The sequence below is a fragment of the Bos javanicus genome, chromosome 19 (genome assembly GCF_032452875.1).
Source record: "Bos javanicus breed banteng chromosome 19, ARS-OSU_banteng_1.0, whole genome shotgun sequence".
Classification (NCBI taxonomy): Eukaryota; Metazoa; Chordata; class Mammalia; order Artiodactyla; family Bovidae; genus Bos; species Bos javanicus.
This window is the reverse complement of record NC_083886.1, coordinates 58281144-58352254: the sequence shown is the minus strand read 5'-3', so window position 1 is coordinate 58352254 and position 71111 is coordinate 58281144. Positions and strand designations below refer to the sequence as shown.

Sequence of the window (71111 nt, the reverse complement as noted above, 5' to 3'; positions counted from 1 at the left end):
ACTGGACCATCGTTAGCCATTTGCTATGAGGTCAAGCCAATCCATCCTGCGGGACTCTCTCTTGGCCTGTGTAAAATGAAGCCTCAAACCTCTACTCTTGACCGATCTTAAGGTTCATAAGCTTGAGTCACTTTGCACTCAAATTTGGCCTCAATACAAATTGGATAACCAAAACCACTGGCCTGAGTTCAGGACTTCTGATTTCAATATTTTATCAGATCTCACTAACTTCCTCAAACGGAAGAGCAAACGGTCGGAGGCCCCCTATATTCAAGCCTTCTGGAACCTTCGAAGCCGTCCTTCTCTCTGCAAGGACTGTTCTATCAAATCCTCCTCTGCTCTCTCTCCCCCTCCACTACAAAAGAATCTGACTCTAAAGCCCCTAAAAGGCCCCCTAAACCCTCAGCCCCCAATTTGGACCCGGCAGATGGACCTCCTCCCTACCGCTCCAGAGGTGAGGCTTCCAGAGACGAGACCCCACCCTCTAGCCCTTCCTCCTCCAAATCAGGAAGCAATGACTCCAAAACCCCAAAAGAGATTTCCACTTCCACCCTCCATCGACCAGGACCCGAAGCAAACACAGATTTCCTCCCAGAGAGGAAGGGACTGGAGGGGCCTGCACAGGTCCGTGTGCCTTTCAATTTCTGATATGAACCAAACTGAAGAAAAAGTGGGATCTTTTTCAGAAAACCCTACTAGATACAGGAAGAAATTCCTCCGTCTTACACAAGCATATCATTTAACCTGGAATGATCTCTATTACATCCTAAACGCCTCTTTAACCCCTGATGAAAAGGAAGGGATATAGCGGGCAGCCCAAGCTCATGCTGATCAGCTCCATAACCAAGACAGGGCTAATCTGGTGGCTGATGATACAGTCCCTTTAACTGAGCCATGGTGGACATATCAAGCCGGCAATGCCGGCATCGGGTACCTGCATCGTATGATCACCTGTTTACTAGAAGGAATGCTAAAAAGCTCTCACATTCATGTGAACTACAATAAGATTAGGGAAGTGACTCAAGAAAAGGATGAAAACTCTGTCTTTTTTCTTCCACGGCTTACTGAGACAGTCCAGAAATACACTAACCTAGATATTTCCACCCTCACCAGACTCTTGTACCTACACGTCCAGTTCATAAGCCAGTCAGTCCCCGATATTCGCTGAAGACTACATCAGTTACAAAAGGGCCCCGAAACCCCTCAGCGAGAGCTCCTAGAAATAGCCTTTAAAGTTTTCAGTAATAGGGAGGAAGAAGTGAAAAAGGAAAAAGAAAAGGAAAGAAAGGCCAAATATGCTTTATTCGCTGTAGCTATCCAAGACAAAACTTCAACCCGTTTGGCCCGCCAACCTTGGCCCAGCCGTATGGGACCTAACCCTCCAGGCCCCTGCTTCAGATGTAACCAAACGGGACACTGGGCGAAGGCCTGCCCCAACCCCCGGCCACCCACCAAACCCTGCCCCACCTGCAAACAAGGGGGCCACTGGAAAATGGATTGTCCTCAGACACTACCCACCAAATCTCAGGGTCCACCTCAGGCCCACAGCAATGGGCCAGAACCAGACTCTGGGGGGCCCTGGCACCCCAGACCATGGCTCTTCAAATGATAAGGGAATTGACCCAATTGTGCCTGAATTATTCCAGTGACGGACCCCAAGCTTCAGACACCAAGTGCAATCCATACAGATGGACTCGGAGCTTCGGGTAATTGGCACAGTGGCTGGACACAAAGTCTTATTCCTAATAGACACTGGGGCAGCCTTTTCACTTTTAACCTCCTTTCAGGGCCCTCTCCAACCTTCAGAAGTGGCCATCAAAAGGGTCTCAGGCGTCCCTTTTTATCCCCAAATTACCCCTCCTCTCCTTTGTCCCTTTGGCAAAACAACACTAACACATTCTTTCATGTAGCTCCCCAACGCCCGATGGCATTGGCGGGACGCGATCTTCTGGCTAAGCTACAAACTTCAATAAACCTCCTATTCTTAGATCCCGTATCAATTCTTTGCCTCCAAATGGCACCCGAACCCTTGGCCAGCCCTCACTCCCAAAACTTGCCCCCTGATCTTCCCCCGATAGAGCCTCGAGTTTGGGACACCGAAGCCCCATCAGTAGCTTGACACCATTCCCTGGACAGGTTTTTCTTACAAATCCCTCTCAGGTCATAACCCAAACTCAGTATACCCTGACCACAGAATCCCGACAAGGACTTAAACCAATAATCTCTCCCGACTGCTCAAAGCCGGCCTTTTGCAGCCTATCTGTTCTCCTCATAATAATAATAATACTCCTATACTGGCAGTCGAAAAGGGACCCCACTCCTGGCATCTAGTCCAGGATCTTCACAAGATCAATGAGGCCATAATACCTGTACACCCCGTGGTCACTAATCCCTACCCCCTTCTCTCACGTAGTCCCCCGACACACTCTACTTCAAGGTACTGGACCTCAAAGATGCCTTCTTTACTATTCCTCTACACCACTCTTCACAGCCCCTATTTCCTTCACCTGGACGGACCCAGATACATAGCAATCTCAACAATTAACTCGGACCGTTTTACCACAAGGGTTTAAAGATAGCCCTCATTTTTTCGGGCAAGCCCTCCAAAGAGAGCTACAAACTTCAGACCTAGGCTGTACTACCTCACTCCAATACATAGATGATTTACTGTTAGGTAGTTTCTCTCACCTCGTCCTAGTCCACACTGCAACAGATTAAATCCCCTAGGCAACGGGGGCTGCAGCGTCTCGCTCTCCAAAGCGCCGATTGCTTCCACGACTGTCAGTGACATGGGATTGCTTCTCACTCCCACATCCAAAATAATCCCAGCTCAGAGACTTCAAGCCTTGACACAGAACCCCAGGCCCCGAACAAGGAGGGGACTTCTTTCTCTATTAGGTCTATTAAACTTCTTCCGAATGTGGGTCCCAAATTTTCCCCTCCACGCAAAACCTCTCTACCAAGCTACTCGAGGAAACTTAGATGAACCCTTATAGGCCCCCACCTCTCTCCACACCCCAATACAGACTCTTATCACACATTTCCCACAGGCCCCTTCTCTGTACTTGCCTGATTACACCAGGCCTTTTTTCCTTTTTGTACATTCTCGACAAGGACATGCCTTAGGGATTCTGTGCCAGAAACTGGGGGACGTATGGGGCCCTCTAGCTTACTTATCCAAACAACTTGATCTCATCATGTCGGATGGCCACCTTGTCTCCAGGCTTTAGCTGAAACTACCCTCTTAATACATGAAGCCCAAAAACTAACCCGAAAGATTCCTCTAAATGTATGCTCACCTCCTTCCTTCAAAGATTTACTCTCATCAGGCTTTCCTTTCTCTGCCCACTGCTCGACTACAGATCCTCCACACACACCTCCTCGACCCATCCCTTTCTTTTATGCCTTGTAAACCTCTTAATCCTGCTAGCTTACTCCCTACACCAGATCCAGAAGCAGAACGCCTATCTCATGACTGTGTTCAGACCTCAGATATGACACTTAATCCCTTTGAATATATAACTGGTCATCCCCTTACTGGCCCCAAAGTCCCAGAATACTGGTTCATAGATGGCAGTGCCCAGACATAAGCCCCATTTGGGGCTGGATACACTATAGTGCAGGGACAGCCTGACAAAGTTATCCCCCTAGCCTCATCAAATCAGCCACACTCCCAACTCACACATCCTCACAGCAGGCTGAACTGATAGCTCCTACACAAGCTTTGACCCCAGCCAACGACCAGAAGGTAAACATTTACACTGACTCCAAGTATGTCTATAACATATTACATTCTAACATTATAATCTGGAGGGAGAAGGGATTCCTGACTCAGAAGGGTACGCCTATTCTCAGTGCTTCTTTGATTTCTGAACTCCTCCACATGGCTCAGCTCCCAAAACAAGCTGCGGCAATACGTTTCCGGGGACATCAGTGACATGGTCCTATCTCCTTTTATAACAACATAGCAGATCACGAAGCAAAGCGGCAGGCTGTTAGTCCTGTCTTTACTATAGTCCAGATTGACAAGCCTAACATCCGCACATTGCTTTCATATTTACACTCCCTTTTCCACCCTCTGCAAGAGTACTTAAGACTTTCCTTCAGAACTTTACTGGGCTGACTAAGGATGATGTGACTTATTTAAATAATCTGACCCAAACTTGTACCACTTGTCAGCAGACAAACCATAATTCTAACATTCACCCCCCTCCTTTCCCCACCCACCAAATTCACGGACATCTTCCTGCACAAGTAGATTTCACCCACAAGCCACCCGTAAAAAGGGGTAAATTTCTCCTAGTCTTCGTAGATACATTTTCTGGGTGGATTGAAGCTTTCCCGACTACTAACAAATGAGTCCCTCCTGTGGCTCGCCTTATTCTTACTGAAATCCTCCCCAGGTTTGGAACGCTTTCCTCCCTCCAGTCTGACATCAGGCCGAGTTCACATCCCAGATCACCCAAAATACTGCGCGAACCCTTCAAATTCCTCGGAGGTTTCATATTCCTTATCGCCCCTGGTCCTCCGGTAAGGTTAAGAGAGCCCACCGAGTCCTAAAAGAAACTCTGACCAAATCAACAATCGAACTTCATCAAGATTGGACTAAACTCCTCCCTTTAGCCCTCTTAAAGGTCTGGGCCTTACCAAAAAAACCTCTAAACGTCAGTCCGTTCGAGGCCACGTATGGGAGGCCCATAATAGCTTTAGGACTCCCCCACTCCCATGACGGTCCCAAACTGCCATCCCACCTTCCTTTTCCCTTACTTGCCCAGATGCGAGATGCCCTTTGAAGACATATGGATAACCTACTCCCTCGACCGCATCCCTATCTCCCGTACCCATCCCTCCAAATAGGAGACAAAGTCTGTATGACAGTTCAGCCCCACTCAGATCTAACCCCCAAATGGCAAGGACCCTACACAGTAATACTGCTGACCCCTACTGCTGCAAAATTAAAAGAAATCACCCCTTGGGTGCACGTTACTCAACTGAAAAAGGTGATGCAGCCCAATGATGAGAATGCTTACCAGACTAATACTTATCAAGTTTCTCACCCAGGCCCTACAACTCTAGAGTTCTCATGGCTTAAACAGGCCCCAACTGACGATGAATGAGCCTATCGGTTTCATGGCTACAATTATTTCCAGAACAACTCCTAGCAGATATCTGGGTCTCGAGTCCTCAAGGATCCACGTTCGAACACGTTGAAGATTACATCTCCACCCTGTGGCTGCAGGGAACCTTTTATAACTTTTACCCTTTTGAAATCCAATTCTTCTCCATAGTAGTTTATCTTATATTCACTTCCCCAAATGTTGGTTAACATCTTCTTCTTATCTTCTTTCTTTCCTCTGACCCAAGAACTCTTTCAAAACCCTAAACTCAACTATCTACTCCAGACCCTTAATTTAACCCATACTCTCCCCAATGCTTCTAACCCACAGTTGGCTAAAGACTGCTGGATATGTCTATCCATAACTCCTCCGGGAGATTGAGCCCTCCCCACATCCATCCTAGACTGGACCACTGGTAACATATCCCTACACCACGCATGCCATGGAGAGCCTTTATTCGTCTCATATCTTAAATCTTCACACTAGTGATCAAATCTGGAATTCGGACAAACTCTTAGAATCTTTACTCACTGACCTTCCCTCCGACAATGGAAAACCTCCAATAGGAGGCCCTGTCACCCAGAGAGTAACACTATTACAGAATGAAGTGAAGTGAAGTGAAGTGAAGTGAAATCGCTCAGTCATGTCCCACTCCTTGCGACCCCCTGGACTGTAGCCCACCAGGCTCCTCCGTCCATGGGATTCTCCAGGCAAGAGCACTGGAGTGGGTTGCCATTTCCTTCTCCAGGGGATCTTCCCAATCCAGAGATCAAACCCAGGTCTCCTGCATCACAGGCAGAAGTTTTCCTTCTTTTGAGCCACCAGGGAAGCCCCATTATTACACTGTTACAACCAGCTCCTTTTTGCATATCCAAAAACAGTTCATATGACCAAGCCATGGGCATAATCCCTAAACCCACGTGTAGTCATCCCTCCACTTTGCTCTTTGCCACTGGAGAGGCTATATATAATGTTCCTGGTCCTGCAGGACACTTTGCCTTCACAGCACAGCTTCCCTCAGCACACTCACCCGCTTCTCCCCTCACTGGGGCCACCTTAGTGGAGTCCCTGACCGTTCTTGAATGAGTGATCAATCCTGCCCCTCTCCCAAGACTCCTCTTCGCCATAAACTTTAGCTGTTGTATGGTGACACCTGGCCTGTTTTTCTTGTGTGGGACGTCTACATACCTCTGTTTACCTACTAATTGGACCAGAACCTGCACCCTGGTATACTTCAGTCCAAACATTTTTAGAGTCCCCAGTGATCAACCCCTACCTATTCCTCTCATTCACAAACAAATGAAACGAGCCATTCATCTATACTCCTCTTAGTGGGACTAGGAATAGCGGCTGGAATTGGAACAGGAACCACAGGCCTAACCACCTCCATCCAAAACTACCCATCAGACAGCCTCCAGGAAATAGCCCAAGGTCTAGTAACTATCCCAAATTGACTCGATTCCTTGGCGGCAGAGGTGTTACAAAATGGAAGAGGATTAGATCTACTAGCTGCAGAAAAGGCAGGTTTGTGTCTTTTTCTGGACGAATCCTGCTGCTTCTATGCCAATTAGTCGGGTGTTGTTCAGGAAGCTGAAACATACCTTCCAGATCGAGCCTCTCGAATCTGCCAGAGATTAAGCAACTCCTGGCAGTCACGGTTGACGGATTGGAACTGGATGCCTTGGGTTTTGCCCCCAAATCCTTCATATTCATTATCATCCTATTCACATTTGGACATTGTTGGTTTAATCTTTTCCAGCGATTCCTCCAGGACCGAATCCGAGCCATTTCTCAACATCAAGTCAAGACTGTTCTGCTCAAGACCCTGGCAGCTAGAATAGAAAATCAACACTACGGGCCTTAGACTTCCTTCCTCCCAGACCACAAATCCCCGACCCTCATTTACCAGCACGAAGAAGCCCTGAACATTGGCAACGCCCACCTCTCTTTCTCTTTGTATATATTCCTTAGGGTCTGGAATGAAGGGAAGCTGCACAGCGCAAAGTAACCTAGAGTTAAAACTCCCCCCAGGTTCTTCCCACCACACCTTACAGAATAAAGAACCTTCTCCCCCAAAGAAAGGAACGGACGCTAAGATTACATTCAGCTCCCAGTCAATCCCAGTCTCCAGCCGGTCTCAGGAATTCCTTGCCCCAGTTGTTGAAAGCTAACTAATCAAAAGTAATCTTGAGGGAAAACAGACCCCCTCAAAACAATGTATCTCCGCATACACATGTTTTCTGTATATACCTACTCTCTTCTTGACTTAGCACTGCTGCTGCTGCTGCTAAGTCACAGCAGTTGTGTCCAACTTTGTGCGACCCCATAGATGGCAGCCCACCAGGCTCCTCCATCCCTGGGATTCTCCAGGCAAGAACACTGGAGTGGGTTGCCATTTCCTTCTCCGGTGCGTGAAAGTGAAGTCACTCAGTCATGTCCAACTCTTGGAGACCCCATGGACTGTAGCCCACCAGGCTCCTCCATCCATGGGTGCAGCAGCCCACTAATCTGACTGCTGCGCCTTCTCGCCTAATTAAAGATGATCTGTTCCTGTACAGTGCCAGTCTCGTTCTTTTTTCAAACCTCACCTTCTCTAGTTCCTTTACCTTACAGGGCCTATTCATTCATCCATGCACTTAAAAGAAAGGTTAATAAGTTTATGTTCTCTGACATGTTCGAAGTTAGGTGTTGGGGGAAAAAATGAAAATGAATAAAATAAAGATCTGTTTTCTAGGGTACCGTTTCTCAAGGCTGCCAGATAGATGAGAAGACAGAAATATGGGTAGAGAAATAGAGGGAGGCATGCGTGTATGGATGTGTGCATGAATGTGTGAATCTGAGGAGCTTTCTTTTTTAATATGTATTTATTCATCTGGCTGCATCAGGTCTTAGCTGTAGCACAAAGGATCTTCACTGAGTCATGCGAGATCTTTCACTACAGCCCATGGACTTTCTAGTTACGGCTTTCCAGATGGCCATGATCTCCCTCCCTCCTAGGCTCTGACACTGATGCCACTTTTCTTTATGCATGGAGTGCTTTTCTTAAAATAAAGAAGCATTTCACTGTACCCTGAACCTTCCAAAAGTGAGAAAGTGAAAGAAAGAACAAGAAGAATATATAAGAAAATGCTGTTTAATTCTATAATACCTGCCTTACTGCAAAGCTATAGTATTCAAGATAGTATGGACTGGCATAAGCACAGACAAATTGATCAATGGAAAAGAATGGAGCATCCATAAAGAACTCACGTGTTTGCTTTTTGACAAATCATCTAAAGAAATTCAATGGGAAAAAAAAAAAAAAGAAATTCAATGGGAAGAAATGGGATCTGGGTAATAAGCATTCCAGAACATGGGGAGACTGATTGGCATCACTGCTTTGGTCAATTTCAAAGGTTCTTCTACCAGGCTGGTTTACTGTAGATCCAGTAGAAACAGAATCATGAGGAACAGTTTCTCCAGAGCTGGGTGATGGGGTGGTTTCCCCTGGGCCTTCTGAGGTCGTCAGTACAAAGTCATCTTCTGTGCAAATAGGTCCTCTGCTCATTCCTCCCCATCAGACCAGTATAACACAGTCAGTTCAGTCGCTCAGTCATGTCCGACTCTTTGCAACCCCATGAATCGCAGCACGCCAGGCCTCCCTGTCCATCACCAACTCCCAGAGTTCACTCAAACTCACGTCCATTGAGTCAGTGATGCCATCCAGCCATCTCATCCTCTGTCGTCCCCTTCTCCTCCTGCCCCCAATCCCTCCCAGCATCAGAGTCTTTTCCAATGAGTCAACTCTTCGCATGAGGTGACCAAAATACTGGAGTTTCAGCTTCAGCATCATTCCTTCCAAAGAACACCCAGGACTGATCTCCTTTAGAATGGACTGGTTGGATCTCCTTGCAGTCTAAGGGACTCTCAAGACTCTTCTCCAACACCACAGTTCAAAAGCATCCATTCTGCTCTCAGCTTTCTTCACAGTCCAACTCTCACATCCAACATTCCATGACTACTGGAAAAACCATAGCCTTGACTAGGCGAACCTTTGTTGGCAAAGTAATGTCTCTGCTTTTCAATATGCTATCTCGGTTGGTCATAACTTTCCTTCCAAGGAGTAAGCGTCTTTTAATTTCATGGCTGCAATCACCATCTGCAGTGATTTTGGAGCCCACAAAAATAAAGTCTGACACTGTTTCCACTGTTTCCCCATCTATTTCCCATGAAGTGATGGGACCAGATGCCATGATCTTCGTTTTCTGAAGGTTGAGCTTTAAGCCAACTTTTTCACTCCCCTCTTTCACTTTCATCAAGAGGCTCTTTAGTTCTTTTTTGCTTTCTGGCAAAAGGGTGGTGTCATCTGCATATCTGAGGTTATTGATATTGATATTTCTCCTGGAAATCTTGATTCCAGCTTGTGTTTCTTCCAGCCCAGCGTTTCTCATGATGTACACTGCATATAAGTTAAATAAGCAGGGTGACAATATACAACCTTGACATACTCCTTTTCCTATTTGGAACCAGTCTGTTGTTCCATGTCCAGGTCTGTTGCTTCCTGACCTGCATACAGGTTTCTCAAGAGGCAGATCAGGTGGTCTGGTATTCCCATCTCTTTCAGAATTTTCCGCAGTTTATTGTGATCCACACAGTCAAAAGCTTTGGCATAGTCAATAAAGCAGAAATAGGTGTTTTTCTGGAACTCTCTTGCTTTTTAGATAATCCAGTGGATGTTGGCAATTTGATCTCTGGTTCCTCTGCCTTTTCTAAAACCAGCTTGAACATCTGGAAGGTCACGGTTCACGTATTGCCTGGCTTGGAGATGACTGCAAATAGACATGACTGGAAATGGAAAGACTTAACTGACTACAGACAGGGGAAGATGGGGTGAACGACAGGAAAGCTACTATTGCTCTGGGTCAATGTTTTTACTTCTTTGATCTGTAGTTGTGCTTTTATGGAATTTTCCTTTTCTATTGGCTTTGACCCAGTAGAATTTTGAAGGACAAAAGGTCTGTCTTATGGAAGGTGTATTCCTTCCTTGACTGTTATTCAAGGAGGCCCTTGGGTCTGGTCGAACTCTTCACAGTGCAGGAGGCTGTGGCCCTGCCCTCAGGGCGGGAGGTGATAGGTACACGGATTTGGGTTTTCCAGGCTCATCTGCCATCTCCAGGCCCAAAGAAATGAGCAGCCTGGAGCAGGGCTCACCGACTGTGCGGTGTCGATACAGCCCTGGGTGGGAGACCTACGTGAAGTGGTGGTCCCAAGGGGCTGACTGGGACAGCTGCCAGTTCGTTGTTAAAACCCTGATCAAAGAAGGAAGTACAAAAGGACCTCGTGTCCATCAAGGACAACTGGGAAGACCACTCAATCACCACGACCATGGAGAAAAGTGAAATGAAGGTGAAAATTGCTCATTCGTGTCTGACTCTTTGCAACCCCATGTACTATATAATCCATGGAATTCTCCAGGCTACAATACTGGAGTGGGTAGTCTTCCCCTTCTCCAGGGGATCTTCCCAACCCAGGGTTCAAACCCAGGTCTCCTGCATTGCAGGTGGATTATTTACCAGCTGAGCCACAAGGGAGGCCAAGAATACTGGAGAGGGTAGCCTTACCATTCTCCAGGGGATCCTCCCAACCTAGGAATCGAACAGGGGTCTCCTGCATTGAAGGCAAATTCTTTACCAACTGAGCTATCAGGGAAGAACCACCCATGGAGAAGCCCAGGCTGGACGATTCAGACACTTACTGGTGTGGGATTGAGAGACCCGGACCTGACCTGGGGAACCCAGTAGAAGTGACCATTGACCCAGGTAAGAGTATATGTGTGTGTGGACATGTCTCTTCAGGGCCTCTTCTGTCCAGGGACCCAACTGTCCCTCAGAGGGAATGTCCCAGGGGTGGGGGAGTCCTGAGGGCTCATGGAGCCCCTGCTGACCACCTGGGCTGGGAGGGGCCGGACTTCCCTCGATGCTCTCCTGGCTCCAGGGCCACCTCCAGCTGGGATCATGCTTTCCCAGCACCCTGTTTCCCTGCGCACAGTCAGTGCCCGAGTCTGCTCCCAAGGAGATGAAGGTGGTGGTCCCCGTATCAGCCCGTGGGCCAAGGGACCCTTCTCTGTGGGACCTGGAGACCCCGATTCCTGCCAGTGCTTTCCTGGGACCCCTCCTGCCCTGGAGGTGTTCCTACTCTTTCTAGAGTTTAAGTCTGAGACTTCAGAGCTGCCATGCCCACCCCCTGATCCATATCCCATCTCGGGGGAAAGACCCAGATAGTAAGAGTGCTGTGGTTTATTACTTGGTCTGGAAAGCCCTCCACACTCAAAGGGCATTGAAATCTACCAAATTCATTTGTCTGACAATCATATGATATTCTCTTTACCTCATGAATATGGTATATCACACTTACTGATTTTCTAATATTCAAACAGTTTTGCTTGCTTGGCATAAACCCAAATTGGTCATGAGGCATGTTTTTTCTATTTCTGGATTCAGTTTGCCAATGTTTTGTTTCAGACTCTTGCATTTACACTAATGAGTGATAACTGCCTATCATATTTCTTCCTTTCGCTGCCTTGTCAGGTTGGCATCAAACCTATGCCAGTCTTATGGAATGGATTAGGAATTACATCTTTCCTCTGTTCCAGAATTTTTTTCAATATATAAGATAGGCATTATTTCTTCCTTAAATGCTTAGTAAATATTGACATTGAACTTCAATAAATAATCTAGCACTTTCCTTGGGGGATATTTTTAATAATGGAGTTGATTCATTTAAATAGTTGTAAGATTATTTCAGCTTTTCTAATTCTTTTTGTGCTAACTTTTGTATATTATTTTTCAAAGAATTTGTTATTTCATCAAAAGTTTCCAATTTACTGGCATAACTTTGTTTAGTGTCATTTTATTATTGTAGCCGCATATCATCTTATCCTTGTATTCAGTCCAGTCGCTCAGTCGTGTCCGACTCTTTGCAGCCACGTGGGCTGCTGCACTCCAGGTCTCCGTGTCCATCACCAACTCCAGGAGTTTACTCAAACTTGTGTCCATCGAGTTGGTGATGCCATCCAACCATCTCATCCTCTGTCGTCCCCTTCTCCTCCTGCCTTCAATCTTTCCCAGCATCAGGGTCTTTTCCAGTGAGTCAGTTCTTCACATCAGGTGACCAGAGTACTGGGGCTTCGGCTTCAGCATCAGTCCTTCCAGTAAACATTTAGGACTGGTTTCCTTTAGGGTGGACTGGTTGGAGCATGACCACTTATGCCAGTTCAAAAACATCAATTCTTTGGCTTCAGCGCTCAGCTTTCTTTATGGTCCAACTCTCGCATCCATACATGACTACTGGGAGAACCATTGCTTTGACTAGACAGACTTTTGTTGGCAAAGTAATGTCTCTGTTTTTAATATGCTGTCTAGGTTAACTTTTTAATATGTGCAGGATATATAGTGATGTCTCCCATCTCACAATTGATTATTCAGACCCCCAATCTTTCTATTGTAAATATCTTTCACGAGCTTTTTAAAAAGCAATCATTGACTTTGAGGATCTTCTCTATTTTTATCTTATTTTCTACTTCATTAACTTTTGCTCTTTTTTTTTTCCAGTATTTTCTTCCTCCTACTTTTTCCTGAGCAAGTGACCACTGACTGTCATTACAGCCCAGGGTGGGAAGAAACATGTGAAGAGGTGGTGTTGAGACATTGATCAGCAGAACTGTATCATCCTGATTCAAACCATGTCATGCAAGCAGAAGGAGACGGCCAGCCATGTGTGCTGCAATCAGAACAAACGCGTGATCACCATGACCACGTCTTTTGAGACAAACACTTGTTTTTCTGACTTGCTACCTAGGCATTTATAGATTATCTTCCTATAACCTACAGAGCTTGGATATTCAGATAAAGATCTGAGTTTAAGATTCCCACCAGAAGTTCCTGCTTTACTGCTCCCAGGGCACCTTTAAAAATAACCACTTAGGGACTTCCCTGGTGGTCCAGGGAAGACTCTGCACTCCCAAGGCAGGGGGCCCAGGTTTGATCCCTGGTCAGGGAACTAGATCCCACACGGTGCAACTAAATATCCCGCATGCTGCAACTAAGACCCAGAGCACCAAACACATTTTGAAAAATAACCACTTCGAGTTAAGCCTGCTAAAAATTAGCGACCTCTGCTCTAACCACCTACTAAGTAACAGGTGCTTGCTACCGTGCTCTCTGTCTTCTCCTCTCTCATGACCTGGGACTGAGAAGCACCCCTTCCTTGGCTCATTGCCACCCCACCTCACCTCCCCAACCCTTCTTCTGAGATCTGTCAGTAATAAATCTTTTGACTCTATTTCCCTCGTGCAGGTGCAGTGACACTTTGCCTTCAATCAAAGGCTTCCCTGGTGGCTCAGCGGTTAAGAATCCACCTGCAATGCAGGAGATGCAGGTTCAATCCATGGATTGGGAAGATCGGCTGGAGAAGGAAATGGCAACCTACTCCAGTGTTCTTGCCTGGGAAAGCCCAAGGACAGAGGAGCCTGGTGGGCCACAGTTCATGGTGTCGCAAAGAGTTGGACACTATTTAGGGACTAAACACTTCAACCAAAAGGACCTCCTGGGTTTCACTTCCAAAGTGGGATATTTGGGTGCTGACAGTCAGCTACCTGCCGACCCTGGGTGAGTTGCTTGTACCTCTGCATTCAATGGGTTATCATCTGCATATTCTTTTTTTTTATTTTATTTTTGGGATTTCAAACTCTTTTTTAAATGAATTTTTTATTGAAGTGTAGTTGATTTACAATGACGTGTTAATTTCAGGTGTATAGCAAAGTGATTCAGTTGTACATAATACGTATCTTTTCTCAGAATCTTTTCCCTTATAGATTATTAGTAATACAAAACGTGAGTTGAGTTCCCTGTGTTATAAGTAGGTCCTTGCTGGTTATCTATTTTATATATAGTAGTGCGTATGTTCATCACAAACTCTTAATTTATCCCTCCCCTTTCTTTCCCCTCTAGTAGCTATAAGTTTGTTTTTTTAGTCTCTTGGTCGGTTTCTGTTTTTTATATGTTCATTTGTATCATCTTTAGATTCCACATATGAGTGATGTCATATGATATTTGTCTTTCTCTGACTTACTTCACTTAGTATCATCATCTCTAGAGGTCCAGCCACGTTGCTGCAAAGGGCACCATTTCCTTCTATGATCTGCATGGTTTTCTTTCGACACCCTAGCTCCAGCTTCTCAACACAGCTGCAGGAGCTCAGGGCAAACAATGCAGACACTTACTGATGTGGGGCTGAGAGAATCAAAGCGGACCCTGGGGTCTAAGCTAAAGTGACCACTGACCCAGATAAGGAGTCTTCCTCCCTGTATCATGTTTCTGGGATTGAGGTTTCAGGATCCCCTTCATTCTTATTCAAGGCTATAAAAATGAATTCCCGAACGCTTCCCTGAGACCGCGTGTGCGAGTGTGAGTGAGGGAAGGAGTGAGTGTGTGACATCAGAAGATGACTGTCTTAGCCTCTCAGAGCAGGACATGCTCAGCTCAGGTAGGAGAATTTGAAAAAGAACTGTCCCCATTTTGATCATTGATGGCACCCACTCTGCCTTCCTTGGAGCTGGGCAAGCCTGACAGTCCTACCGCAATGGAACCTCCAATTTTTATCGTAAGGATTTTCCCAATATTTCATGGGATGTACTTATATTTTCAAAGTATTTGCTGTTTAGTCAAACTTCAATTATAATTGAGTGTCCTGTGGAGCTTTTTCCAAGACTTTTTTTTTAAATGTATACCACTTTAAAGTTTTATCAGTTTAAATTATTGCGTCTGTTTTTTATATTTCTTGCTTTGTGGGCCACAAGGCATGTGTGATCTTAGCTCCCCAATCAGGGATCCAACCCACACCCCCTACACTGAAAAGTGCAGTCTTAACCACGAGGGAAGCCAGGGGAGCCCCACGTATGCTACAATTTTGTTAAACCTGATAACTCTATCCTCTGGGGTACTCAGGCTGGGGCCCCCACACATGGTCCCTCTGACGTTTCCTTGTGTCAGCAGAGTCTTTGGGAAGTCTGAGGTGGGCCTCCCCAACCTCATTTTGCCTTTGAATACAGTCAATTTCCCACCTGAGCTTTAGGTACATGGAGGCAAAAATCATCAGCTGGATGGCAGGACAGGAGGCTGAAACATTGATCTCTCTCCTACATGCCCCTCACCTCTCAGAGGGTAAGAGAGTGTCTCAAGGTTTGGCCTCTAGCTTTAGAAGAAAACAGTTGACCTTTTCTAAACTAGCTCCCTGAGGCCCTGCCCACTTCCTCCACAATGAACCAACAGGAAGAGCTTAATTCATATCCCAGGACTCTTAGTCTAGGGAATCTTCCTGAGAATGAAGAGTCTTCTCCAAGCCCCACCCTCCACAGCCCACCCTAGCTCATAGCTGCAGATCTGTGCTAACTCCAGGGTCTGACTGATGGATTACTCCACAGTCCCCAAAATGCATGGAGGATCTCCTTGCAGACCCCAAGTGAGAGTCACAGCCAGACTGAATACATTCAAGACAGGGAAGAAAATGGAGATATTAACGGGGCGGGAACTTATGGTGACAAGGAGAGGCTGTGAGGTCGTTCTCATCTTCAGGTGTGCCTAGGAGGTGAGGGATGGTGCTGGTACTAGAATCTCATTTCAAACACACAAAATACATCAGGGCAGGGATGCCAGAGTCTTCTGACCACTTTTTAAGAAAATATTTTCTTTATTTATTTGGCTGCATCACCTCCCCCGCCTCCCCCGCCCCCGGGATCTTCATGAGTCATGCAGAATCTTTCGTTGCACTGCACAGTCGTGGTTCCCCAACCAGGGATTGAACCCACAGCCTCTGCTTTGCAAGCCAGATTCTTACCCACTGGACCACCAGCAAAGTCCCTCTGTCCACTTATACTTTCATATCTTCACATGCAGTTGGCATATTATCATCGTTTTGCACATTTTTCTACTTTCATGGGGTCTAGAATTTCCCAGGTGGCTCAGTGGTCCACCTGCAAATGCGGGAGATGCAGGAGACACGGGATCAACACCTGGGTCGGGAAGATTCCCTGGAGGAGGAAATGGCAACCCACTCCAGTATTCGTGTCTGGGAAATCCCATGGAGAAAGGAGCCTCTCGGGCTACAGTCCATGGGGTCACAAAGAGTCGGACACGATCGAGCACACACACAGAGAATCTCAAGCCCACGATTGGCTGACCCCTGCCCCGCACACAATGCAAAAATAAGTGCATTACGTTGTGTGTGACACAGACTTGAGATCATATATGTCCTCCAAGGAACTGGGCCCAGAAGAAGGCATCCGCTCTTCCATTCCTTCCTGTAGTTTCTCCTGTGTTGGAGGCCTCAGGACGAAGAAGGCCAGAGGCTGTGCAGGGAAGGGCGAAACTAGAGCCAGACTGGAGCATCAGAGCAGCAGGTTTCCAGGGACTAGGGGACTGATTCTTGAAGCGGGGGGCCACGCTGCCTCGAGAACCACAGTCGCCACTGACCACTGTCATTGCCTGAAAAAAATGCCTTTTGCTTCTGTTCGAGGGTCTTTTGCTCGGGGAATGTTGAAGAGCATGGGGGCTGCTGGTGTTCCTGGGGCTTCCCCCCAGAGCTCCTCAGAGGCCTGTTGACCCAGAGGACAGCACCGAGCATGCCCAGGAACAGGGGCACCTTCAGGAAGACCAGGAGCAGGAAGTGGACGCTGCCCAGCAGGGGCCTGTGGAGAACACGGGGACAGGAAGTGAGATGCCTGCCAGGCCCCCTCCTCCCAGCTCTCCCGGGTCCCAGGTTCCAATACCCTACACCAGGGCCAGCCTGGGACCCCAGGGTGACAACAGCCTTCTCCCCCCAGACTCTCCTTCTTCATGTCTCCCTGTTCTGACCCTTGCTGCTCTCCTGGGCAGGAAAGGATTAGTGTCCTCATCAGAAGGAGAAGAGCTTAGAACATAGACACACACAAAGGGGAAACCACGAGATGCACAGCGAGGAAGACGGCCGTCTACACAGCTAAGGAGGGAGCCCTTGGGAGAAAGGAGATACGCTGACACCTTGACCGCAGACTCTGGCCTCCAGAGCTGTGAAAAATGAACGTTGTCTAAGCTGCCTGGCCTGTGTTACTTTGCCATGGCAGCCAAACTAATACAAGAATCATCCCTTATTCTTCACTCTTCACAGAAATTTGTCAAATGAAGTCATTTATCAATTAATCACTTAACTCTGTTTGGAACGTTACTTATGTAATGTAAGTACCTGGAAGGCAGACAGCTGGATATTTGGATAGTCATCATATCCCCTCATATTTCTAAAACAGGGATGGGCAGGCTTCCCTGGTGGTCCAGTGATAAAGAATCCACGGCCAATGCAGGAATCATTAGAAAGCCCGTGCACAGCCATGAAGACCGAGCACATCCCCCCAAAAAATAAAATAAATAAAAAATTTTTTTGAAAAAAGGGATGGGCAGGAGTGGGTACCCACCCAGCGCTTATTTGTTGGATAAATGAATGTATCAGCCATCTCATGAAGATCAAAAGCCCTAATTGTTACTTACAGGTGTCCTTCAGGGGCAACTGGTGCCGTGAACATGTTGGCATTGGTGGTGGGGCGGGTGAAGATCGACCCTGCAGTTGCAAGACACACAGACCAGGTTACACAGCACTCTATCTGTTCACCCACCTGCAGACCGAAAAGTGCCTCTGAGTCTGGGGGATCTGGGTTTGGGAAGCATGGGCCTCCCTATCCTGAGTGTCTGGAGGAGGGCCAAGGGAGGGGCCGACAGCCCAGACTGCTCATATCTCCCTGGCCTCCAGGAGACTCAAAGCCTCAAAGGCAGTGGGGCTGGCACAGGTCCAGGAAGGGTAAAGGGGCCCAGGGTCGCCTCAGGCCAAGGGCAGCTGGAGGACAGTGGAATTCAAATGCTCCAGCTGCTCGTGACAGGGCCACGGCCAGTGCCTCCTCCATCTACTTATCCACGAGGACAGGAGTAGAACGGGGTCTGCCAGGCAGCTGACACAGCCAAAATCTGCAACTTCAAAGGTCAGGGCCAGCCCTGACCTCAGTAAAATCCCGAGGTTCAGGAAGAGCCTGCACTTGGAGGATGTTATTAAGCTCCCGCGATGGGGATAGTTACTCTCAGGAGTGTTGTCAGGATTGACTGAGATGAACCTGCTCTGCTTTGCAAGTATAATGAGCCTCCAGGTTCAGGGTGTATGTGTAGGGGAGCCATTGACTGTGTGCCCACCCCTCTCTGCCAGAGGTGCCCAGTGAGCTGGGTCACCAGGTCCGAGGGTCAACAGAAGCAGAGACCAACAGGCAAAATTGGTCAAACCAAGGTGCCTCCGCTAACATGCCCAGGAGTGTTTGCCTTCTAGAAGGATTGAGGAAGAGAGTGTTCTTCAACTCAGATGTATAAATGGCTCATGATGGGGTTTCATGCACCAGAAATGCAGCCTTCTGACTGTGGAGCCCTGTCCAGACCCCGAAATTAAGCACAGCATCCCTCACTGGGCTGGGACTTCCCCCTGAGATGGGATATGGAACACACGGTGGGCATGGCAGCTCTGAAGTCCCAACCCTGAATTCCAGAAAGAGCAGGAACACCCCCAGGGCAGCAGGGGTCCCAGGAAAGCGCTGGCAGGAATCGGGGTCTCCAGGTCCCATAGAGGAGGGTCCTTTGGCCCACAGGCTGACCCTGGTCCCACCACCTTTATCTCCTTGGGAGCAGACTCGGGCACTGACTGTGCACAGGGAAACAGGGTGTTGGGAAAGCCTGATCCCGGCCTGGAGGCGGCCCTGGAGCCAGGAGAGCGTCAAGGGGAAGCCCGGCCCCTCCCAGCCCAGGTGGTCAGCAGAGGCTCCGTGAGCCCTCAGGACTCCCCCACCCCTGGGACATTCCCTCTGAGGGACAGTTGGGTCCTTGGACAGAGCAGGCCCTGAAGAGACACGTCCACACACACACATACTCTTACCTGGGCCAATGGTCACTTCTACTGGGTTCCCCAGGTCAGTTCCAGTTCTCTCAATCCCACACCAGTAAGTGTCTGAATCGTCCAGCCTGAGCTCCTCCATGGTCACGGTGAACGAGCAGTCTTTCTGGTTGTCCCTGATGGACACTCGGCCCTTCTTCACCTCCTTCTCTGATCCAGTGGTTTTAATAACGAAGGGACAGTTTTCCCAGGCAGCCTCCCGGCACCACCACTTCACGTAGCGCTCATACCCAGGTTCGTATCGACACCGCACAGTCAGTGAGCCCCGCTCCACACCTCTCACTGCTCTGGGACCCGAGATGGCAGATGAGCCTGGAAACACAAATCCACGTACCTGTTACCTCCCGTCCTGGGGGCAGGGCCACAGCCTCCTGCACTGTGAATAATTCAACCAGACCCAAGGGCCTCCTGAGCGGAGTAACAGTCAAGGAAGGGATACACCGTCCACAAGATGGACCTTTTGCCCTTCAAAATCCTAGTCAAAGCCACGAGGAAAATCCCATAAAAGCACAACTGCGGATCTCGAAGAAACACAAACACTGACACAGAGCAAGAGCAACTTCCTGAGATCATCCCACTTCACCTGTCTGCGGCCAGTGAGTCTTTCCATTCCAGCCACGTCCATTTGCAGCCATCCCTGTGTTATTCTGCTCTGATGGGGAGGAAAGACCCCGAGGACCCATTTCCACAGAAGATGACTCTGCACTGATGACCTCAGGAGGTCCAGCTGAAACACCCCCTTAACACGTCTGCGGGGAGGCTGTTCCCACTGGCTACGATGTAGTAAAGCGGTAAACTGGGTATGGTGTAGTGAATGTGCTGCAGGGGCCTCCTCGAAGCTGACCAAGGCAGTGGTTGCTACTGGGGTTCCATTTGCTGTGGACTCCATACAGGACACGTCCCATTATGTTCACTGAACTGTAAATTCCACTCCCAAATTCCTGGGGGAAGTGCTTTTGTAGGACAAAAGCAAGGACAGGTTAGGTATGAAACAGAGCAACACCTATGTATGTCTTCAGGTGTCTTGTAAGGTTTTTGTTAAATCTAATGGAAATGATTCTATCAAGAGATCAACACTGAGTAAACCAGAAAAAAAAACTACTCTCTGCTCTGCAACCACCTGCTCTAGGTCATCGATCACTTGCTCATTATTTTCAGTCTAGGTCTGTCTAATCAAAGGTATGGTTTTCCCACTAGTCATGTATGGATGTGAGAGATGACCTATAAAGAAAGCTCAGTGATGAACAATTGATACTTTTGAACTGTGTTGTTGAAGAAGACTCTTGAGAGTCCCTTGGACTGCAAGGAGATCCAACCAGTCCATCCTAAAGGAGATCAGTCCTGGGTGTTCATCGGAAGGACTGATGCTGAAGCTGAAACTCCAATACTTTGGCCACCTGATGTGAGGAACTGACTCATTGGAAAAGACCCTGATGCTGGAAAAGATGCTGGGAGGACAATGGGATGACAGAGGATGAGATGGTTGGATGGCATCACCAACTCAATGGACATGAGTTTGAGTAAACTCCAGGAGTTGGTGATGGACAGGGAGGCCTGCCGTGCTGCAGTCCATGGGGTCACAAAGAATCAGACGTGACTGAGTGACTGAACTGAACTGAACTGAAACTTTCGTAAAGGCACTCAGAGCACTGGAAATCACTTAAATCAAATCTCCATTAAAAATTATTTAAATTTACTGAAGTCAACGCAAACCCGGAGCCCCCCAGTGGCTCAGGGGTAAAGAATCCGTCTGCAATTCAGGAGCCACAGGAAACAAGTTCCATCCCTGGGTCAAGAACATCCCCTGGAGGAGGGCTTGGAAACCCACTCCAGTATTCTTGCCTGGAGAATTCAATGGACAGAGGAGTCTGGCAGACTACAATCCATGGAGTCACAAAGAGTCGGACACGATTTAGCAACTTAGCATGCATGCATGCAAATGTAAACCCACTCACAGAAACTCTGACCACTTCTTTAGAGTCAATAAACATTCAGCGTGATTGTTCAGTATGAGTTTGGGATGGAACTAGAAGCATGCGCAACATGATCTAACAACTTCAAACAACACGTTTTTTTAAATCACGTAGAGAACATTTACAAAAATTGACCATTAAAGAGACCTGCTGCAAAATAAGGAAATGGCAATCCACTACAGTGTTCTTGCCTGGAGAATCCCAGAGATGGGGGAGCCTCATGGGCTGCTGTCTATGGGGTCACACAGAGTCGGACACGACTGAAGTGACTTAGCAGCAGCAGCTGCAAAATAGTCTATGAGAAGCCCACGCACCGCACCTAGAGAAAGATCCTGAGCACCCCGATGACCCAGTGCAGCCAGAAATAAAGCTTTAAAAAGCTCTTCAGGAGTGGATTCCTTCATCACCCCCTGCAGCTGCACCCCCGTTTTCATTCATTCATCTGTGTGTCTAGAATGGCCAAGGTTGAAAAACACTGTCCTACGGGGGGGACACTTGGGTTTGGTTTGGTTTCTTGTTTGCCAGCACCTAACATAGAAGCTGTGAGGTGTTAACAGTAAACATGATATTTGATTAACAAATCAGTGTCTGGATGAACGAATGGACCCTGCCATATTCCCCCAGGACAGACCCTCAGGATCTCCTGCCTCAGTCACTCCAGGGTCGGAAGCCCCACCCCACTCACCTGGGATGACAAGAAGAAACAGAGCCGGGAGCAGACACGTGGTCCTGCCTCCCATCCTCGGAGCTAACGAGCTCTCGGTCCCTCCAAGGACCGGCGCCAAGGTCAGAAGTGGACACGCCAGATGTCCCTCAAGCCTCGAGAGATGTTTCCTGAATCTCCTTTGCACTTGTCTCTGGTTCACTTCCCACGGTCAGCACCTACTTCTGCATTTTACAGATTAGGAGAAAAGGCTGTCACTCATTGAGAGGATGAATTGCAGCACGTGATGAGAGCTGTGTCCAGACCTCTGTGCCTCTGGGGAGAACAAGTGGTCCGGGTCCGGGCGGGTTGCCCACGAGGAGCCGAGACATCGCTGCTGGGGGGAGGGGGCAGAGCTGGTGGTGGGTGAATAGAGAGGACCCCAGAGCAGGGGTTGGACACAGGAATGGACTCAACTGGGTCTGCACTTGGGGAGAAGGCGGAGCTCGGGGCTCAGGTCCAGCCTCACTGCAGACACAGTCCCACCCTTCCCTCTCTGCAGGCAGCACCCCCACCTGCATCTCAGACCACCTTCCTGCCCTGAGCCTGACCCCTGCCCCTCCCTGGGCTTGGCTCCCTTTGAGGTCCTGAGTCTGTGCAGAGCAGAGGCCACCCTGGGGCAGGATCAGAAAGGAGAAGCCCCTTTTCCTTTCACCCATTTTGCCCAGAGGCTTCCTCTCCCACGTCTGCACGTGCCCCCCGGCTCCTGGCTGCTGGTCACCGCCCTGCACAGGCACTGCTTATTCTTCTGTCTCCTGTGTGACCCTCCCCACTGCCCCCAGGGGCTCCCTGTGTCCCCTGCTCCCTCTCCCCCTCCTCTCTGGACTGATTCTTTGTCTCTCCTATTCTCTGTCATATTTTAGGAGGCGAGTTTCTCTGAGCCTCTGACCCCTTCTTTCTCACTCTGTCCTGGCCAGTTCCGCTTATTTCATTTAATGTGTGGTTTTGTGGCTTCTGTGCTGCTAAGAGCTACCCAGAGGTGAACAGGGCCCAGCTCCCCAGGCTTGGCAAGTGTGCTGAGTGCCCCATGCTGTATGTGTGTGTGTGTGTGTGTGTGTGTGTGTAAGCCCCAGATCGAAAGACTCCTCCTCAGTCACCATGAGATTCCACCACCAGGATCTGTGCCTTGAGATCCACTCCCAGGTACGCCCTCTGGTCATGACGAAAGGAGCTCATTTTCTTATCTGCAGCAGGGGAGCCACTGTCTTCTAACGGGTGTTCGGACCTCTTCTGCCCACGCTGAGGGTTCAAGCACCTGGGCAGGTGGTGAAGAGCTTAAGTGCACTGGTCTCAGGGACTCAGTTTCCCTCCAGGAAATGTGTGTCCTGAATCACTGGTTGTGGCTGAGGATTTAACCCTGGCTGAAATCCCACTTCTCTTAAAAGTAGGTCCCGGTCATTTCTCCAAAGAAGACATCCCAATGTTCTATGTAGGCACATGAGAAGATGCTCAGCATCACCAATAAGTAGAGAATATCGCACCAATAAGGTGCGATATCACCTCACACTGGTCAGAATGGCCATCATTAGAAAGTCTAGATTTACCCAACGCTGGCGAGAGGGTGGAGAAAAGGGAACCGTCCTACCCTGTTAGTGAGAATATAAGTTGGTGCAGTGACTATGGAAATTGTGTGGAGGTTCCTCAGAAAACTAAAAATAGAATTATGATATAATCCAGCATTCCCACACCTGGGAATATACATGGACAAATCTCTAGTTCAAAAAGATGCGTGTACCCCAATGTTCATAGCAGCGCTGTTCACAACAGCTGAGACATAGAAATAAGCTAAATGTCCATGAACAGATCATGGATGAGAGAAAGGTGATGTGTATATATGTACACATATATACACACACTGGAATACTGCTGCTGCTACTGCTGCTAAGTCACTTCAGTCGTGTCTGACTCTGTGCGACCCCATAGACGGCAGCCCACCAGGCTCCCCTGTCCCTGGGATTCTCCAGGCAAGAACACTGGAGTGGGTTGCCATTTCCTTCTCCAATGCATGAAAGTGAAAAGTGAAAGTGAAGTCGCTCAGTCGTGTCCGACTCTTAGCAACCCTATGGACTGCAGCCTACCAGGCTCCTCCATCTATGGGATTTTCCAAGCAAGAGTAATGGAGTGGGGAGCCATTGCCTTCTCCACACTGGAATATTACTAAGCCATAAGATTAGATCTCAATTACAGGAGAAAAACTATTTAAAATTCCAACATATGGAGGCTGAACAACACGCTGCTGAATAACCAACAAATCACAGAAGAAATCAAAAAAGATATCAAAATATTTCATAGTAACGAATGAAAATGAAAACACAACAACCCAAAATCTGTCAGACACTGTAAAAGCAGTGCTAAGGGGAAGGTTCATAGCAATACAGGCATACTTCAAGAAACAAGAAAAAAGTCAAGCAAATAACCTAACTCTACACATAAAGCAACTAGAAAAGGAAGAAATGAAGAACCCCAGGGTTAGCAGAAGGAAAGAAATCTTTAAAATTAGGGTAGAAATAAATGCAAAAGAAACAAAAGAGACCATAGCAAAAATCAACAAAGCAAAAAAAGCTGGTTCTTTGAGACGATAAATAAAATTGACAAACCATTAGCCAAACTCATCAGGAAAAAAAGGGAGAAGAATCAAATCAATAAAATTAGAAATGAAAATGGAGAGATCACAACAGACAACACAGAAATACAAAGGATCATAAGAGACTTCTATCAGCAATTATATGCCAATAAAATGGACAATTTGGAAGAAATGGACAAACTCTTAGAAAAGTACAACTATCCAAAACTGAACCAGGAAGAAATGGAAAATCTTAACAGATCCATCACAAGCACGGAAATTGAAACTGTAATCAGAAATCTTCCAGCAAACAAAAGCCCAGGTCCAGACAGCTTCACAGCTGAATTCTACCAAAATTTTAGAGAATAGCTAACACCTATCCTACTCAAACTCTTCCAGAAAATTGCAGAGGAAGGTAAACTTCCAAACTCATTCTATGAGGCCACCATCACCCTAATACCAAAACCAGACAAAGATGCCACAAAAAAAGAAAACTACAGGCCAATATCACTGATGAACATAGATGCAAAAATCCTTAACAAAATTCTAGCAATCAGAATTCAACAACACATTAAAAAGATCATACATCATGACCAAGTGGGCTTTATCCCAGGGATGCAAGGATTCTTCAATATCTGCAAATCAATCAGTGTAATACACCACATTAACAAATTGAAAAATAAAAGCCATATGATTATCTCAATAGATGCAGAGAAAGCCTTTGACAAAATTCAACATCCATTTATGATAAAAACCCTGCAGAAAGCAGGAATGGAAGGAACATACCTCAACATAATAAAAGCTATATATGACAAACCCACAGCAAACATTATCCTCAATGGTGAAAAATTGAAAGCATTTCCCCTAAAGTCAGGAACAAGACAAAGGTGCCCACTCTTACCACTACTATTCAACATAGTTTTGGAAGTTTTGGCCACAGCAATCAGAGCAGAAAAAGAAGTAAAAGGAATCCAAATTGGAAGAGAAAAAGTAAAACTCTCACTGTTTGCAGATGACATTATCCTCTACATAGAAAATCCTAAAGACTCTACCAGGAAATTACTAGAGCTAATCAATGAATATAGTAAAGTTGAAGGATATAAAAACAACACACAGAAATCCCTTGCATTCCTATACACTAATAATGAGAAAATAGAAAGAGAAATTAAGGAAACAATTCCATTCATCATTGCAACAAAAAGAATAAAATACTTAGGAATATATCTACCTAAAGAAACAAAAGACCTATATATAGAAAACTATAAAACACTGGTGAAAGAGATCAAAGAGGACACTAATAGATGGAGAAATATACCATGTTCATGGATCAGAAGAATCAATATAGTGAAAATGAGTATACTACCCAAAGCAATCTATAGATTCAATGCAATCCCTATTAAGCTACCAATGGTATTTTTCACAGAGCTAGAACAAATAATTTCACAATTTGTATGAAAATACAAAAAATCTTGAATAGCCAAAGCAATCTTGAGAAAGAAGAATGGAACTGGAGGAATTAACCTGCCTGACTTCAAGCTCTACTACAAAGCCACAGTCATCAAGACAGTATGGTACTGGCACAAAGACAGAAATATAAATCAATGGAACAAAATAGAAAGCCCAGAAATAAGTCCACGCATCTATGGACACCTTATCTTTGACAAAGGAGGCAAGAATATATAATGGAGAAAAGAAAATCTCTTTAATAAGTGGTGCTGGGAAAACTGGTCAACCACTTGTTAAAGACTGAAACTAGAACACTTTCTAACACCATACACAAAAATAAACTCAAAATGGATTAAAGATCTAAACATAAGACCAGAAACTATAAAACTCCTAGAGGAGAACATAGGCAAAACACTCTCCGACATAAATCACAGCAGGATCCTCTATGACCCACCTCCCAGAATATTGGAAATAAAATAAAAAATAAACAAATGGGACCTAATTAAAATTAAAAGCTTCTGCACAACAAAGGAAACTATAAGCAAGGTGAAAAGACAGCCTTCAGAATGGGAGAAAATAATAGCAAATGAAGCAACTGACAAAGAATTAATCTCAAAAATATACAAGCAACTCCTGCAGCTCAATTCCAGAAAAATAAACGACCCAATCAAAAATGGGCCAAAGAACTAAACAGATATTTCTACAAAGAAGACAAACAGATGGCTAACAAACACATGAAAAGATGCTCAACATCACTCATTATCAGAGAAATGCAAATCAAAACCACTATGAGGTACCATTTCATGCCAGTCAGAATGGCTGCTATCCAAAAGTCTACAAGCAATAAATGCTGGAGAGGGTGTGGAGAAAAGGGAACTCTCTTACACTGTTGATGGGAATGCAAACTAGTACAGCCACTATGGAGAACAGTGTGGAGATTCCTTAAAAAACTGGAAATAGAACCGCCATACAACCCAGCAATCCCACTGCTGGGCATACACACCGAAGAAACCAGAATTGAAAGAGACACATGTACCCCAATGTTCATCACAGCACTGTTTATAATAGCCAGGACATGGAAGCAACCTAGATGTCCATCAGCAGACGAATGGATAAAGAAAGCTGTGGTACATATACACAATGGAGTATTGCTCAGCCATTAAAAAGAATACATTTGAATCAGTTCTAATGAGGTGGATGAAACTGGAGCCCTTATACAGAGTGAAGTAAGCCAGAAAGAAAAAACACCAATACAGTATAATAACACATATATATGGAATTTAGAAAGATGGTAATGATAACCCTGTATGTGAGACAGCATAAGAGACACAGATGTATAGAACAGTCTTTTGGACTCTGTGGGAGAGGGAGAGGGTGGGATGATTTGAGAGAATGCATTGAAACATGTATATTATCACATGTGAAAAAAAAAACGAATAATGCCATTTTCTGGTGAAGGAAATGGCAACCTACTCTAGTATTCTTGCCTGGAGAGTCCTATGGACTGAAGAACCTGGTGGGGTACAGTCCATGGGGCCACAAGAGTCAGACACAACTGAGCAACTAACACAATGCCATTTTCATCAACATGCGTGTAACTAGAGATTACCCTACTAAGTGCAGTAACTCAGAAAGTCAAAGATGAACACAATATGATATCACTTATATGTGGAATCTCAAATATGGCATAAATGAACATATCCACCATACAGAAACAGACTCACAGATGTAGAGAACTGACTTATTGTTGCCAAGGAGGAGGGAGGGAAGGAAAAGGCTTGGAGTTTGGGATTAGCAGATGTAAGCTGTTACATGTGGATGGACAAGCAGCAAGATTCTAGTGTATACCACGGGAGACTGTCTGCAATACCTGTGATAAATCACAATGGAAACGAATATTTTTAAAAAGAACGTTTCTATACGTATAGCTGAGTCACTCTGCTGTACAGGAGAGGTTGGTACAACATTGTCAATCAACTATACTTCAATTAGATAAATAAAATGAAAAGACCCATTATAAAAATTGGGTCCTGACCTGACCTATACATGATTGTTTCTTCCAATAAAGAAAACAAGAAAGTGAAGTTGCTCAGTCGTGTCCGACTCTTTGCGACCCCGTGGACTGTATCCCACCAGGCTCCTCCATCCATGGGATTCTCTAGGCAAGAGTACTGGAGTGGATTGCCATTTCCTTCTCCAGGGGATCTTCCCAACCCAGGGATCGAACCCAGGTCTCCTGCATTGCAGGCAGATGCTTTGCTAAGAAGAAGGTATATAGATGTTCACCAAAGGCATGTGCCACAATGTCAGGGCAACACTCCTCATAACAGTCAAAACTTTACACAACTCAGACACCCTCCACCAGAAAGGATTGGGACTTCCCTGGTGGCTCAGTGGGTAAGAATCCACCCACCCATCCAGGGGACAAGAGTTTGACCCCTGATCCGGGAAGGTTCCTCGTGCTGTCATAATCAGCCATCACGCAGTCACAATCATTCAGAGGCTATCACGATGCCTCCCTTCCTCTGGAGTCCCCAGATCTCCCTATCTGATGCTCCCTTCCTGGGAGCCCAAGGAGGTGATCAGTCTCCTCTTCTACCCGTTGGGGTAGGTTCCTGCCTGGGGACCGGTCCCAGAGCCTTGCCTTATCCTGTGACCAGGATAAACCAGCCTATTAACAGCTAGTGTTGCCCACTACAGTCTGTCTATAAAAACTCTGTAATCCCTTTGTTCGGGGCTCAGGGCTTGGACTGTTAACTCTTCTGGGCCCGCCGGCATAATAAACCTGATTCTCCAACTCTCCAAGTGTGGTGCTTGGTCTCTCGAGTACTGGTTCAGCAAGCAAACCTGTGTGCCAGAGCTACTGAAGCCTAGGGCCTGAGACCTGCAGCTGCCAAAGGTCCTTCCCCTGGAGATCCCAGCTCCTGGAGGCCCCGCTCCTGGAGCCCCCGCTCCTAGTGAAAAGGAAAAGTTAAAATTTTACATCACCTCCTTCTCCTTCTGCCTCTGTAACTCAGCTTGCCTCTTGCAAAATCTAGACCACATAGGTCATGTTGTCTCAGAAAGTGGGGACTTGCAATACTAGGAACTGAAGTTTATCTCACTCACCCTTGTCCAGCTGTTTGCAATCGCCCAGCCCCTGCAAACCTGCTTCATCATGCCTGTCCAGGCCAGGCATCCCCCTCCCCATCTTGACCGCTGTTCCTGCACATGCAAAACCCCTTAGTTTAAAACAGCCTATTAACAGCTAGTGTTGCCACTACAGTCTATTAAAACTCTGTAATCCCTTTGTTCGGGGCTCAGAGCTTGGACTGTCAATTCCTCTGGGCCCGCCAGCATAATAAACCTGATTCTCCAACTCTCCAGGTGTGGTGCTTGGTTTCTGGAGTACTGGTTTCTGCAACATTTCTGGAGGCCCCAGCAAGATTCCAACCACGCCGGTCCCTTGAGCCGCCAGACTGCGGGCTCTGCCATGCTGGAGTGAAGGAACCCGAAGATGAGTGAGGAGGCATGCCACCTGACAGTATTCCAGGTTCTCTTTTGGACCAGTGTTCCAGCACTCTGGACAGCCGAGCCCCAACTGGACTCATTGGAGTGACAGACCAACTCACCAGGAATGGTCACAGGATAAGGCAAGGCTCCGGGACCGGTCCCCAGGCAGGAACTTACCCCAACAGGTAGAAGAGGAGACTGATCACCTCCTTGGGCTCCCCAGAAAGGAGCATCAGATGGGGAGAACTGGGGACTCCGGAGGAAGGGAGGCATCGTGATAGCCTCTGAATGATTGTTAGTGCGTGATTGCTGATTATGACCAACCTATCTTGAGAAACCTATATGCAGGTCAGGAAGCAACAGTTAGAACTGGACATGGAACAACAGACTCGTTCCAAATAGGAAAAGGAGTACGTCAAGCCTGTATATTGTCACCCTACTTATTTAACTTATGTGCAGAGTACATCGTGAGAAACGCTGGGCTGGAAGACGCACAAGCTGGAATCAAGATTGCCGGGAGAAATATCAATAACCTCAGATACGCAGATGACACCACCCTTATGGCAAAAAGTGAAGAGGAACTAAAAAGCCAGTTGGCTTAAAGCTCAACATTCAGAAAACTAAGATCATGGCACCTGGTCCCATCACTTAATGGCAAATAGATGGGGAAACAGTGGAAACAGTGTCAGACTTTATTTTGGGGGGCTCCAAAATCACTGCAGATGGTGACTGCAGCCATTAAATTAAAAGATGCTTACTCCTTGGAAGGAAAGTTATGACCAACCTAGATGGCATATTGAAAAGCAGAGACATTACTTTGCCAACAAAGGTCCATCTAGTCAAGGTTAGGGTTTTTCCAGTGGTCATGTATGGATGTGAGAGTTGGACTGCAAAGAAGGCTGAGCGCCAAAAAAATTGATGTTTTTGAACTGTGGTGTTGGAGAAGACTCTTGAGCGTCCCTTGGACTTCAAGGAGATCCAACCAGTCCATCCCAAAGGAGATCAGTTCTGGGTGTTCATTGGAAGGACTGATGCTGAAGCTGGAACTCCAGTACTTTGGCCACCTCATGCGAAGAGTTGACTCACTGGAAAAGACCCTGATGCTGGGAGGGACTGGGGGCAGGAGGAGAAGTGGACGACAGAGGATGAGATGGCTGGATGGCATCACCAACTCAATGGACATGAGTTTGAGTAAACTCCGGGAGTTGGTGATGAACAGGGAAGCCTGGTGTGCTGTGATTCATGGGATCACAAAGAGTCAGACACACTGAGCAACTGAACTGAAACAGCATATTAAAAAGCAGAGACATTAGTTTGTCAACAAAGGTCCATCTAGTCAAGGCTATGGTTTTTCCAGTAGTCATGTATGGGTGTGAGAGTTGGACTATAAAGAAAGCTTACCACAGAAGAATTGATGCTTTTGAACCGTGGTGTTGGAGAAGACTCTTGAGAGTCCCTTGGACTGCAAGGAGATCCAACCAGTCTATTCTACAGGAGATCAGTCCTGGGTGTTCATTGGAAGGACTGATGTTGAAGCTGAAACTCCAATACTTTGGCCACCTGATGCGAAGAGCTGACTCATTTGAAAAGACCCTGATGCTGGGAAAGATTGAGGGCAAGAAGATAAGGGGACGACAGAGGATGAGATGGTTAGATGGCATCACCAACTCAAAAGACATGAGTTTGAGTAAACTCCGGGAGTTGGTGATGGACAGGGAGGCCTGGCATGCTGCAGTTCATGGGGTCACAAACAGTCGGACATGACTGAGCGACTGAACTGAACTGATTGCTGATTGAACAGAGTGAGATAAATTTTTCTTTTTGGAAACTACAAAACCAATTCTTTTTGCACATACAATTAAAAACAACTAGCTTGTTAAAAAGAACTGCTCAGGGAAAAGCTTGAAGTTAACCCTTTCCATGTCCTTGAAATACAGCCAGCTTTGCCTGAGACCTCAGCCTTGGGCAAATTAGAATGTCAAGCAAAGAAAAAAAGGGGGTTGAAGAGATATTTTAAATCTCAAACAGAAAACTATAAGATCTCTTCTGTCAGTCTGTCTGTCTGGATTTATGTATGTCTCAATATATGTCTTTTTTCTGATAATATTGTTGAAGTTGTAAATGAATTCTAATTTAATTGGCCTAAAGAAAAGTAATGGAGAAGGCAATGGCACCCCACTCCAGTACTCTTGCCTGGAAAATCCCATGGATGGAGGAGCCTGGAAGGCTGCAGTCCATGGGGTCGCTGAGGGTCGGACACGACTGAGCTACTTCACTTTCACTTTTCACTTTCATGCATTGGAGAAGGAAATGGCAACCCACTCCAGTGTTCTTGCCTGGAGAATCCCTGCTGTCTATGGGGTCGCACAGAATCGGACACAACTGAAGTGACTTAGCAGCAAAGAAAAGTAAGCACTTAAAATCAAACATTCTAAATACAAGAAAAATTAACCTCAATAAATTTCAGATTCAAGTGAAATATTCAATAGTAAATGTCTAGTATCAATGTTTGTTTGCTAATCTAATAAGAAAGTAGGGTATGTGTTTTTAATAAAGAAGATATAAAAAAATAAAATTGCATTTTATAAAGGGAAAGAAAGTATGTCTGACTTACAGACCTACAGACTGTTACAGAAAGTGATTAAAGGTTTGTGGAAGGTGGACCATGAAAAAGTTTTGTGCATGGTTAAGACTAAGTTGAAAATAAATTTAATTAAGTTTACCTAAATAAGTTTAAAGTAAGCTGGTGCAAAAACTTAAATTCAGCCTTTCTCTCTGTTAAGAGGACATACTTTCTTCAGATATTGAACTGCTTTTAATAATAGATTTAAGTTTTTTTTTAACCTCTTAATTGATCTGTTCTATATTTACCTTTAAAATCTTTTGTTAACTTTGGCTAAGTGAATAACTATTATTTCGCAGTAACTTATGTGATCCTATCTGACTGAGTGTTATAAACCCTTTTAATATTTATCAACAAAACTTTCTAAATAACTTGACTTCTAGCTAACTTTGGGTTGCTTCAGAGGGCCCCTGAGACATCCCAAAGAGCTATTAAGCTACCTGGGTTCACTGGACATGTTAAATGACATGGGAAGTACCATTAAAGAGGTAAAAAATCTTTTCAGGTTATACTGTATGGTTGATGTTGCTAATATAGATATTCTAAAATTATGTGAAATTCATATAGATCTGATATGCCCTGATAAAATATGGTCAATTATAATTCTAGTTATCACACTAAAGTGTTATGACCAGGTTTCTTTGTCAATTGCAATAGAGTCAGATTTTAAACATGCCTTCTATGGTTTTATTCTCATGCCTTTAGAAGAATACTGCTAGTTCTTCAAGATTTATGTAAAAGACTTTCTACGATTAAACAGATAAACAAGTTTTGTTATTAACAGTAAGTTGGTATCAGGCTGGAATTTGGTCTTTTCTCTGTTTAGAGAACAAAGTTCTCTTAAAATGCAGTTTTCAATAATAGATTATGAATTTCTTTGCCTTTAAATGATTTATATTTGTTTTTAAAATCTTTTTGTTACTTTGGTAAAGTAAATAAACCTTATTTAAGATTATGCTACATGTAGACAAAGCTCATTCTGCTTCTACAAAAAAACCCTCACGGTTAGACTTTTGCTATCTTCATGTCCTTAAAACATGGCAATAGTCTGCTCTTAAATCAGGAAATTAAAAATGGATAAACAACAGCTGAAAATCAAAGAGCCAGGACTATGGGAAATCTAAGACGGCCGCTTGGCTTTTCCCGGCTCCCTGACAGACTGCATTTTTATTTGATGGGTTAAAGCCTTCCCTGGCTACAGTGTTAAGGCCCTCACAGTGAGTTCTCAAATAAATAAATATGTTTCACTAAATATTAAGTTCTAGTTTTGTTAATTAAGGTCTGTGCTTACTAAGACTCACTTCTGAGATAGTTCCTTGTTATGTTATATTGCTAAAAGTTTTAATTAAGTTATTAAAAAGGACATTCTAAGATTGTTCTAAAGCTTATCTCAATAACCAGTCTTTGGATAAAGGTCAGATGCTCCATGATGTACAACCAGATTAACACTTGGTTATAATCATTTAACTGAGTCAGATGACCTGGGGTATACCGGGCTGTACCCAATGAAAGTTCTTGACTTAAATTCTTGTTTGTGACCTTACTCATAACTGGTAGCTATATTATTTTCTATGTAGCTTGCTTCAGAAGATTATTTCTTACGTTACCAAATGTGTGACTGAGCCTGTGATAAAATGCTGATATGCAGTTCCATATGAGATCAACAATTGTAATAACGTAACTCTAGGTATGGGAAGGCAATGGCACCCTACTCCAGTACTCTTGCCTGGAAAATCCCGTGGACAGAGGAGCCTGGTAGGCTGCAGTCCATGGGGTCGCTGAGTCAGACGTGACTGAGCGACTTCACTTTCACTTTTCACTTTCATGCATTGGAGGAGGAAATGGCAACCCACTCCAGTGTTCTTGCCTGGAGAATCCCAGGGATGGGGGAGCCTGGTGGGCTGCCGTCTATGGGGTCGCACAGAGTCGGACACGACTGAAGCAACGCAGCAGCAGCAGCAGATATGGGAAGAAGCAACAAGAGGAAATATTTTCCTGGACCAAGAGGCTAGTAAGACAGGAATGGTCCAGAGACTTTTGCTCCTTACAAGGCCTGGTCTAGTGACTGTCAATGGAATCTTTGTTAGACCTGGGAATGAGCCTTCCCAGCACCGCGGGACACAATGACCGTGAAATGCCCCCAAAACATGGTCAAATATGGCTATGAAGGGGCCCTGCTGACTGGAAGCTGGCCCATGCCAGCTGCCTCTACACAGATTAAATCATGATCACTATAAGATGCTGACCTTCAACACCTTCCTTGAAAGGAGTGCAGGGTGGAGACAAAAAATAAGGCACTCTGTTCTGGGAAAACCCAGAAAAACAGGTCTTCAGATAGTTAGATGTTTTCGGGTAAAGATTTTTATGAGTCCAAATTCTTGCATCTTCTCATATCTAGAGAAGCACTAATGTCACGAACCAATGTCTGGACCTGGTAATCCTAGCTAGCACCTCAGCAGCTTTCCTACTTCTATTAATCTTTGGACCGTATATCTCTAACTTTCTTGCCAAGTTTGTTTCTCCAAGTAGTAGTATGACAAGAATATCCCCCAGCTAATGCCCAGACGATGCTAGAACAAGCTGCCTTATTCTGTGGACTCTCATCGCCCTCCGTAAATGCACCCTGAGGTCCTCAGGCTATTCTCTCTTTGAGATCTTATACGGGAGACCATCAACAGTGATAGGAAAAAAAAAAAGCTCAAGGGAGACCACCAACTAGCTGACCTGGAGATGTCCCGACACCTCCAGGCCCTGGGAAAGTCTTCTGCCATGTCGCCCGAGAAACCTGATAAAGGACAGGCATTCCACTGGGCAACTGGGTTCACCCCTATCAGCCAGGAGATGAGTTACAGGTGTCATCCCTTGGATCCACCCCACCAGACTCAAGAAGGCAGTGGCTTTCTGTAATGAAGACACCTGGAAAGCAGTTCGGGACACCAAACACCCACTCAAGGTCTGGTTCCAAAAACAACGACCCTCACCCACGAAGGAAGCTGAGCCCTGCTCTAGTCACTCTGGGAGCTGACTAGTCAACGCACAGCAGAAGCTTGAGGGTTCTTCAGCCTTGCTTCAGCCACAATCCGGCGGCTGGCTGGTCAAAGCAAGGTGGAAGCTGGAGATCCGGCTATCAAAATATCAATGGATTTTCACTGTCAACCCTGGACTCTCTCCCTGATTGCTGTTATTTCTGTGCTCTTCGCCACAGGACTAGCTTCAGTTGCACCCCAGGACTGGGATTTGGGTCAGAAGCTGTCTTTCGCTGTCTGTTATATCACTTCTGATGCTTTTGAACTGTGGTGTTGGAGAGTCCCTTGGACTGCAAGGAGATCCAACCAGTCCATCCTAAAGGAGATCAGTCCTGGGTGTTCATTGGAAGGACTGATGCTGAAGCTGAAACTCCAATACTTTGGCCACCTGATGCGAAGAGCTGACTCATTTGAAAAGACCCTGATGCTAGGAAAGATTGACGGCAAGAGGAGAAGGGGACGACAGAGGATGAGATGGTTGGATGGTATCACCGACTCGACGGACATGGGTTTGGGTGGACTCCGGGAGTTGGTGATGGACAGGGAGGCCTGGCGTGCTGCAGTTCATGGGGTCATAAAGAGTCGGACACGACTGAGCAACCGAACTGAATTGAACTATCTCACTGTAGCGGGAAGCCTCGTTCTTATTAAAAGTCTCTTATGATTGATTCTCCCTACTAACTACACTGCTGCATAGGATAGCTGACCCCCCCCTTAACGATAGGCTCAGCTGCTATAGCTGTGACAACCCAAATATGGGGAGGAACTTTTTGCCAGTGTTCAGTTATCTGTTACATGCAGGTTGCTTTGCAGCCTTTTGGGGTCCCTTGCCGTAACAAATGGTGCCGCCCCCATCGAGGCCTTTTCTTTCTTTGTGGGACAGATGCTTACTTATGTCTACCTGTCAATTAGATGGGTATCTTCACCTTAGCTTTCCTCACTCCCCAGATGAATATTGTCCCTAACAACCAGACTCTCACAGTACCTCTGGCAGCACATACATGGTCAAAAAGAGCGATCCAGTTTATGCCCCTACTAGTTGGTCTGGGAATCACAGCTGGGATAGGTATGGGAATAGGAGGAATTGCTTCATCAACCACCTTCTGCCACACCCTATCCAAAGACTTCACTGACGACACTGAGAGAGTGGCCAAATCTTGAGTGGCCTTACAGGACCAACTTGACTCCCTGGCTGAGGTGGTTTTGCAGAATAGGAGAGGGCTAGACCTAGCGACAGCTGAAAAGGGAGGACTCTGCCTCTTCTTGAATGAAAAATGCTGCTTTTATGTAAACCAATCAGGAATAGTCGGGGACATGGCCCAACAGCTAAGGGAAAAAATCATAAACTGGAGAGAAAAACTAGCTAATTCCTGGGGTAATTGGAGCAATATCTGGAGGTGGGCATCGTGGCTTCTCCCTTTAACAGGTCCTCTCATCATGCTCTTTGCAGGGCTCTTGTTTGGCTCTTGTATTCTCAATGCTATTACCCAGTTCGTAGCCTCTTGGGTTGAATCCATAAAGTTACAAATGGTAAAAGCTCAGTATAGCCCCCTAAACGATGGGGAGCTCTGAATGTCCTACCGAAACATGAGATGATGCTTTCTACAATGAGAGACAGAAGCATCAAGGGGGAGAATGAAGAGGAAAAGTTAAAATTTTACATCACCTCCTTTTCCTTCTGCATCTGTAACTCAGTTTGCCCCTTGCAAAATCTAGATCGAGTAGGTAATGTAGTCTCAGAAAGTGGGGACTTGCAATACTAGGAACTGGAGTTTATCTCACTCACCCTTGTCCTGCTCTTTGCAATCGCCCAGCCCCTGCAAACCTGCTTAATCATGCCTGTCTGGGTCAGACATCCTCCTCCCGATCTTGACCACTGTTCCCGCATGCGCAAAACCCCTTAGTTTAAACCAGCTTATTAACATCTAGAGTTGCCCACTACAGTCTGTCTAGAAATCTCTGTAATCCCTTTGTTGGGGTCTCAGAGCTTGGAGTGTTAACTCCTCTGGGCCCGCCGGCATAATAAACCTGATTCTCCAGCTCTCCAAGTGTGGTGCTTGGTCTCTCGAGTACTGGTTTCCGCAATGCTAGAGCCCCCGCTCCGCAACAAGAGAAGCCACCACAGTGAGAAGCCTGCCCCCATAACCAGAGAGTGCCCCTGCTCACCGCCACTAGAGAAAGCCTGAGTGCAGCACTGAAGACCCAGCCAAGCCAAAAAATAAATAGGTAAATCTTTTTAAAAAATAGAAGAAGAAGCATGGGGGCGACTGGGCAGGAAAGCCAGGGTGTGTTTCTCCTCAGGCTCCCTCTGTCTGGTCCTGGAGGCTGACCCAAGCCAACAGGGAAGACAAAAGCCTCAGCTTTCCAACCACAGGACCAGGAAGCAGGGGGAAGGGGTCATGGAGTTGAAAAGAGGAAGCAGCTCCAGAAAGGGACCCTGGGCAGTCAGCTCACCCTCCAAGCTCTACGAGCTGGCGGGACCCTCAGACAGTACCCCAGACTGAGAACTGGGGAAAGGTCACCCCTGTGTCACGGACTAGCCGCTGGGTGGCGCACAAGGGCCAGGTCCGAAAGCACCGCAAAGCCTCTGAAAGCTGAACTCCATTGGAACAGCAGTCCTGGGAAGCCTTCAGCAGTGAAGCTCTTGACAGCCTGACATTGAAGAAGCAGAATCCACAGTTGAAGACCCTGGAGGAAAGTGATGGAATTGTGCTGTATGTTTGTGGTGGTGTTTGCAAGAAATGATGCCTGCGTAAAAAATTCATCAAAGTATACATCACAAAAGAGTGAGTCTTACTCTGTGCAAAACTTGAAAAATAATAAAAAAGAAAACAGTTTTCAACTTGGCACTTTCAATGTACACAGCTTATTTTATTGCAATTATAGCTCAATAAGGGGCTTCCCAGGTGACTAGATGGTAAGAATCGCATGTCAGTGCAGGACATGCAGTCCCCATCTCTGGGTCAGGAAAACCCCCTGGAGAAAGAAATGGCAACCCACTCCAGTATTCTGTACATGGGACTCTCCAGGCAAGAATACTTAACACCTAGTCACCTGAGATGGCCACCCACTCCAGTATTCCTGCCTGGAGAATCCCATGGACAGAGGAGCCTCGCGGGCTACAGTCCATGGGGTCACAAAGAGTCGGGCATGAGTTAGTGACTGAACAGTAGCACACCTCAATAAAACCATTGAGAACTGAAGGGAGGGAGACAGGGAGCTGGTGTTCCCTGCGGGTCCTGCCCACCCCCATCCTTCATGAGTTCTTGGCTGCAGGCAGAAGCATCTGGGCTCACTGGACTCCCTTCACCACCCCTGCCTCCTCCCAGGAGAACCCTCAGTCCTGGGACATAAACGCACACAGAAGCGGCTCAGCCTCTTCCTCCTCAGGGCTCCCTTCCCAGAACCGGCTCACCACCCCTCTCCTGCTCCTGCAGACTTGCCACTGCACCTCCAAGCCCCCCTCCCCTGCAAGGCCCTCGGAGGGTACAGGAGGCAGGAAGAAGACTCGGGGGGGCTATGTCTTTGGAAGGCTAATCCGGAGGGAGAAGCCTTAGCTGCAAAAAGATCAGTCTGAGGACTGGAGTCACAAGGACTTTCAAGGAATTTCATTCTGAGCATATCTGAACACCGAATGGGGCAGGTAACTCTGCAAAAGTGCATTGGCTTTGAAAGCCAAAAGCAGAGTTGAGATGGGGGCGGAGATGTGCGTGTGACGGCCTTGTGCGTGGAGGGGACGCTGGAGAGAGCGCTGGGGATGCTGCTCAGAGACGAGGGCAACAAGGACAGAGTCCAGGAGACGCCAGGGTGAGGGGCATGAGAGCGAGAAGAGGGACTTGGCCAAGTGAGAGGAGACTTCCCTTGTGGTTCAGCGGTTAAGAACCTGCCTCCCAGTGCAGGAGACACGGGTTTGATCCCCGACCCGGGAAGATCCCACGTGCTGCGGAGCAGCTAAGCCCATGCACCTCAACTACTGGGCCTGAGCCCTGAGCGCTACATTCTTCCTCATCACAGACCACCATCACTCCATCACTCGTCACCCCAGCTCTGCAGCGCTCTCCTCCCAGCCCCGCCACACACATCATGCTGTTCAACTGGCCACCTCCTCAGACCCTCACACACACACTTGCAGGGAGATCTTGGGCAACTGGGATGCTCTGTGTCTCCCCAGCCACGGAGGACATGTAATCACACCCATCACACACTCTAAAGGACAGCAATTCATGAAATTGGGAAATAAGAGCAGAGAAACATAAGGGAAGTAAATGAGAGAAACTAAAAACTAATGATTTGGACACATAGGGGGCGGTTTGCCTGCGGGCTCAGGTCAAGTCTCTGGAGAGCAGCTGGCATTGATGATCCACAGGGCGGGGACCCAGGGGCAGGACATGTGGCTGCTCCCAGTCCTCCAGATGACAGGGGCTGGGCTTCAGGAACTGGGACCTGCCAGGCTGGGCTGGGACACAGAGAGGGTCTGTGCTGGGGTAAAGAGCAGGGCCTATCCATTCATCCATGCACTTATTTTTTTAAAGAAAGGTTAATATGTTTGTGTTCTCTGACAAGTTCTAAGGTAGGTGTTGGGGGAAAAAATGAAAATGAATAACATGAAGATCTGTTTTCTAGGGTACCGTTTCTCAATGCCGGCAGATAGATGGGTAAGAAGACAGAAGCGTGGGTGGACAGATAGGTAGATAGACAGAGGCATACGTGCATGCGTGTGTGCTTGAATGTGTACATCTCTGAGCTTTATTTTTTAATATTTATTTATTAATCTGGCTGCATCGGGTCTTAGCTGCAGCACAAAGGCTCTTCACTGCATCATCAGGATCTTTCTCGCGGCACAGGGGCTCCAGGGCACGCAGGCTCTGTAGTTGTGGCTCACGGGCTTAGTTGTCCCTCTGCATGTGAGATCTTAGTCCCCACCAGGGATCAAACTCTCATCCCCTGCATTGACAGGCGGATTCTTAACCACTGGACCACCAGGGAAGTCCTGAGGTGCTTTTAAAGAGCACAGATGCTCAGACTCGAGTAGTCAAGGTAAGGCTCAGCATCTGGGTCATTTCAAAGCCTCCACCGCTGGTCTGGACTTGGAGCCAGAGCTGAGAACCCTTCCTCTAAAAAGAGCTCTGAGGGCGGGGAGGAAGACAGGCAGCAAAACCAGGGCGGGGCAGGGTCTCGGGGTGTCCCTCAACCCCACACGTCAGCTGCCTGAGTTTCTGCTCCGGACGAGCCAAAGACCAGCCAATGGTCCAGAGGGGTGAGTGTGACAGACAAGACAGAATGAAGACGCCTGGCAGCCCCTGGAAGAGACCCAGTCAACTTCGGAACCAGAGAACCCTCAGAAGGGATGCTATCTGAGCCAAGCCTGGGGGGATGGGTGTTAGGGTCTGACTCCTTCAATCAGAGAAGAGAGAACGTTCCAGGTATGGGAAACAGCTTGTGCAGAGATGTGGAGACACAAAAGAGCAGTGTTTAGTGTGGGGGGGTGTGTGTGTGTCTCGTTCATCAGAGAGTGTGTGTGGGTGTCGTGTGTCGGGGAGGCAGAGCTCCAGGAACTCAGCAGGATGACCTCCCCAGCTCTGGGCTTCGGGACTGAGCCTGTGGACTGCGGGCTGGAGGGGAAGGCGGTGTTGCCTGAGAGCGAAGGGTGGGAGAGTTTCTGAAACAAGGGTGTGGCTAGTGGTCTGTGGGATGAGGAGTCTGCAGATGCTTCTGTATTTGGGCAATTAGGACCCCAGAGCGGAGCTTGACGAGAGGTGACAGCAAAGGTAACACTGCAGGGGAGGAGGAAACAGGCAGGACGTGGGATCTGAGCACCACGGGGGCAGAGGGCAGAGGCTCCTGGTCAGTCCCTGAGGAAGGTGCCGAAGCCTGGAGCAGCGCCCAGGCCCACCCTGGGCTGCAGGAAGGAGGAGATGCGAGTTGGGTTCCTGTTTTCCAGGCTGCTTCTGCATCCATGGTGTTGGTGAGCAGCCCCAAAGGCGGTCTGGTGACCATCGAGTGTCACTATGACCCTGGGTGGGAGATCTACGTGAAGTGGGGGTGCCATGGAGAGAACTGGGGCTCCTGCCAGATCCTCGTGAAGACCACCGGCTCAGAGAAACCAGTGTGGAAGGGCCAAGTGTCCATCCGGGACGATCATAGGGGGCGCATGCCCACCATGACCGTGGAAGGGCTCAGGAGAGGTGACACCGACCCTACTGGTGCGCGATCCAGAGAACCGGGCCTGACCTGGGGCACCAAGTCTACTCGGCCGTCCACCCAGGTAGGAACTACCCTCCTGTCCTCCGAGGCCCTGGTACTGACCCGTGTAGGGTGCAGAGCTCTTCCTCTGTCTGCCTGAGGGGCTGGGGGGAGCCTTGAAACTCACCTGAGACTACATGTGTGCCCGTGGTGGTTTCGCGTGCCCGTGTGTGCACACACGTGCATGGAAGGGGTGTGTAGATTTTCTGGAAAGGCTGAAAGAAAGTGTGAACCTGGCATCTCTGCATGTCTCCATCTGTTGTCATCAGGGGGAGGAGACTCAGACAGGCTTGTCCCGGGAAGGCAGGGGCTCTTTACCAGGTCATCAAGCAACGTGTCCACCCTCAGAGTAGCCCCAGCCTAATCGGGGGCCTTGTCATTGTGCAGAGAGGGGTGGGGGCCAGAAAGCCATAATCCTGGGTGTCTCAGCTGAACAAGTGAGCCCCACCCCTCCTTCTCTGGCAACACGAGGGCGGGGAGGATGAGGGACTCTGAACGAGGACAAGGAAAGGCAGGACCCACCGTAACCTAGGAGCCTCCACCGGCCTCCTCTAGCTGCCTCCAATCCCTGGAGGAGATTCTCAACTCAGCCGTACGTGTCCCAGAGGCACGAGGGTCTCCTTCAAACAGAGGCCTGGAAAGACAGTCAGACTCAGCTCCCACCCTGAGCTCCTCCTCTAGAACCTTCACACCAAGGTCTTATCTCCACTTCCGCACCAGGGTAACCCTTCCACAGCATCCACATAGACACACAGATACCAGGTAGGTAATATCTCTGTTATTCTTTTTTTTTAATGGCCAGTTTCTTTTTTTATATATATTTATTTATTTGGCTGTGCCAGGTCTTTGACTGTGTGGATCACAACAAACTCTGGGAAATTCTTAAAGAGATGGGAACACCTGACCACCTGGCCTGCCTCCTAAGAAATCTACATGCAGGTCAGGAAGCAACAGTTAGAACTGGACATGGAACAATAGACTGGTTCCAAATCAGGAAAGGAGTACTTCAAGCCTGTGTATTGTCACCCTGCTTATTTAACTTATATGCAGAGTACATCATGAGAAACCCTGGGCTGGAAGAAGCACAAGCTGGAAACAAGATTGCCGGGAGAAATATCGATAACCTTAGATATGCAGATGACACCACCCTTATGGCAGAAAGCAAAGAAGAACTAAAGAGCCTCTTCATGAAAGTGAAAGAGGAGAGTGAAAAAGTTGGCTTAAAGCTCAACATTCAGAAAACTAAGATCACGGCACCTGGTCCCATTATTTCATGGCAAATAGATGGGGAAACAGTGGCAGACTTTATTTTTGGGCTCCAAAATCACTGCAGACAGTGACTGCAGCCATGAAATTAAAAGACGTTTGCTCCTTGGAAGAAAAGTTATGACCAACCTAGACAGCATATTAAAAAGCAGAGACATTATTTTGCCAACAAAGGTCCATCTAGTCAAGGCTATGGTTTTTCCAGTGGTCATGTATGGATGTGAGAGTTGGACTATAAGCAAAGTTGCTGCTGCTGCTGCTAAGTCGCTTCAGTCGTGTCCGACTCTGTGCAACCCCATAGACGGCAGCCCACCAGGCTCCCCGTCCCTGGGATTCTCCAGGCAAGAACACTGGAGTGGGTTGCCATTTCCTTCTCCGATGCATGAAAGTGAAAAGTGAAAGTGAAGTTCCTTAGTCGTGTCCGACTCTTCATGACCCCTTGGACGGCGGCCTACCAGGCTCCTCCATCCATGGTATTTTCCAGGCAAGAGTACTAGAGTAGGGTGCCATTGCTTTCTCCTAAAGAAAGCTGAGTGCTGAAGAATTGATGCTTTTGAACTGTGGTGTTGGAGAAGACTCTTGAAAGTAGCTTGGACTGCAAGGAGATCCAACCAGTCCATCGTAAAGGAGATCAGTCCTAGGTGTTCATTGGAAGGACTGATGTTGAAGCTGAAACTCCAATACTTTGGCCACCTGATGTGAAGAACTGACTCATTGGAACAGACCCTGATGCTGGGAAAGTTTGAAGGCGGGAGAAGGGGACAACAGAGGATGAGGTGGTTGGATGGCATCACCAACTCAATGGACATGAGTTTGAGTAAACTCCGGGAGTTGGCGATGGACAGGTAGGCCTGGAGTGGTGCGGTCCATGGGGTCTCGAAGAGTCGGACACGACTGAGCGACTGAACTGAACTGAACTGAACTGTGCCAGGTCTTAGGTGCGGCATGCAGGATCTTCAGTCTTTGTTGCCGCACGCAAACTCTTGGTTGCAGCATGTGAGATCTAGTTCCCTGACCAGGGCTCAAACCCAGGCGGCTGCATTGGGAGCTTGGAGTCTTAGTCACTGGACCACCGGGAAAGTCCCTATCTGTGATTCTTGAGCCCACTTAGAAAGCAGAGAAGTCTTTCCAATTTTGGTAATATATGCAAATATGGTATATAGAGTGGGGAAGTATGCCGGTTCTAGAAAGTTCCAGAAGTTAGCTGAAAAAAGGCAGCCAAGCTGGGGTGGATATGTGGAAGAGGAGTTGGCACTGGGACAATCGGAGGCTGAGACCCTCCAAGCCCAACAGTTCTCATGGGCAGGGTGGTGACACGGGAAGCCACTGGAGATGGAAGGACTCCAGGGGGACGAAGAGGCCACTGGTGCTCAGTCGGGTGCAGAGGAGGGATCTTGGGGTCACATGGCATCAGGGCAGGAGGCCCAGAGCCCGCTGCAGCCAAGGCCGAGACTCAGAGAAAAGCTGTCTTGGCCTGATTTAAAACCCCAAGGAGGGACTTCCCTGGTGATTGTGGTTAAGAATCAGCCTTCCCATGCAGAGGATGCAAGTTCCATCCCTGGTCAGGGAGCCAAGATCCCACGTGCTGTGGGGCAACTAAGCCCCCATGCCACAACCTGAGACCTGCCTGCTGCAACTGCAACCTGATGCAGCCAAAGAAAAAAAGGAAAACAATCCCAAGGGGTGGGAACTTGGTTCTGACACACTCAGCTATGTCAACAGGACTCTGTGATGACTCGGAATATTTGTAAAATGCCCACCTGACCCACCACCCTCAAATCCCTCACACGGTGGTAAATGGATTCTCTGTAAATGAAGGAAGGTTATGTTTTGAATAAAAATCAAAAAGATGCAGGAGAAGGCCAAGGTGGCTGATCAGTGGTGCTCAGACAGAAAGGTTCTTAATCCCCGGGGGCAGGGGGCAGGGGGCAGGGGTGGAGAAGGCCAAGGGGAACCGCCTGGGTCACCCTGGGAGCCATGCTCTGCTCTGTGTGTTCAGCAGGAAAAGCAACACCCTCCCCGTCAACAACATTCACGACTGGACCTGTGACCACAGACAGGGCTGAATCCATGACAACAGACTTGACTGAGCCTGTGACAGCAGACACACCGGCCATCCCGGCTTCCTCGCCTCCAGCCCCCGAGTGTCAGCAGCAGCCAACCCACGGCCAGGCAAGCAGAGACAACCTCCTTCAGACCTTCCCCACGGCTGCCCAGTGGCTGCTTCCCAGGAGGCACTCAGTCAGGGACCCCCATGTGGCCCTTCTGATGTCTCCTATGCAGAGAGAAGAAACAGCCGTCTGTCCTGGGCTTCCCCCTCCCCGTTTATGCCTCCAAGGACTGACAGAGCTGCCCACTCCCTGAGAGGAACCAGAACAAACCTCTCCAGCTGGGCTGCAGGAGGCAAGGCCGTGGTCTCCCTCTGACCTGCCCCCGCAAGCCCAGAGAAGCAAAAGGAGGTGTACTGGGGTTCAGCCTCAAGTGTGCCAGAAAGGAAGCACTCTGTGAGTTTCCTGTGGCTGCTGTAACATCGCCACAACATTGGTGGCTTCAGTTCAGTTCAGTTCAGTCACTCAGTCGTGTCCAACTCTTTGCGACCCCATGGACTGCAGCACGCCAGGCCTCCCTGTCCATCACCAACTCCCGGAGTTTACTCAAGCTCATGTCCATTGGTGGCTTAAAGTATCACAATTTTATTATGTCCTAGCTCTGGAGACCAGAAATCTGAAATAAGTCTCACTGGGCTACAATCAAGGGGCTGGCGGGACTGAGTTCCTTCAGGGGCTCTGGTGTAGCATCCACCTCCTTGCCTTTTCCAGCTTCTAGAGGCCACTGCAGGCTTGCCAAGGGGCTCAGCGGCAAAGAAGCCGCCTGCCAATGCAGGAGACACAGGTTCGATCCCTGGGTCGAGAAGATCCCCTAGAGGAAGAAATGGGCAACCCACTCCAGTATTCTTGGCGGGAGAACCCCGTGGACAGAGGAGCCTGCGCGCTGTGGTCTATGGGGTCACAAAGAGTTGGACACAGCAAGGAGACTGAACAGCAGGAGGCCTCTGCATTCCTTGGCGTTTGGCCCCCTCCGGCTTCAAGGCCAGCTGCAGCGCCTCAAGTCTTTCCTGCATTGTGCTGCTTCCCTTTCAGTCAGTGGCTCACCAATCTTAAACCTGTCTGCACGATGAAGCCCCCCTTGCTGTGTAAAACAGCACACTTGCAGGTTCTGGGGGTCAGGATGTTTTTTGTGTGTGCACGTGCTGAGTCGTGTCCCAGTCTCTGTGGCCCCATGGACTGTAGCCCGCCAGGGTCCTCTGTCCTTGGGATTTCCCAGGCAAGAATACTGGAGTGGGTAGCCCTTTCCTGACCCAGGGAATCTTCCTGACCCAGCAATGGAGCCCTAGTCTGCTGCACTGGAACGTGGATTGTGTACCACTGAGCCACCTGGGAAGGGGAGGGTCATTAATCTGCTCAGGACAGTCACAGGCGTACGTTCTGGCCCTCCTCTCCCCAGGTGTTAGGACGTTCCAGGAGGGAGTGGGGAGCTAGGGTCCCTGCTTTCTCACATTCACAGCATGGGAAAGCGGCATGACAGCAGCCTGAAACCCACCCCCTTCAGAGGTCAGCTCTCTCATCAAAGGGGAGCCTCCCCCCCAACAGGCTGCCCCAGTTTCCTCCCAGCGCAGCCTGGTGCCCTCCAGCTCCCACGGTCAAGGTCCAGTTTCTCCCTGGGTCCTGCCTCCCAGAATCACCCTCCCTCATCTTCCTCCCCTGCTGTGGTCCAGCTTCCTTTCTCGAGGGTCCTGTTGCTTGGAACCTGGGCCCCTGGCTCTCATTTGTGCAGTAATGAGTCTGAACAGGACGAGATTATGGGAGATGCTTCATGCCCCGCTTCTGCTTTGCTCGCTGCTGTGGGGGAGTTGTCCCTTGCAGCCACAGAACACAGGACTTTGAGAGAAGCTGGAGAAGCCAGGGGCAGTGGGCAGGGGGTGGAGGGAGAGGAGGGTGGGGCAGTCTCTGTGCTGGGACTGGTGAGAAGAGCGCAGTGGGTGAAGGGCTATTTTAAGGCTGGCATCGCAGCGTGCCCGCTCTCTCTCTCAGAAAAGCGGGTAGTGACAACATGACTCACCACGCTCAGGGCAGATGGAGGCAGAGACCAAGGCTGGCGTGCCCCGGGGTGGGTGGCGGGGGGTGTTGCAGGGAGAGGGGGGTCCTTGCCCTGCTTGTGGGGGAGGGGATCAGACTCTCTTCTGTACCGGGAGGGGCTATCCGAGGAGCAGAGACAACCACAGGCCCAGCAGTGTGACTAGACCAAAGTGTCAAATACGTGTTATGCGTATATATGTAACACAAATATATTATTATGTTAAATATTGTATATTATGCATATATATTGGAGAAGGTGATGGCACCCCACTCCAGTACTCGTGCCTGGAAAATCCCATGAACGGAGAAGCCTGGTGGGCTTCAGTCCATGGGGTTGCTAGGAGTCGGACACGACTGAGCGACTTCACTTTATTTTTTCACTTTCATGAATTGGAGAAGGAAACGGCAACCCACTCCAGTGTTCTTGCCTGGAGAATCCCAGGGATGGGGGAGCCTGGTGGGCTGCCGTCTATGGGGTCGCACAGAGTCTGACACAACTGAAGCAACTTAGCAGCAGCAGTAGCAGCAGCATGCATATATATAGAATCTAGAAAAATGGTACAGCTGAACCTATTTGCAGGGCAGCAGTAGAGACACAGATACAGACAGCAGACCTGTGGACACAGCAGGGGAAGCAGAGGGACAAGCCGAGGGAGCAGCATGGGAACATTGTGCGTGTCAGTCGCTCAGTCGCGTCCAACTCTTTGCGACCCCGTGGACTGCAGCCCACCAGGCTCCTCTGTCCATGGGATATCCCAGGCAAGAATACTGGAGTGGGTTGCCATTTCCTTCTCCAGGGGATCTTCTTGACCCAGGGATCGAACCAGAACCCAGGTCTCCCACATTGCAGGCAGATTCTTTACCACCATCTGAGCCACCAGGGAAGCCCATTACCATATGTAAAACAGATAGCCAGTGAGCTCAGCCCAGTGCTCTGTGACAACCTAAGAGGGGCGGGATGGGGTGGGGGGTGGGAGGAAGGCTCAAGCGGGAGGGGACATATGTATATCTATGGCTGATTCAAGTTGCTGTATGGCAGAAACCAACACAACATTGTAAAGCAATTACCCTCCAATTTAAAAATTACATATGTGTTATGTGAGATATTCCTTCTTATATGCACTATCTGATGGGGGTCAGAGCAGGGACAGACCCCTCCCCAGGAGAACCGAACAGGTAAATAGCCAGGTTGATGGGGTTGAGGAAGCTTTCTCTGCTTCTAAGAGGCGACATTAGATCTGAGCTTGAAAGACAGGCAGAGTTTACCAAAGGCAGCACAAGGTGGCCGGGCAAGCTGAGGCCGAATCAGAAAGACAGGAGAGGGTCTAGACTTCGGGGGGTTTGAGGAGGATCATGGGGGAGCAGTCACAAGGCAGGACGGTAACAGATGGCAAAGGGTGCCATCCCCGGGCCGGGTCTGTAGGGAGGCTCTGAAGGCTTAGCCCTTGAGCAGAATGGCTGTGCCCCTTGAGGAGACTTCCCCAGCAGGGACGCAGGCTTGCCCCTCTGTCACCCGGGTCTGAGCTCAGGGAGGGGGCAGAGAGGCAGGGCCAGGGGCTCCCCTAAAGACACAGCTCACTCCTGTTACCTGTGCCTCGTAAGCGTCCTCCTCTGCAACATCCACATGGTGCTCTTGACCTTTGTGGAGGTGGCCTGCTGTGTGCTGCACCGTGGCTGAGCAGGAGTCTGGGGCAGCCCAGGGGGCGATGAGCTGGGCTGAGCGGGAGAACCACAGCGCGCTCACCACCAACACCCTCCCGCCCTCCCGCCTGCCGAGCGGATGGAGAAGAAGCTCCCGACTTCTTATCAGAGAAGGAGCAGTGATTTCAGTCCCAAAGGAGATGAGCGTCCCTGCTGCGGTGAAGATTCCTTTCATCCTGGCCTCAGAAACCTGATGGGGCCTCTCTGCCTCCTGCAGCCTCCACCGCAGGCTCAAAGAGAGGAGAGGAGATGGCGTTCCCCTTATACACGGGGTCCTCGGAGGCCCCTGTGATCTCACCTGGAGTTGGGAGTGTCCTTCCAATGCCTCCGTCCCTGTGACTCTGGAGGGAGGGTGGCTCTTCCGAAGATAATTGACTAAGACCTTGTTCAGGGCTCCTGCCCAACAATGGGTTTCAAAATTCTAGACCCATCGGTTTACATAAAACTGGAATTAAACTAAAAAGATTTAGGACTTCCCTGGTGGTCCAGTAGTTGGGAATCCGCCTGCCAATGCAGGAGGACACGGGTTCAATCCCTGGCCCGAGAAGATCCCACATGCCTTGGGGAAGTTAGGCCCGTGCACCACAACTCCTGAGCTCCAGAGCCTGAGCCCCACAGCAAGGCAAGCCACTGTGATGAGAAGCCCATGAGCTGCAACGGAGAGCAGCCCCCTTGCTCGCCACAACTAGAGAAAGCCCACACCCAGCAACAGAGACCGTGTGCGGCCAAAAATAAATAAACAAATAAAAAATATTTTTTAAAAAGCTTTAAGGTGTGTCTAGATGGGCAAAGACCCCCCACCATGGGCCGGGCGTCCAGGGGTCCACCAAGCCCACCTTCTGTTGCATCCATACCTCCTCGAGGAAGAGTGGCCTGAACACAGAGAATGAAGATGGGCTCGGTGCAGAGCCCAGCTCCCGTGTTTGTGAGCTGTGCATTTGTGCTGTATGTTTCCTATTAAAGTCTATGGATTTCCTGCGCTCCTCTGAGACTGTTTCGTTGGGACACTAGTTTCATTTTTTATGTGTGAGAGGATGACCCATATATTCCAGAGGGTGTGAAGTGACCCTAAATCAAACACAAGAGTTAGACTATATCTGGCAATGGTGAGTTGGCAGCAAATAGAGCGGGGAGACCTGGAAGATACCTTTTTATCCCCTCACAGAGGTCATGATCGGACTCCCTACATGTAGACGCCAACTGAAAGCGATGGTTGTACTGGTGGTTCAGTTGCTCAGTTGTGGCCTACTCTTTGCAGCCCCATGGACTGTAGCCTGCCACGCTCCCCTGTCCATGGGATTTCCTAGGCAAGGATACTGGAGTGGGCTGCCATTTCCTCCCCCAGGGGATCTTTGGGAGGATGATAATGGGAGAAGCATTGAGAAACATTGCTCCAGTCTGTGACTGAGGCAGTCCTAGCGCCCCCAGACTCAAGGAGGGGAAGTAAGGCCCAAGCCTTGATAGGAGGAGCGTCAAGGAACTTTGAGGTCACACTTTAAAGCTGCCACACACAAGTCTTGATCCAGCATCTTCACATCACATATAAGAACAAGGAGATGTGAAGGGTGAAGGCCCTGGGTGCCCAGTCATAGAGCCAGATAGCAGAGTCGAATCTGCCCAGGACCAGCATGCGTCTGGCTCACCCACTGTCCCCACAGATCCATCTGTGCTCTTGAGAAGGTCAGTTCCTAAGCCTGCTGAGGGCACCATATGGCCCCAGGCATAAATACCAGGCAGATACACAGTGTTCTGAAATTCTCTGCTTTTCTCAGAAATCAGACTGTATCCATAACTTGCATGGATTTACGGACATGTTTCGTTTTGATCATGGTATTTTATTAATGGAATCTCTTGCCCATACGTAAACATGAGAGATTTCACCTCCAGCTTCTCTCTCTTTATTTGCCATGCCATGCAGCCTGTGGGATCTTAATTCCCTGACCAGGGATTGAACCCACACCCCTGCTTTGGAAGCATGGAGTCTCAACCACAGGACCCCAGGGAAGTCCCCCAGCTTCTCTTTTAAAAGTAGCAATGGCTGAAAGCAGTGGACCCACGATGCCACATCCTCTACATGGCATCAGAGTGTTTTAAACCTTCCCTGGGCTCCCCCGGGCCTCCAGGACACCACTAAAACTTAAAGATTGGAAAGGAAACATAAAAGTGTTCCTTTTCTCAGATGACATAATTGTCTATGTAGAAAATCCCGTGAAATCTACCAAAAAAACAAACAAACTGCTCAACCAATAAATGAATTCAACCAGATCGCAGGATACAAGATCAATACACACACAAAAGAATCATATTTCTAGATATTAGCAACAAGTTGGTAGAAAATAAAACACTGTTCGTAACTGCTTCCCCCCAAAGAAGAAATACCTGGGTAAAGATCTAATGGAACCTGCATAGCATCTGTGTGCTAAAAGTTGCAAAATGCTGATGACAGAGGTCAAAGAATATTTAAATTAATTGAGAGCTACACCTGATTTGTGGATGGAAGACTCAACGTGGTAAAAATGTCAATTTCCCCAATATTGATCTATGTAATTGCTTGTTTATTGTCTTGCATGTGTGCATGCTCAGTCAATTCATTGATGTCCGACTCTTTGCATCCCTGTGGATTGTAGCCTACCAGGCTCCCCTGTCCATGGGATTCTCCAGGCAAAAATACTGAAGTGGGTTGCCAGGCCCTTCCTCAGGGGATCTTCTCTGACCTGGGGATCTAACCTGCCTCTCTTACTGTCTCCTGCATTGGCAAGGAGGTTCTTTACCACTAGCACTTCCTGGGAAGCTCCCAGTCCCTCCTAACTGCAGGTGCTTCAAAGACCCTGTCCTTGGTCCTGAACTCTTCCCTTAACGATTCTCCCTCTCCCTGGGCTCCAGTTTACCACCCCACACTTCTTCCCTGCAGCATGAATACCCTGCTAACCCATGTCTCTAGCTTCCGACTGTTCCTCTATGCCTGGTAATCCCAGTCTCATGGAGAAAACCAAGCTCTGTATCCCTCTAGCCTGCTCCCGACTTCCCTATTTCTCTCAATGATGCCCTACCCTTCTGGTCTTTCAGGCTTGACATCTCTGTACTTCCAGACTCTTCCTATCAGACTATCTTACTCATCAGCTGGGTAAACCTTCCTAAAACATATCCATGACTCCATGTTGATCTGCTCAAATTCATCCAAGCGTCTCAGTCAAAGCCTGAGTAGAAGTTGGAGTCCAAACCCCTTCAGCACACCCCCACCTTAGTTTTCCTGGGCCTTCCCAGGTTTTGCAGTTAAAACTGCACTGCCACAACTTCATCCCACCGGAATCTTAAACACACCTCCACCATGCGAAACTGTGTGTGAACCTCACACTCTGCTGATTGGTCTTCTCTGACTGACTATTACAATGAGTATTTTCTGCCTCCCTGTTTTCACTTCTGCTCTTGCTGCTCTGGATATGTTCCTTCTCCCGGCTCCCCAACCCCACCTTACCACCCCACTCAACTGAAAGTATATACCTTCTTGAAGGTCAGTCTCAAATATCACCTCCTCCCACTGATCCAGCCGGTGTGACATAATATTTTCCCCTCTGACATCATGGAGCATTTTGCCTATGACTACCCCGTGGAGCTTGCTAGCCCTGTCTGTGCTCTACTGACGTGTGAGTTTATCTTCCTTATGAGGTGCATTGCAAGCTCTTCTCTTGCCCATTATTATGCTTCCTATACCACCCTGTGTATATTTTACGGTCATGATTAATATGTGCCTCTTTAGAACGAGGTTTTCCTTCAGCCGAGTCTGGGGCCAGCCCCAGCTCTCCCTGAGATGCCACGAATGTACACACCCTTATGGGAGCCACATCAGAGCTCAGGTTCAGAGAACAGCAGCCCTGCCTGAGAACTCAGTGCTCGGAGGAGCTCTCAGAGGAAAAGGGTCACTATGGATGCAGAAAGGTGAGTGGAAATGTTGACAGACTGTGCAACTCTTGCCTGCATACTTCAGGGAGGGAGTATGGATATGCATCCAAGAACCAACTGAGCACTCCCCTGGGCTAAGGGTGCCTGTGGTTATGGTGGCGTCATACAATCCCAACGTGGTGAAGCATCTCCTTTCCTCTGGGTCCTGTACCCTGTATTTGAAGCTATGTCTGCCTCTTCTGCAAAAATGGTTGATTGTTGATGGATGGTCTCAACCAGACTTCCCCTAAACTGGATAAACCTGGACTCTCCATTGACTCTATGCACGGGAGACCCTCCAAGTTAGGGAATTCCCAGAGTGATATTAGAGGTACCCACTGCCTCCTTCTACCATTACTGCTCCAAAGAGAATTTTAACTCGAAGCTGCTCAGTTGTGGCTGAGCTAGACAGAGATGCACTCAGCCAAGTCACACACCGGTCACAAGGACACAAGAAGGTTTGAAGCCCAAGAGGCGTTGGAAAAGAGGAAATAACCCTGAGCTCACAGGACAGCTGCATGAGCAAACTCTGTCAGGACTAAACTCCCTTGGAATTGTCCCAGAGAAGCAGATGGAGCCCTGTGAGCCCAGGACTGAAGCTGGGAGGGGTGTGTCCCCAGGGAGCCTCCTGTCTGCAGGGAGGAGGTGGGCATTTCCCTGGCTATGCTGAACCCAGAAGCTTTTGTGCCAAGGAGAAGAGTAAAATGTCAGGCCCCTGAGCATGCAACTTCCAGAGAATTCTGGCCCTTGGGAGGTGGGTGTGAAGTCCAGGAATCAGGAGATCTGGGGAGGAGAAAAGAGAACCCCCAAGCAAGGGCAGGGGTGGCTGAGCCCTTCCTCACCTGAGGACTCAGAACAAATGTCTTCTAAGATCCAGGACCCTCCCTGGACCAGCGCCCCCAGAAGACCTAAGTCCTTCCAGAATCTAGCAACTGCTGTCCCCCTGCCCTGGAGCCCAGAATCTGAAGGTCTCTCTTGTCCAGTCTGAAGAGCTGTATTCCTGGGCAGGGCATTCCTGGGGACAGCACACTGCACGGTGGACCTCCCTGGTCAAGCTGTCTCTTTCTTCCTCCAGGGCGCCTCTGAGGTCTGTTCACCCAGAGGACAGCCCCAACCATGCCCAGGAACAGGGGCAGCTTCAGGAAGACCAGGAGCAGGAAGTGGACATTGCTGAGCTTGGACCTGTGGGAGACACAGTGACTGGAAATGAGCTGCCTCCCCTGGAGGAGGTCCCAGGACCCTTCCCGTCCCACCTCTCTCTGCGCCCCAACACTAAAGCCTAGATAAAGTGAAGTCACTCAGTTGTCTCCAACTCTTTGCAACCCTGTGGACTGTAGCCCACCAGGCTTCTCCATCCATGGGATTTTCCAGGCAAGAGTACTAGAGTGGGTTGCCATTTCCTTCTCCAGGGGATCTTCCTGACCCAGGGATCAAACTTGGATCTCCTGGATTGTAGGCAGATGCTTTACCATCTGAGCCACAGGGAAGTTCCTAGATAACTCAGGATCAAACCCAGAAGAGACCCAAGTCAGGGCAGCCCCTCTCTGGGACTCCTGTCATCATTCCTGCCTCATGAACTGCCCTTGGGACTCTCCTTAAGGGGAGGGGAGGGAGCGGAGGGAGGAGAGGGACCAGGCAGTCCCCCTTCCAGAAGCGTGTGTCCAAACTCATCCTCTCCATCCCTTTCCTGCACACGTAGTCTTCCCTGTTATTGGCTGGCTTCTTAAAACCAGTCCTCACCCACACTTTAAAGCTCTCGCCCCCCATTCCCTTCAGGGTCTGATGGCAGCATCACAGCCCTTCTGGGTATCTTTGGAAGGAGGAGACAGACCCAAGTGTCAGCCTGGAACCAGCGCACCTCCCACAGACCCCACAGGCAGCTCCTGGGAGCAGAATCTCTGGTAAAGAACTTTAGATGCGAGCCTGGGTTAGGGACGGCAGAATCAGGCCCCTGCATCCAGAGCCTGGTGAGAAGGGAGACGGGGAGGGTGGGGATGGGAGGAGGGGCTTCAAGTCCTCCAGAGGAGGAAACCAGCCTCCATCTGTGTCCCTGCAGCTGCCCCTCAGGGGAGAGGGTTCACAGAACGGGTGCTATCTTCCACTCTGCATGCAGCTTTGGAGAATATAAACATCAGAACCAGAGCTGGAGGGAAACCCAGCAGAGGGTGAGGTACAAAGGTCATGGCGTGCTGCCAGGCCCAGCCCCAGGCCCCGCCCCAGGGCCCCTAAGGCTGCTGACCCTCCTCCCCCACGGTCTCCAGGCCTGCGGCCCTTACCCTGGGCAGCCAGTCGATATCTCCTTGGCGCTGAGGTTCTGTCCGTCATTCACTGTCGGGGGGCTGGCCGGTACAGCCAGACAGGCGGTGCTCCCTGGGGTGGTACTTGGTGCTGGAGATCAAAGCATGGCTCAGGCATCACTCTTTCCCCAGTCCCACACTAAACACCCATGTGGCTCTGATGTCACGTAGAATCATCCAGTGACCACCACTTTGTACTGAAGCAAGTCAGTGCATTCAGGGGTCTCTGCCTCTCTGTAAGGACAAGGATGATGCCCTGTGTGGGGTACCTATGGCCCCCAGCGCATGCTGAAGCTGAAGAGTCAGCTGCCTTTCTCCCTGACCATACCCTAGGCTCCTCCCAACACTACTGAGACAGAGGACAAGACAAGACCCAGGACACTGTCCGTCCTTGTCCCCCATCCTTGTCCCAAGCCCACTCTTTTCCCAGCAGCAGAGCTCTTACCTGGGGAAACAGACACCTCAACCTGGACCGAGGGGTCCCAGGACAACACGTCCAGGATCCAGACAGTCTGAATTCGACACCAGTAGGACCCAGCGTCGTTCGTGCTGAGGTTCTCCATGATCACTGTGAAGGTCAGGTTGTCCGCCTGGTCTCTGATGGACACGCGGCCGTTCCTCCTTTCTTTCTCTTCTCCTTTGGTCTCCACAATCTTGCGACACACTGTGCCATACTTTCCTCGGCACCAGTATTTGTTATGCCCCTTGTACGCCTTCTCATACTGACACCGGACATGCAGAGAGCTCCCCATGGTGCCCGCCACAGAGCTGGGGCCCGTCAGCGACCAACAGCCTGGAAAACACAAGTCAGATCCCAGGACTTGTCCCGAGAGGCCCCATCAGCAGCTGTGTGCTTGAAGCCCCAGGGGAAAGTTACTAGGGAGGCATGGGCCATCCCAGGCTCAGGGCTGGGGACCTGGAGAGACGCCTGGATTTAAGACCTAAGCCAGAGGGTCTGGAGACGGCAGTCAGCAGGGCCAGCTCAGACCCGTGCCCCACGAGCCCAGACACGCTGCCTGGCTGCATGGGCACCCTGTCCCTGGGAATAAGGGGAGTCGGGCCACGGTTGGAGGTGGGAGTAGAGAGGGCTGGCAGTCCTGCCCTGTTCTTTTTTGTTGTTTGCTTGATTTGTTTTAATTTAAACTTTTTATTTTCTACTGGGGTATAGCCGATTAACAACATCACGATAGGTGAACAGGAACAATTTGTTTCAGGTGAACAGGAAAGGGACCCAACTGTAAATACACAGGTATCCATTCTCCCCCAGACCCCCCTCCCATCCAAGCTGAGGTATCCATTCTCCCCCAGACTCCCCTCCCATCCAGGCTGCCCCATAACGTTGAGCAGAGTTCCATGTGCTACACAGTGGGTCCTTGTTGGTTCTCCATTTTAAATACAGCAGTGTGTACATGTCCATCCCAAACTCCCCAAGTATCCTCTCCTCCCATCCGTCCCCTCCGGCAACCATAAGTTTGTTCTCGAAGCCTGTGAGTCTCTTTCTATTTTGTAAGTTCATCTGCATCATTTCTTTTTACATTCCACATATAAGGGATGTCATACGATATTTCTCCTTCTCTGACTTACCTCACTCAGGATGACACTCTTTAGATCCATCCATGCTGCTGCAAATGGCATTATTTCATTCTTTTTAATATCCCGCCCTGTCCTTAACCCTGCAACCTCTGCCAGGCATGAGGTTTGGGCGTGTAACCAAAACACTTTCCTTTGGAGTAAGATTTCTACATCCTGGGTGTTTTGTAATTCAAACTATTTAAGAGTATAATTTCTTGGGCTTTCCCTGGTGGTCCACTGGTTAAGAATCTGCCTTGTCATGCAGGGGACATGGGTTTGATCCTTGGTCAGGGAACTAATATCCCAAATGCTTTAGCATTAGCATTGAAGAACCCACGCACTGCAACGAGAGAGTCCATGAGACACAAGAAAAGACACCACCTGACAACCAGAGACTTCACGCACCACAACGAAGCCCTGATGAAGAAATCAATGTTGTTAAGAGTATAACTTCTTGTTTACTCTGCTCTCCACATGTTCTCAAGGGAGAAAAGATAAATCTCTGGCTCTCATCACAGACCCTCAGATTTAGAAGGTGGATTATAATATCTCAGCCCAATTTTCTACCTCACCCACAAATATATCAAAAATGTTCATGAAATATGTTGGCAAATGCTACCAGGTTACTGGTGTTTGAATGAGGAAGCCAGATTGGATTGGGAAGGAGCTGGTAGGTCTAAGTTATAGGTAGCATCCCAATTCTTGGGTTGGCCAGTGAGCTCACAGAGGTTTGCTAAATTATATATGATTAACATAAAAGAGAGCCTTGTATGGACCAATGATGAGAAGGCATCCAGCCAAGACCAACCCGGTCTGGACACTGGAAGTTAAGGAAAAAAAAAAAGAAGATTCTACTAATTCCAAGAGAGTACTCTCCTCTGTCCTGCTAGAATGTGCCTGGATGCAAGATTAGCAGGTCTTACGTGGGACCATATAAATTCGTGTGTGCATTTTTTAAGGAAAGTGTTTGCTGGTGGCTTGAAGTTCACAGGAGCTCAAGTCGGAGAGCAATGAGTTCATAATGGAAACACTAGGTGGTCAGCAGAGCAATCTGCAGGATGCACCTTGAGTGGTTTTGTGAATATCACAGGCTTTGCTTTGTTCTAGATACCCCTTGGGCATCAGAAAGAGCCCTGGGGAGGAGGCTCATCTGGATTTAATTTTCAGTAATTTCACTTACTGGATATGTCACTAACCCCTTCACGGTCTTATCTGCAAAGTGGGGATGATACTAACTGCCCTGCATGAAGTTACTCAGAGGGGAACAGTAGGAAGTTTCCTTAAAAAACTAAAAATAGAGCTACCATGTGACCCAGCCATCCCACTGCTGGACATATGTCCAGAGGAAACCATAATTCATGCTGCTGTTGCTGCTGCTAAGTCGCTTCAGTCATGTCCAACTCTGTGCGACCCCAGAGATGGCAGCCCACCAGGCTCCCCGTCCCTGGGATTCTCCAGGCACGAACACTGGAGTGGCTTGCCATTTCCTTCCCCAAAGCATGAAAGTGAAAAGTGAAAGTGAAGTCGCTCAGTTGTGTCCAACTCTCAGCGACCCCATGGACTGCAGCCCACCAGGCTCCTCCGTCCATGGGATTTTCCAGGCAAGAGTACTGGAGTGGGTTGCCATTGCCTTCTACTGTATATAAAATAGATAGCTAATAAGAACCTACTGTATAGCACAGGGAACCCTACTCAATACTCCGTAATGGCCTATATGGAAAAGAACCTAAAAAAAGGGGGATACCCGTATGTGTGTTGCAGGCAGATTCTTTACTGCTGACCACCAGGGAAGCAGCCTGCAAAGCAAGAGACCCAGGCTCGATCCCTAGGTTGGGAAGGTTCCTTGGAGAAGGGAAAGGCTACCCACTCCAATATTCTCGCCTAGAGAATTCCATGGACAGAGAAGCCTGGTGGGCTACAGTCCATGGGGTCGCAAAGAGTCACACACGACTGAGCGACTTTGACTTATATCCGTATGGCTGATTCACTTTGTTATACACCTGAATGCTGTACACAACATTGTCAACCAACTGCAATCCAATAAATTTTTTTGAAAAGTTGCTCAGGGGGCTGAATTGTGCCATAGATTTGAAAGTGTTTGTAGGTTGTAAAGGGCTTAATAAAGATAAGTTCTGTTCTTGCTCATTTTATATCGGAATCCACTTCCTCCGCCTTCTTTCTTTTCCTCTCTGCTCTGGAATCACCCTTGCCCTCTTTCTTTATATCCCTTACAACCCTCTTGGGTGCCCTCCTTAAATTTAAAGTAATCACTTTTTTCCAGACCGTGGTTGTAACCCCAGACGGGTGCACAGGGTGGAGGAGGGAGCTGGGATGAAAAAGAAGAACTGAAATTTAAATCTTTACAAGTGACTTCAAAGTTCCAATCTGAGCCCACATGAAACATCAGCTGCAAATGTTCTTAAGATGGAAAAATGAGGCTGTGGGTCTGGAAGGTTCAGCCAGTTTCACAGAAAGGGGTGGGAAGAAGTTTCCATCTTCAGTTTAACTGCACTTAGGCTGGGGCACTTAGACATTTTATTAGATTTAGGTAAGAAGATTTAAACAAGCACTGATATGCTGGTAAACAAGCTCCCTAGGGGAGAAGCCTGATTTGTGGTGTTTGCCAGTTTCCAAGGTGTGAATACTCTAGCCCGTGACTGGTTTCTTTCTCCTTTTTTATTTTTTTTTAAACTTTTTATTTTATTTTGGAGTACAGTTGATGAACAATGTTGCATTCGTTTCAGGCTGTACAACAAAGCGATTTAGTTATACATGCGTAATACATTCTATACATATAGTATTTTCCTAATTACATTGTTACATATTGAACAGAACATTGAACAGAGTTCCCTGTGCTGTACAATCAGATCAGATCAGATCAGTCGCTCAGTCGTGTCTGATTCGTTGTGACCCCATGGACTGCAACATGCCAGGCCTCCCTGTCCATCACCAACTCCCAGAGTTCACTCAGACTCACGTCCATCGAGTCAGTGATGCCATCCAGCCATCTCATCCTCTGTCATCCCCTTCTCCTCCTGCCCCCAATCCCTCCCAGCATCAGAGTCTTTTCCAATGAGTCAACTCTTCCCATGAGGTGGACAAAGTACTGGAGTTTCAGCTTTAGCATCATTCCTTCCAAAGAAATCCCAGGGCTGATGTCCTTCAGAATGGACTGGTTGGATCTCCTTGCAGTCCAAGGGACTCTCAAGAGTCTTCTCCAACACCACAGTTCAACAGCATCAATTCTTCGGCGCTCAGCCTTCTTCACAGTCCAACTCTCACATCCATACATGACCACTGGAAAAACCCTAACCTTGACTAGACAGACCTTTGTTGGCAAAGTAATGTCTCTGCTTTTGAATATGCTATCTAGGTTGGTCATAACTTTCCTTCCAAGGAGTAAGTGTCTTTTATTTTCATGGCTGCAGTCACCATCTGCAGTGATTTTGGAGCCCAGAAAAATAAAGTCTGACACTGTTTCCACTGTTTCCCCATCTATTTCCCATGAAGTGATGGGACCGGATGCCATGATCTTCATTTTCTGAATGTTGAGCTTTAAGCCAACTTTTTCACTCTCCTCTTTCACTTTCATCAAGAGGCTTTTGAGTTGCTCTTCACTTTCTTCCATAAGGGTGGTGTCATCTGCATATCTGAGGTTATTGATATTTCTCCCGGCAATCTTGATTCCAGCTTGTGTTTCTTCCAGTCCAGCATTTCTCACGATGTACTCTGCATATAAGTTAAATAAACAGGGTGACAATATACAGCCTTGACGAACTCCTTTTCCTATTTGGAACCAGTCTGTTGTTCCATGTCCAGTTCTAACTTTTGCTTCCTGACCTGCATACAAATTTCTCAAGAGGCAGATCAGGTGGTCTGGTATTCCCATCTCTTTCAGAATGTTCCACAGTTTATTGTGATCCACACAGTCAAAGGCTTTGGCATAGTCAATAAAGCAGAAATAGATGCTTTTCTGGAACTCTCTTGCTTTTTCCATGATCCAGCGGATGTTGGCAATTTGATCTCTGGTTCCTCTGCCTTTTCTAAAACCAGCTTGAACATCAGGAAGTTCACGGTTCACGTATTGCTGAAGCCTGGCTTGGAGAATTTTGAGCATTACTTTACTAGCGTGTGAGATGAGTGCAATTGTGCAGTAGTTTGAGCATTCTTTGGCATTGCCTTTCTTTGGGATTGGAATGAAAACTGACCTTTTCCAGTCCTGTGGCCACTGCTGAGTCTTCCAAATTTGCTGGCATATTGAGTGCAGGATTTGGAATAGCTCAATAGATCCTTTAAATCTCCCCCTTTTCCACCCACTTTTCCAGAAGAGTCTGTCATTACATTGGGCAGGCTCTACATTTTGTGAGGGAACCTAACAAAAAAATTACTCTAAAAGCATGAAGAAAGCCCTCTAATTTTTATCCTAAACTTACAAATATCATATATTAATGTATATATTATGGAATCTAGGGAAAATGGTATAGATGATCTTATTTGCAAAGCAGAGCCGAAGATGCAAGGAACAAACATACGGACACCAAGGGTGGAAAGTGGGGAGGGCGGGGCGAGTGGGGAGATGAGACAGTCGTGTTCACATCACTATGTGTAAAGTAGATGTGAGAACCTGCTGTGTGGCCAAGGAACTCTATTCAGGGCTCCATGGTGACCTGAATGGGAAGGAAACCCACAAAAGAGGGGGTACATGTGCACATACGCATGACTCACTCGACTGCACTGCAGAAGCTGACCGTCACTGTGAATCAGCTCTGCTCCAATAAAAATTAATGTTAAAATGTGCTCTCATGCACTTTGAATGTCTCTTTAAAGATTTTCTCTTCTGAAAGTTCAACCTTTAAGGAACAATTTGATCATGTTCTTCCAGGAGGGAGTTAACGTGGAAGCTGAGGTTGCCCTTCTAGACTCTTCGTTCATCCCTCCTGACAAATCTTTTGTACCCCTTTCAACTGAGCCCTGACCAAACAGAGCGGCTGTTCCTTCCTGAGCTTTCTATGGTCTCTAGTATCTCCACGCTTTTGCATCAGCTACTCTGATTTTCCACTCAGCTGACTCATTCATCCTTCCAGACTAACTCCCAGTGATGCTTTAGGGAGACCTGTATCCTTCCAGGAGCAGAACTAGGGGCCCTGTGTGCACGCTCATCACCATATGAGCAAACCTCTTCTATAGCAAGTTCCACACATGTCTGACTCTTTGCAACCCCATTGACTGTAGCCCTCCAGGCTCCTTGGTCCAGGGAATTCTCCAGGCAAGAATACCGGAGCGGGGGACTCCCCTGGTGGTCCAGTGGTTAAGAATCTGCCTGCTAAGACAGGGGACATGGATTCAGTCCTGGGCAGGGAAGATCCTACATGCTGCAGGGCAAGTACTGAGGCTGCACACCTCAAGCCGGTGCTCTGCGCTAGAGAAGCCGCCAAAATGAGAAGCCATGCACCACACAGAGCAGCCCCTGCTCGCCACAACTAGAGAAAGTGACAAAGACCCAGTGCAGCCATAAACAAATTCTTTTTTTTAAATTAAAAAGAATACTGGAGTAGGTTGCCATTCCCTTCTCTGGGGGAATCTTCCTAACCCAGGGATCGAATCCACATCTCCTGCATTATAAGCAGATTCTTTACTGTCTGAGCCACCAGGGAAGCCCGAGTTTCATGCAGCAGCATAGTAACTTGACACCTTCATTCAATCACGAGTCCCTGAGTGCAGAAATTGCTCTGAATTACCGCATCCAGAACAGTCCTGGCACATAGTTGGTGCTTAATAAGTGTGTGTAGGCACACAGTTGGTGCTCAACAAGTGTGTGTAGGATCATAAGATGAATGTTTGAATGTATCAGAGGATATACAGACAGATGAATTGATGTGTCCCTCCCATTTCTGCTGATGCTCTGCCTCTGGCTTGAACCCAGGACAGACCTTCTACCCTTCCAGGGTCCTGCCCTCTGCAGTACCAAGTTCCCAAAGGCCCCAGCCCCACTCACCTGGGAGGCAGAGAAGGAGAAGGGCTGAGGGCAGCCACATGGTCCTATCTCCCTGGCAGGTGGCCCCAGAGGATCCAGGTCCCGGCTGAAGTCTAGGCGCCGAGAACGGCGCCTGGGTCACCGGCCTTCCACTTGTTCAACATTCCTTTGTGTTACTTGCTCATCTACTTCCTTTATAATTTCTTAGCTACTTCCTAATTTGAAGCCTTACTTAGAAAAAGGGGAAGGGTGGCAAGAGACACTTCAGAGAACAGACAAATCAACGAGAGAAATCTACCAATTTTTTTGTCCATTCAGTGACACTATAAGGTTTGAGTCACACCTTGAACTTTCATGATCTCTATCCCTAGATATAAAGCAACAGAGAAGCCCCCTGGTCCCTCGCCTCCCCCTTCTTCCCTCCTCTCTGGCTGCCTACTTTTGTTGTTGCTGTCGTTTTGTTTTGTTTCTGGACACACCACATCACATGTGGGATCTTAGTTCCCCGACCAGGGATCGATCCTGGGCCCCCCGCACCGGGAGTGCAGAGCCTTACCCGCTGGAGCATCAGGGAAGGCCCTTCTCCCGTGTCATTCCTTCAACACTGATAACAGCAGGAGGGAGGCTATGGGTCTCACGTTATTTGATCCACCAAGAGGATCAAACAAATGTCCAGTCCCTTCAGTCTTGCTTTTCTGTTGTTTTCTTCTGCTTTCTTTTTTTTAATTCCTCAATATGATCCTGGAGTTGTTTATAAAGTAAAGGAAATTCGAGTAAGCAAAATCAAGGGCTGATGCCTTAAACTATATATAAAATATGACTAATGTGGTCACATTTCACTAAAATCCAATATGGAAGCGCGCCCACTGTGGTAGATGAGTCAATACAGAGACTTCCTCCTAGACCCAAATAGGAATTCTGTATAAAACACAACCCTGAAAGTTGTAATATATAACTGAGGTCAAAATCATGCAAAGAACATCCTCAAGTGCCAAAAATGTAAAGGGAATTGAAGGCCAAGACCAGGAGTGGGACCTGATACCGAACAGCTAATGGAAACTATTAGAAATGGATAGCTCTCTTTCAGGAGGAGAGAGGCTGGCATTTAAACAGCCACTTGGGACCTGGACGTCCAGTAGCATTCCCAGCGCAGGGGGTCTGGGTTCGACCACATGCCACAGCTAAGACACACACAGCCAAATAAATCAATAAATATCCAAATAAATGAAGAAACAGCCACTCAGGGCCAGAAGCCGATATCTCAGGTCTATATTAGGCAGGAGCTGGAGCTCCCTGCCAAAATCTGGGATCCGTAAAGAGACCCTACAGCCTCAAATCAGAGTGAAGGGAAGCCTCGTGGAATCATGACACCATCCTGACCCCTTACAGCCACGTATTAAAGAGTCTCCCGTAGAAACGGGGACCTAGGTTGGACCACATACAAATGTGAGCTTCAAAGTCCCAGTTTCTCATGACACGACACGTACAGACGTAATATAGATAAACTTCCCGGCGATCCGGTGGTTAGGACTCCATGGTTTTACTGCTGAGGGCCCAGGTTCAATTCCAGGTCAGGGAACTAAGATCCCACAAGCCACACAGTGCAACACCCACCCCCTCCCAAAAATAAAAAAGAAAAAGAAAGAAATATAAAAGCACGCTGGCAATCGATGAGGCTTGTAGGGTTGTAAGAGATGAACACAAACCCACAGCCACACCTCCAGCCCTCCCTTTTTTTGCACAGCCCATGGGCTAAAGACAGTTTGACATTTACAAAGAGTTGAGGGGAAGATAGAAAGCAAAAATATTTCATGACGTGAAAATTTCATGGAAGTCAAATTTTAGCCTGCATAAATAAGTTGTGTGGGAACACAGCTACCCTGCTTCATTTACATGTTCTCTATGTGGCTTTCCGGCTCCAACAGCAGAGTGGAGTGGTTGTGGCAGAGACCACATGTCCACAAACTCTAAGATGTGTACTGCCTGGTCCTGACAAAAAGAGCTTGCCGTCCTCTGCTCTCAGGATGGAACCCTCCCCACGTGTGCCTTAAGAATGACATAAGCAGTCATTCTTACCCGTAATTATCATAGAAGCGGAACTCTGGGAGCAGAACACCCTTGGGATAGTCATCACGTGGGTAATAGGAGCTACATTAGTGGTGTGATGGTTTTTCAGGGTCCAAACAACCCAGAAAGTGACCTCAGGCCAGAGAGAGGGTTCAGGCCAAGTCCAGGCCAGCTCAGTCCAGGCCAGTTAGAGACCTGGGTGCTTCTTCCTGGCCCCCACCGTCTTCCTTCGATGGCCCGAGATGTGGGCACTCTCTTCTGGGTTCCATTCACTTGGCACAACCCCACGTGGCTCTGGAGGAAGCAGGTGGTCTTTACCTACGGACAGCACCTGGCCCCCTAAGCAGCTGCAGTCACACCTGGCATTCCTGCCTGGTGTCTCGAGCCCCTCGCCCCAAGGGCCTAGCCGAGCCCCGTGACCTTGGGACGGCTCCATCCTGACTCCGCTGGCATCTCCAACTCAACACAACCAAAGTCTAGCCCTTCTCCCTCGCTCGCCCACCACCACCACCAGCATCCTGTGTTTCCTCTCCACTCCCTGGGGTCCCCTCTCCCGACCTTTCACTTCCTGTTTTTACATTTGTTGTTAAGTGCTGCTGCCCCAAACTGCCCTGAGCCCAGGAGACACCCTCTTTGATAGAAAAGGGAAATCAGCCAATGGAAAAAACCACTCTTACTAGCTTGAAGTTTACTTCTGATACAGATAGACTAATTGCAGGTAATCAAAAGAAAGAACATATAATGAGATGTAAAATATGCTTAGGGCTTCCCTGGTGGCTCAGAGGGTAAAGAATCCACCTGCAATGCAGGAGACACAGGTTCCATCCCTGGGTCCAAAAGATCCCCGGAAGGAGGGCATGGCAACCCATCCCAGTATTCTTGCCTGGAGAATCTCACAGACAAAGGAGACTGGCAGGCTACAGTCCATAGGGTTGCAAAGAGTCGGACACGACTGAAGCGACTGAGCATATAATTATAAATACATTTAATATTAAAAGTAGTCTCCTTAATATATTTCATGCAAAAAATGTTGTGTATAATTAATGTTTTTAAAAGCTCCTGAATAGGCCAATTTATGGAGATTTAGAGTGTATTTCTGCCAAGAATGAGGAAAGGACTCTATTTCCCAGGCACAGAGCTGGAGGAGCTGGTCCCCTCCAGGCCCCTCTGCCTGCAGGAAGGAGACTACTGTGTCCTGCAAGAATTACCCAGAGAAGCCGACGCCTGTGGGTGAGGAGAGGAGCCGGGGGTCAGGCGGGCAGGCAACAAGGAGCCTGGACATCCAAGGAGGAGGAGAAGGGACAAAGTCAAGGACGGGGTGGGCCCTGGGAACTCAAGGTGAGTGTCCCCTGGGCAGAGGGGACGTCCACCTGTGGAGTGAGAATTCCTAATAACGTGCTTTCACAGCCTTGAGAAATTTCACAGGAACAGCACTTGGAAGAACAGCATATGTTAAGAAACTGTGTTATGATTATTCTTCATGTTTTTCTTAGAATAGGAGCCTTGTTACAAACCCCAAGGCCAGACCCAGAAAAGAGTATGACTGGGATCCTGAAAACCTAGACCTTGGAACACTGGGTCAGCGTCAGGTATGAACACCGCCCACACACTTGCTGACTGTTCCCGAGACAATCAGGAACGGCCTGCGGCAAAAAACCAGGAGATCTGGACTATGTCAATGCAGTGTCTTGGGAAAGACAGATCAAAGAAAGTTTGGTAGTCTGCAATCAGGAATAAAAGCTGGACTCCGAATGGATGCTACACCTTCAGTCCAATAAAGGCTGAAGGTGCCCTGACCCATTGCACCAGATTTCATGTTCTGTTTGCATTCTCTTCATTCCCGGACCTTTAAGGCAACACACCTGCTTGGCCCTAGAACAGTAAACAGCACCATGTGTGGCGAAGGAGCAGGTCCCGAGCTGGGTGTCCAGAGCTGCAGAGCCGAGCAGGAACCAAGCCAGACTCGAGTCAGGGCTTTGCTTCCTCAAAACCAGCAGCTCTGCCGCCGCCCTGTGAAGCCCGTGCACCTCCACCAAGGGCACCCCGCCCCCCGCGCTCTGCACCCAGAGGAAGCATGCTCACAGCAACCAAAATACAATTTAAAACTAAATGAAAAATAAAGAGCTATGGTAGTGGGTTTCAGAGGAGGGATTTCTGCCCCCAGGGGACATTTGGCAAAGCCTGGAGACAGTGGTGGTTGTCACAGTCGGGGTGGGGGGCGTGTTACCCCCACCCCGTGGGCAGGGGTCAAGGATGCTGTGTTCACAGCAGTGTGCGGGATGGCCCCACCACCAGGAGGTACCCAGCCCAGAGTGTAGGCGGGGCCAGGGCTAAGGGAGAAGCATTCCAGGCTGAGGGAAGAGCAGACGCAAAGGGCCTGAGATGAGAAACCACTGGATGAATTCAAAGAACAGGAAGAAAACCAGGAGAGCCTGGCACAGCATGGGGAAGAGAGATGCAAGGGTCTGAGAGGGGCCCTTGTTAAGCGCGGTAAAGAGCTGGAATGTTCAGGGACAGCTGTGGGAAACCTCCGCAGGGCTCGGGGCAGTGTGGGCTCTGGTTTATGTATTAAAACAACCACTCTGCTGTGCAGACGTGGGAAAAGGAGAAGCAGGGAGGAGTCAGGCTCTGCTGTCACCCGGGAGGGCAGTGACGGCGGCCTGACGCAGTGATGCACCCGAGTCTGCGGTCCCGGGGGTTCCGGGAAGCAGAAGCATCAGGATTTGTGACGAACTAGGTGCAAACTGAGGGGGAGGGGTAGGAGGAATCCAGAGTGACTCCCAGGTTTGCTCCGGCGAAACTGGGTCACGGTCAGTGTTCTTCGTTTGCTGGACCTGCCATAACAAAGGTCTTTATCTTCTCCTAATTCTGGAGGCTGGAAGTTCAAGAGCAAGGTGCGGCCGGGCTGTTTTCTCCGAAGGCCTCAGTTTGTAGATGACCATCTTCTCTCTGTGTCCACATGGTCTTCCCTCTACATGCGTCTGTGTCCGAATTTCTTCTTATAAAGACGCCAGTCATATTGGGTGAGGACCCACAACAACAACCCCATTTAAACTTACTTCTTTAAGGACCTGATCACCAGATACAGTCACATTCTGAGTCGCTGGGAGTTAGGACTTATTTCTTTTCATTTATTTTTTTTGGATGCAGTGGGTCTTTGTTGCTGCGCAGGGGCTTTCTCTGGTTGCAGTGAGCAGGGGCTCCTCTTCACTGGAGGGTGTGAGCTTCTCATTGCAGTGGCTTCTCCTGCCCTGGAGCACAAGTAGCTGTGCTTAGATGCTCCACGGCATGTAGGATCTTCCTGGACCAGGGACCAAAACCGTGTCCACGCACTGGCAGGCAGATACTTAACCACTGGACCGCCAAGGAAGTCCGGGGGTTAGGACTTTAATGTAAGTTTTCGGGGGACACAACTCAGCCCATTAAACTGGTGACACTCCCTAAGATGGGAGAAGGGCTTTGATGGTGAGGATGGATCTAGAACCCCACAAGGACATAGTAAGCTCCCAACGTCCATTAGACGTCAGGTGGAGATGTTAAGCGGGGAACTGAATATGCAGTGAGGGACCTGGGTGAAAGACACCCATTTGGAAGACCACAGTAGTTACTGGTACTTCAAACCGTGAGAGTGCGTGAGGTACCCAAAGGACTGCGTGAGGTACCCAAAAGATGAGCAGTCCAAGAGCTGAGTCCAAGAGCTGAGCCGCCAAGCTCGCAAATATCTTCTAAATCAAGAAGGGGAGAAAGTGATAAAGTAAATTAAGGAGGAGGAAAGCAAAGCAGGAGGTAAACCAGGGGAGTCTGAAAGCTAAGAAAGGAGCCAGTTTCCTCCAGGGAAAAGTGATTAACTGAGTCAAATGTTGCTGAGCAGCCAAGGACGATGCGAACAGAGATGGCGCCTTTGGACTGGTCAAGAGCATCTCTGTAGACTGCTGGGAAGACAGACGAAAAGCACAGCAGAGTGAATAAGCAAAGAGGAGACCAACAGCTGGAGAGGCTGGGGGCTAAGGGGCGTGTCCTTCTCAAAAGGAGGAAGCTTTCCCTGTGCTGCTCGGCTGTAAATTACCAAAATGTGACGCTGAACCTTCAATTTATTAAAAACCCACACTATCTGTGAAGGGCAATAAAATAAGGTGTGCCAGTAGATGACAGATGGGTGGGTAGACAGCGAGATGAAGGCCAAGGAGAGGACCGAAGGACGGACAGGCAAGTGACTGATAACCTGTTCTTCTTCCTAACCTCATTGGAGTTATTTAAACATCACTTTAAGGGCTTCCCTGGTGGCCCAGGGGTCAGGACTCTGAGTTTCCACTGCAGGGGGCACAGGTTCGATGCCTGTTTGAAGAAATAAGATCCCGCATGCCACAAGGCACAGCCAAAAAAATAAATAAACATTGCTTTAAAATTATTCTGCAAACTACACATATATGTTTTATACAGGCTTCTCTAAGCATGATATACATTTAAATGTACACGTATGACTACATATATATATAATTAAATATACAGATATATGTAATGAAGCGATTTCCATGGATTTTGAGAGAGAAAATCAATGCTAGACTTCATAGAGAAAAACAAAAACCAAAAAACATGGTTTTGAAATACAAGGACTCCACATGTATTTGTAGTCTTTAAAAGAAAGAAACAGAAAAAAGAATTCAAAGCACTCCACCCAACCAAGAAATGAACCCAAATAATTTTAGTTTGAGGAAGAAGCGATACAAAGGAAATAACAGTGGAAAACAAGTTAAGCTTTAGAATTTAGGTCTAAATCATCATTATTAATATGGTTATATTTATTGAAAATGCTAAAGTTAATTCTTGGAAGAAGATATATCATTTTTTTAAATTAATAAACATTACGCAGCCAGGTCTCAGAGCTCCTATCACCACAGACACCTCTCACTTCCTTCAAAGATTCCGGGGAAAAGAAGGGTACCTAGGTCAGTGGGTCCTGCTCAGCCATGGACGGGGGTGTGGGCCTTTCTTCCTGGGCAGCACTCTGTGGTGGAAAATCAAATGTTCTGGTGGAAAGCTGAGTGGGAAGCTGGCTGTAGGGTGATGGGAGCCAGAGTTTCTGGAAAAGACCAAGAGCATCTCAGGGGAGCAGTAAGTGGAGATGCAGCCGTCGGAGGAGGCCAGACAGGGCTCCTAGTTACAGCAACTGCTGTCCTGCCTCGAGCCCAGTGCTGGGGGCTTTGCTCAAATTATTTCTAAGACGTGCATGCATGTCTGCTCAGTCATGTCCGACTCTTTGAGACTCCAAGGATTGTAGCCAGCAGGCTCCTCTGTCCGTGAAATTCTCCAGGTAAGACTACTGGAGTGTGTTGCCATTTCCTGCTCCAGGAGATCTTCCCGACCCAGGGATCCAATCCAGGTCTCCCGCATTGCAGGTAGATTCTTTACCACCTGAGCCACCAGGGAAGTCCAGTTATTTCTAAAGCTCACAACAAAGCTGTCAGATGGGTACCATCATCCCCAGGTTACAGATAAGAAGACGGAAGCCCAGAAAGGCCCTGAAACCAGGCATCATCTCATCAGGCTCACAAGTCCCAGTTCCGCTTGGTGTCCTTTGGGATGGTTGGGGAAAGCCAGGGGAGGGAGCAGGAGACGTGCTTGTAGAGGAGACCGAGGGCTCGGTGGCCAGGAAGTAGGCAGATTCCTTTCCCAAGGAATCACAGCCTCGTCCCCAGCCCTGCTGGCCCCCTGCCCCCCTGAGCTGGGTGTCGCAGGCTGCACGTTACACAGGAGACAGGAGAGCTGCCGTCTGGACCTCTCCCCACTGCCCAACCTGCACCCGCCGTAACCGCCCAGAACATGTGCATTTGGGGGAAGCCACCACACGGAAAAGGCTAAGAATCCAGAACAGAAGCTTCTCTTCTCTTCACCAAAATCACATATATCCTCACCTGCCCCCTCACCTCTCCTGAGCAGGTCCTCAGAGTTCTCTGAGAGGCTGTGTCCCAGGAGCTAGCCTTTTGCTGTTCAGTCACTAGGTCATGTCCAACTCTTTGCGAGCCCACGGACCGCAGCATGCCAGATTTCCCTGTCCTTCACTCCCTCCTGGAGTTTACTCAATCTCATGTCCATCGTGTCGATGATGCCATCCCACCATCTCATCCTCTGTTGCCCCTTCCCCTCCTGCCCTCAACTTTTCCCAGCATCGGGGGAAAAAATTAAAATGAGTATTTTCTGTTCATCAAAGGACACAGTGTAGAAAATGAAACGGCAGGACAGAGACTGAGGGAAAGTGTCTGCAGTGCATCGTGGACATCTGAACACTGGACAGCTAGAATATATAAAGGACTCATAAACCAGCAATAAAAAGGGGGAGCAACTCAAGTTTTTAAATAAGCCTAGGATGTATTTGAATGGAAACTTCACTGAGGAAGATACGTGAAGAGCTAATGCACACATGAAAAGGTATTCAGTCGCATCAGTTTTCAGAGAAACACACCTTAAAACCACAGTGAGAACTGGGTGGATGGTTGGGCAAAAGAAGTGAATATATACTTAACGCCACTGAACCATGCACTTTGAAATGGTTTAACTGGCCAGTTTTATGGTATCAATATGTATATCTCACCACAATTTTTTTTTAAAAAAAGAACAGGAAATGGGCCTTCCCTGGAGGTCCCTGGTGGTTAAGACTTTGTCTTTCAAAGCAGGGAGCGCAGTTTCAATGCCGAGGTTCAATCCACCAGGTTCAATTCCACGCGCCTGGTGGCCAAAAAACCAACACATTAAAAAAAAAAAAAGAACAAATTCAATAAAGATGATAAAATGGTCCACATCAAAAAAAACTTTTAAAGAAGCACATTAAAAAAATCATAAACCTGAGCTTGTGACCTTTAGGTCCCCATGTGTGCCCTGTTCATCTTTTATTGTAGTTTTGCTTGTCATCTTCTAACTCCACACCCATCCCTTGCACCCACGCAAACACCGTCTCTTGAGTATTTCTATTACACAACATTTGAGCTG

At 48.2% G+C, this 71111-nt stretch overlaps 3 protein-coding genes across 3 annotated transcripts; 1 reads left to right on the top strand and 2 right to left on the bottom strand.

Moving 5' to 3' along the window:
• Positions 1-15886: 15886 nt before the first annotated feature.
• On the bottom strand, positions 15887-21963 carry LOC133232911 (CMRF35-like molecule 5). The gene is made up of 4 exons (XM_061392914.1): positions 21765-21963; positions 19089-19418; positions 17672-17741; positions 15887-16839 (listed from the first exon to the last, which is right to left on the bottom strand). Exons 1-4 carry the CDS (start codon positions 21817-21819, stop codon positions 16563-16565), a joined length of 732 nt encoding a protein of 243 aa, XP_061248898.1. The 5' UTR covers positions 21820-21963; the 3' UTR covers positions 15887-16562.
• Positions 21964-40888: 18925 nt separating this feature from the next.
• On the top strand, positions 40889-41275 carry LOC133231500 (CMRF35-like molecule 5). Its single transcript, XM_061389891.1, has one exon. The coding sequence runs from the start codon at positions 40889-40891 to the stop codon at positions 41273-41275; it is 387 nt and encodes a 128-aa protein (XP_061245875.1).
• Positions 41276-48975: 7700 nt separating this feature from the next.
• CD300E (CD300e molecule) lies at positions 48976-62784 on the bottom strand. Its single transcript, XM_061392912.1, has 4 exons — positions 62082-62784; positions 54960-55307; positions 54494-54605; positions 48976-53399 (listed from the first exon to the last, which is right to left on the bottom strand). Exons 1-4 carry the CDS (start codon positions 62119-62121, stop codon positions 53126-53128), a joined length of 774 nt encoding a protein of 257 aa, XP_061248896.1. The 5' UTR covers positions 62122-62784; the 3' UTR covers positions 48976-53125.
• Positions 62785-71111: the final 8327 nt, after the last annotated feature.

Coding starts and splice junctions, on each gene's coding strand:
- CD300E (XM_061392912.1), bottom strand. CDS start 62,121: ATGTGGCTGCCCTCAGCCCTTCTCCTTCTCTGCCTCCCAG. Junction 55,308..62,081: donor TCTCCTTCTCTGCCTCCCAG/GTGAGTGGGGCT, acceptor TGTGTTTTCCAG/GCTGTTGGTCGCTGACGGGC. Junction 53,400..54,493: donor ATATCGACTGGCTGCCCAGG/GTAAGGGCCGCA, acceptor TGTCTCCCACAG/GTCCAAGCTCAGCAATGTCC.
- LOC133231500 (XM_061389891.1), top strand. CDS start 40,889: ATGGTGTTGGTGAGCAGCCCCAAAGGCGGTCTGGTGACCATCGAGTGT.
- LOC133232911 (XM_061392914.1), bottom strand. CDS start 21,819: ATGGGAGGCAGGACCACGTGTCTGCTCCCGGCTCTGTTTCTTCTTGTC. Junction 19,419..21,764: donor GTTTCTTCTTGTCATCCCAG/GTGAGTGGGGTG, acceptor TTGTGTTTCCAG/GCTCATCTGCCATCTCGGGT. Junction 17,742..19,088: donor AGAAGTGACCATTGGCCCAG/GTAAGAGTATGT, acceptor TTGCAACTGCAG/GGTCGATCTTCACCCGCCCC.